Source organism: Lactuca sativa, chromosome 1 (genome assembly GCF_002870075.4).
Source record: "Lactuca sativa cultivar Salinas chromosome 1, Lsat_Salinas_v11, whole genome shotgun sequence".
Classification (NCBI taxonomy): Eukaryota; Viridiplantae; Streptophyta; class Magnoliopsida; order Asterales; family Asteraceae; genus Lactuca; species Lactuca sativa.
Window position 1 is genome coordinate 77,736,483 of NC_056623.2, and position 63,858 is coordinate 77,800,340.

The following is a 63,858-nucleotide window of genomic DNA, read 5'->3' on the forward strand; positions in this document are numbered from 1 at the left end:
TGCTTTTTCGTTTAACTTTTAAATTTTCAAATTTAGTTTTTCGGTTTGACTTTTGAGTTTAACTTTTTAAATTTGACTTTTGAGGTTTATAATCAAAGGGTTTTACTTTTAAGTTTGATTTTGGCTTCTAATTGTGCTTTTAATGACTTTTAAGGTCAACGAGGGAAATAAAGACATAAAAGAGAGTCGCCAAGAGATGTTAAGACAAAATTTCAACATTTTCGATTATATCCCTGGAGAAACCTCGAAACTCAGTTGCAACGATTTACTACACTTACTACTGAGATGAATATAGCTGGGATCTTCTTGTCCAAATCTGAGATAAACAAAAAGCTATTGAATTCACTTCCAAAATCTTGGGATATGAACGTAGATGTCATCAAGAAGACAAAAGATCTCAATTGTCTTAGTATTGCTGATGTAATTGAAGAGCTTGACGCTTTGAAGTGTGGAAATACAATGAGTTCTGTAAACGTTTCGGTCAATGAAGTTTCATGTTCTCAACCATGTGAAGTTTCATGTACACTATCTAGTGAAGATACGATTAAATTTCTTCGGGAACAAATTGATTTATTAAAAAGAGAAGTTGAGGACGTGAGATATGAAGGATATCAACTTAGGAAAGGACAGAAACCCCCAAAGGCTGAATTAGAAGCAAAAACCAAAGACTTTAGGAAGCTTCGGGAAGAGTATAGGAAGAAGTGTGAAAATTATGACTATATTAAGAGACAACTTGCTGTTGTAACTGAAGAACTTGACACGTTGAAAATTAAGTGTGTAAAAACAGATGCCAGTTTCAAAAATTATATTGCGTCAAGTCAGACAGTCGAGTCCTTATTTGAAACCCAATTAAAATTTAAAGATAATCAAAACAAGGGTCTAGGGTATGATAGTGTTCCTCCACCTTTCAATCATAACTACACATCCATCCCTATGACACAGGAAGAAATTGCCAGGGAGGCACATCTTCAATATGGAAAACGAGCTGGATTTGTGTCAGGAGGAGTTATTAATGTTGAAAATACTAATGTTTCTACTTCATGTGCAGGTAAAGTAGCAGAAGATGAGAACAAGGAGAGCACTACTGAACAAACCAATGACTCTTTGAACTCAGAACTTGTTGCTTCGAACTCAGCTGTTTCTGATCAACTTGTTGTTGAGAAATACAGGCCACAAATTCCAGCGAAACAGAGTGCCTCCTGCAATTGTGCTTATGGGAACAATAAAAGACAAGGCAAGGTTACGCCACCAGGGGCAGGAAGAAACAACTTCACAGTGAAGAAAAAGACATGTTTTCACTATGGAACACCTGGACACATTGCCAGCAATTTTCCAAATCGCGCATACGTTCCCTACTATGCACAAGGCTGGCAGAACGCGCCAAGAGGGAGATACTTCAAAAGAAACCCCTCAAGGTCACGTTCAGACCATGATGACTGGAATGTGCAGAAGGCCAAGAATATGAATCCCAAGGGCAAGAAGGGAATGTCGGCCAAGAAGCCCAATCCAAGAGATGCTACAGTGAAACAAAGACCGGTTAGGTCAAAGTCATCTCAACGGCCGGCATCAAAATCAAAAGCAAGTACTGAGCCACCCATCGGATCGAAAAAGAAATGGGTCAAACCCAACTACAAATGGGTTCCAAAGGCTCACTCTCCCAAATCTTCTAATGACTCTAATATTTCATCATCTTCTATTTGTGATAAGCAGGATATGTCATGGGAGAGAGTCCCCTGTATTGATGAAAAAGGTCGACCCAGTTTCAAAATGGACTGGGTTCCAAAGACCAACTGATCCCGCTCTATGCTGGAGCAGCTATGGAGGCATATCATCAGACTTCGGTTTGTTGATTGTGGCTGTTCCAGGAACATGATAGGAGGCATCTGTCAACTGTGCAACATTTTGACCTTGCTTGAGAGTATGTGTCCTTTTGCGGGAAAGGAAGAAAGGAAGAGATCACAAATGGGGTTAGTGCTTAATGACATGAAGAATTTTTGGATTTGTTCTGAGATTATGTGTGCTGTTCTTAGACCTTCTGGATGCAAATTCAATCGGTGACTTACGGTTTGAATTTTCTTCTCTATACTCATGAGTTTTTCTTAAGCTGATTCGCTTTAAAGACTAATTTTTTTGTTTTAGGATAGTTTAAATTTGCGCATTTACTTTCGTTTCTCTCCTATGCACAAATTTAGGGGGAGAAATAAAAACAAAACAAAAATTAGAATATTTAAATTTAAAAAAAATCCAAAAACATTAGAAAATCAGAAAATCAAAAATATGGTGTTAATGGAATGTGCTTGCAGGAGATGTTTTGGGAAATGAAATTAGCAAGTGATAACGGTCAATCTAAATCTCCGTAACGTACCTAAGTTGTAGGGATGAGCAAAAGGACCGAACCGGCTGGAACCGGCCCGAACCGGACCGGAACCAGGAACCGTCTTCGGCCAAAATCAAGAACCGAACCGGCCCAGCGGTTCTACCGGTTCCCGGTTCCTACCGGTTCTTGTCGTGTCTTCAAATGTTGGAACCGGTCCTCTAAAAATAGCAGCATACATTTCCGGTTTTTGCCGGTTCTACCGGTTCCGGTTATATCTGTTCCGGTTCCCGGTTCCAAAAATACACAAAAAGAACGTCCCGGTCCCGATCCGACTGGTTCCATCGGGTTCCGGTTCCGGCCGGATCCCCGGTTCATATGCTCATCCCTACTAAGTTGAATTGTCTACGTTCTGTGCTTGATGCGTTGGTAGGCACGAAAATTTTTAAATGGACTTGACTAGGGAAAGTTGAACCAAATGAATTTAAGGACTTGACAAACTTTGACCTAGTTAGATCCGTTTAGCCTGACATCACGATGCTCGGATAGGTTGAGTAGGGAGATATACATGGGAATCTACCGGTCACATTATATAACCCATATCTAGAACTGTGGATTCACTTTTCCTCGATGTGTGGATTCTGTCCTTAATTCCGGTTGGATGGGGTGACTGGGAAATTCTGATAAATTAGGTCTGTAGAAGGTTATTTTCTTTCTTTCGTCTGTTAGTCATATGTTGCCTCCTCTGCATGATCAAGAGATCCGACCTGGACTGTAACATATGCAATTCTATCTCTCTGCATCTTCTCTCTATGCAATTCTTTCTGTCTGTTAGCCATATACTGTCTCCTTCGCGTGACTCAAAATCCGACCTGGTACACAGTATATGCAACATTCTCTTCTCAATCCCTCTAAAAAAACCTCAGTTAGTCATATGTTTCATCCTTTGCGTGATTGGAAGAGATCCGACCTGGATGTACAGCATATGCATTCTAAATCTATATTCTCTCTTAGTAATTGTCTGCTCACCCGGTGTAAGGCGTATTCCGGAAGTCCTTGGTGGCTGAGGCATGCCAGAAAGCGGGAAACACGTTCTAGTACAATTAAAATTGAACACATGCAGGTTGTCTGTAGATCTCACTGCTCAATTTAGGTGGACAACAATATCCCTGGTCGTTGTCAGTTAAATGGTCATAAGAAAATTTTATTTAAGAATTAGGGCCAATCATGATAATAAAATTATAATCATCTATATGTATGTGTATCATGTCATTGGTAAATTGTCCAAATATGGTCACAAATTTTTCGTGTTTAAGTGGACCACAATACTGGCGATCGATCAGATGAAGATGTGAAGATCAGGGTACCGACAAGTGGAATAAGGCTGTCCAACAACTTTGATCCCAACGTCACAAATTGATTCTCAGTAATTAAACTTTAAGATGTATATTTTGGTTGGAGTTAAATTAATTTTATTTTAATTTTAGTTTTAATTTTAATTTTATTTTATTTTATTAACTGTTAAAAATTTATCAATTATTTTAATTTTAAATTTTGCAAAGTTAATTTAATTTAATTTTATTTTTAATTTTAGTTTTAATATTAATCCTCAAAAGATTTTATTTTTTTTAAATTTTTTTTGAAAAATATTGGACTGTGTTGGAGACTACCTTATACTGTGTGGTTATCAGGTAAATGAAAAAGGTGGTATATAAAGGGGTTTACAGTCGGAATCCCATCACTTTCTTGATTCCAGCCGCAAACTCTCCCATATTCTCTCTCTCCTCGAAAAATTTTCCATCAAATTTCGCAAAATTAATCCGATAGTCTCGAAGGTAATGAGTTTTCGACCAGGGAAATGCATCTCGTTTTGTGTTTAACCGAATTTTTGAAGGTAATGAGTTTTCGCAAAATTAATCCGATAGTCTCGAAAATTTTTCCATCAAATTTCACAAAATTAATCCAATTGTTGTTCTTGTGTGCTTAATTACATGAGATTATATGTATCTAATTAGAAATGATTTATATGGATAATATTCATTTTCACATTCTTGTTCAATAGTTGTTCTTGTACATTTAGTCACATATGATTTCTGTACACAAGATTCATTTTCGCGTTTTTGGTTAAATAGTTTTTCTTTTTTCACATTAATCATATGTGATTACTGCATACAATCACATATGATTAAATACATAAAAAAAATATTGACTCATGAATATTATCACTATAAATCATATGCGATTTGATACAGATAATCACATGTGATTAAGTACATGAGTACAACTATTGAATTGAGAAAGAAATAAAGAATCTTGTCCACATAAATCATATGTGATTATATATATATATATATATATATATATATATATATATATAATCACATGTGATTAAATACACAAGAACAACTATTGAATCAACACGTGAAAACAAATATTGTCCATATAATCATATGCGATCAAATACATATAATCACATGCGATTTAATACACGATGCCAATTATTAAATCGAAAACACAAAAATAAATACGGCCCGCGTAAATAATATTTTATTAAATACATATAATCACGTGTAGTCATATGTATCTAATCACATATGATTTACGTGGACAATATTCATTTTTGCGTTCTCGATTCACTAGTTTTTCACGTGTATTTAATCACATGTGATTATATATATCGAGTTACATGTGATTATATGTATCGAATCATATATGATTTATATGTTATTAATATAATCACATGTGATTATATACAAGAGAAAAGCTAATGAATCAAAAACACAATAACAAATCTTAATAGGTGGGGGTGGGGGTGGTGGAGGTGGGGTGGTGGTGATTGGCGGTGGTGGTATGTGGTGATGGGTGGTGGTGGGTAGGTGGGTGGTTGCAAGTGTTGTTGATAGCGATGGGTGATGGTTTTGATGGGTAGTGTAGGTGGGTGGTGGTGGCGAGTGGTGCTGGTTGGGTGGTGGTGGTGGTGATGGTGGTGGCGGGTGGTGGTTGTGGTGGGTGGGTGGTGGTGGTGGCAGGTGGTAGTGGGTGGTGGGTGGTGGTTGGTGGTGGTGGGTAGTGATGGGTGGTGGTGGCGGGTGCTGGTGGTTGTGTTGGAGGTGACGGGTGGTGATGGGTGGTAGGTAGTGATGAATGGTGGTAGCGGTAAGCGGTGGTTGGGTGGAGATGGTGGTGGGTGGTGGTGGCAGGTGGTGGTGATAAGTGATGGAGGTAGGTGGTGGTGGTTAGGTGGTGATGGTAGCAGCGGGTGGTGGTTGGTGGGGATGGTGGTGGCGGGTGGTAGTGGGTAGTGATGGGTGGTAGTGGCGGATAGTAGTTGTTGTTGTTGGTGGTGGTGGGTGATGGTGGTGGGTGGGTGGTGGTGGATGATGGGTGGTGGGTGGTTGTGGTGGTGGGTGGTGGTGATGGGTGGTAGGTAGTGGTTGTTGGTGGTGGTATCGGGCAGTGGTGATGGGTGGTGGAGGTGGCTGGTGGTGATGGTTGGGTGGTGATGGTGGTGAATGGTGATAGTGGTGGCGGGTGGTAGTTAGTGATGGGTGGTGGTGGCGGGTGGTGGTTGGTTGGTGGTGGTAGTGGTGGTTGTGGTGGGGGAGGCAGGTGGTGGTGGTGGTGGGTAGTAAATGAGTGGTGGTGGCGACTAGTGGTGGTTGGGTGGTGATGGTGGTGGGTGGTGGTGGCAGGCGGTGGTGATGGGTGATAGATATGGGTGGTGGTGGTGGTTAGGTGGTGATGGTGGCAGCGAGTGGTGGTTGGTAGTGGGTGGTGGGTGGTCGTTGGTGGTGATGGTGGTGGCGGGTGGTGGTGGGTAATGATAGGTGGTAATGGCGGATGGTGGTTGGTGGTGGGTGGTGGTGGGTAGTGATGGGTGGTGGGTAGTGGTGGGTGGTGAGTGGTGATGATGGGTAGTATGTAGTGATTGTTGGTGGTGGTAGCGGTCAGTGGTGGTGGGTGGTGGTGGCGGGTGGTGGTGGTTGGGTGGTGATGGTGGTAAGTGGTGATAATGGTGGCGGGTGGTGGTTGGTGGTGGGTGGGTGGGTAGTGATGGGTGGTGGTGGCGGGTAGAGGTTGGTGGTGGTGGGTGGTGGTTGGGTGGTGTGTGGTGGCGAGTCGTGGGTAGTGATGGGTAGTTATGGGTGGTGGGTGGTGGCAGGTTGTGGTTAGTGGTGGTGGGTGGTGGTTATGGTGTGTGGGTGGTGGTGGTGGGTTGTGATGGGTGGTGTGTAGTGGTTGGTGGTGTGGGTAGTTATGGGTGGTAGGTAGTGGTTGTTGGTTGTGATGGCGGGTGGTGGTTGTTGTTGTTAGTGGTGGTGGGTGGTGGGTAGTGATGGGTGGTGGGTGGTGGGTGGTGGTGATGGGTAGTAGGTAGTGGTTGTTGGTGGTGGTAGCGGGCAGTGGCGGTGGGTGGTGGAGTTGGGTGGTGGCGGTTGGGTGGTGATGATCATGAATGGTGATAGTGGTGGCGGGTGGTGGTTGGTGGTTGGTGGTGGGTGGGTGGGTAATGATGGGTGGTGGTGGAGGTTGGTGGTGGGTAGGTGGTGCGTGGTGGCGAGTCGTGGGTAGTGATGAGTGGTGGTGGGTGGTGGTGGGTAGTAATGAGTGGTGGTGGCAGGTTGTGGTTAGTGGTGGTGGGTGGTGGTTATGGTGGGTGGGTGGGTGGTGGTGGTGGTGGTGGGTTGTGCTGGGTAGTGGGTAGTGGTTGGTGGTGTGGGTAGTTATGGGTGGTAGGTAGTGGTTGTTGGTTGTGGTGGCGGGTGGTGGTGATGGGTGGTGGAGGTAGGTGGTGGCGGCAGGTGTTGGTGGTTGGGTGGTGGTGGTGGTGGTGGCGGGTGGTGGTTGTTGTTGTTGGTGGTGGGTAGTGATGGGTGGTGGTTGGTGATAGGTGGTGGTGGTGGGTAATGGTTGGTGGTGGTGGGTGGTGGTGGTAAGTGGTGGTAATGGGTGGTAGGTAGTGGTTGTGGATGGTGGTGGCAGGCGGTGGTGATGGGTGGTGGAGGTGGGTGGTGGTGGTAGGTGGTGGTGGTTGGGTGGTGATAGTGGTGGGTGGTGATGGTGGTGGCTGGTGGTGATTGGTGGTGGTTTGTTTTGGGTAGTGGTGGGTGGTGGTTGGTGGTGGTGGTGGCGGCGGGTGGTGGTCGTGGGTGGTGTTGGTTGGGTGGTGAGTGGTGTTAGTTAGTGGGTTTTTTGAATTGTTTGTAACTATTTTTTGATTTGTATAAATATTATTTTATAATTTTAATTAAAAAACTGTGTGGTCCAAATTTGTTCCCAAATGTTCTTGCGGGAAAATGTTCTCGATTGAACGCTCCTCTATATATATATACAAGGAGTGGATCAAATGAAAACCAAAAAAGGTTAAGAACCGTAAGAACCTCTAACTTTAGATGTTTATAAAGGGTTTAGGGTAACCCTAAACCCTAAACCTTAAAGCCTAAACCCTAAATCCTAACCCTAACCCCTAACCTCTAAACCCTAAACCCTTTATAAACACCCTAAACCCTAAACTCTTTATAAACACCCTAAACCTTAAACCCTAAACCCATTATAAACGTCTAAAATTAGAGGTTCTTACGGTTCTTAACCTTTTTTGGTTCATGTGAGACTGCCTAATTTTGTGAGACCGTGAGACGCATTTTTTTTATTTTTTTTTAGTTAATTCAAGTTCCGAAAATAATATTTAAAAAAAGAATTTTTGGATTTTTCCATTTATTTTGCATTTTAAAATTATTTTTAAGAATATGTACAGTGTAATATTCTATTAGAATATTTCACGTATTTTTCAAAAAAAATGGAATTTAGTTTTATTTTTTTTTAGTTAATTCAAGTTCCGAAAATAATATTAAATTTTTTTTTTTAGATTTTTCCATTTATTCTGCATTTTAAAATTATTTTTAAGAATATGTCAGTGTAATATTCTATACGTATTTAAAAAAAACGGAATTTTTTATTATTTTTTTTGTTTTTTTTTTATTTTTTTTTAATTTTTTTTAGTTAATTCAAGTTCCGAAAATAATATTTGAAAAAAGAATTTTTGGATTTTTCCATTTATTTTGTATTTTAAAATTATTTTTCGATTTGGTCTCACGGTTTCACAAAATTAGAATTGTCTAAAATGAACCTGAACATATATATATATATATATATATATATATATATATATATATATATATATATATATATATATATATATATATATATATATATATATATATATATATATATATATATATATATATATATATATATATATAGCGAAGTGTTATATGAAAAATGAATGATTAGGGCAACACATATTTGAACCAATGAAAACATGACAACACATCACTTCCATAATAATTTCCACAATACATTACTTGTGAAAAAAGAAACGGACACGTGTCATTTGATTATTGGTTCCGGTAGATGTTGCCCTAGTTATTTGTTTTCCATAGAAATCGTTCCTATATATATATATATATATATATATATATATATATATATATATATATATATATATATATATATATATATATATATATATATATATATATATATATATATATATATATATATATATATATATAATTCATTTGATGACCCATCCCAAAACTAATATATTCTGTTACGCGTGACATCATGGCTTACCGCTTATGTCTTCTTATAACTATTAACCAAATTATCAGCCAATAGTTTAAAATTGATTAAAAACAAAAACTATTCCTTCGTATATAAATATAAACACAGAAAATTAATTCTTAGGTAATGTCTTGACTTTTTATATCCACATATTTTTATTAGATGGCTTACAAAATTTTTTAAAAATATTAAAGAAATAAGTTGTTCTAAATTTGATTGATTTATTTAATACATTTGCGGCATAGCGTGTCAATTTATGGTTTACTTAATTATATCAAAGATTAGCTGATGGATTTAAATCCACCAAAAAGATCTTTGTAGATAAAGCCATGTCTCGACAGCTGTATGATTCATGCTCTTCCGATATTTTAGGAAGCAAATAAAAAGAATATTCCCCTATGCCAACTACAAACAAGAGGTTTACTTGTTATAATTAGCAGAATAAATTATAGTATTGATGCCTCTTGTTTGTTTAAATTTGTATTTTTGGTCTAATTTTTGAGAACTTGATAGGTTGCATCTGCCATTTGTATCGTTTAAACAATTACATTGTCTAATCTCTACCCACAGGATGTTATTGGTTTACTGTCTAATAGCTCCCCATCACAGGAGGGGCATTTTTGTCAATTCCTTATATCTTTCATTTCAAATGTCTTGTTGTCAAACTCTTAATTTACCTACGATTTCGTCATTAATCTCTACTAAACGCTTACAATCCATCCCAAGAAAGACTATTACATTACTACGTTCATCATATTCTTCATTACGTTTCCATCTACCGAAGTGAAGTGTAACTACAAATTAAGATCATTCTTTTCTATTTTACATTTTAATCAAAGGTTTACTTTTGGTGATGCAGAAGGCTTGCCATATTTTTTCACAATGCATGTTCACCATGGATTAATCTTTTCAAATCTATTGGTAGAAGATACATGTTTAGTAATGTCAACTATGGGGAGTATGTAAACATGTATGAATTATTTGTTTATGAACTTGATGTCATCTTTGAGGAATTAGGTTATATTCATAGGGAATCCATTTACTACCATTTTTACATTCCTAGTGGTTGTATTGGAGACTCCTACCATTAGGAAATAACCAAGATGTCATTAGGTTGTCATCATATATTTTAAGGAATAAAGAGATTCGTGTTTACTCAGAGCATGGGTTAACTTTAACTACCTTGGATGCCTATTTCATGTCTCCTACAAAAGTGGTCATTGAAAAGATTGAGGAGACCCATCCACATGAGTTAGATAAAAGTATCAAAAAGAGGAAAGATAATGGATCATATAGTAAGAAGTTGGATTTTGACCTCAATGACCCACATCCGTACTCATTGCCATGGGTTGTCTCTAGTGCCAAAACTAAAAAATCTAGTTTAAAAAAAAAAAATAAAGCCCTTCACTATGGTAATTGATTTGGTCCCACCTTTTATTGGTCCTATCACCATGGAAGAAGAATATGTCCTAATTGTCCTAGCGGAACAAGATGAACCTATAGGCTACTAATATGAAATGGATTCTTTGATCTTGGGACAAAACAAGTGCCTGTTTGTATAATAAGCATATTAGTGACTGTTTGTATATGTTATAAACATGTAAGACCCACTGTCAAATATTTCTCAATAACATGTACAAAGTTTTCAATGCGGAAATAATTGATGGTAGGGTCCTTGTGGTTTGGGTTAATTTGTACGTTTAGTCTCTAACTTGATTTTTTAATTCGGACAGTCTCTATTATACATTTTTGTTACGCGTTTGGTCTCTGTCATAAGTATTTAAAAAAAAAACTATTTTACCCTAACCATTTCTTTTTTAATTAATTTTTTATTTATCTTTTAATTTGTTAATAATTTAAACAATTAAATAATTAATAATTAATTAAAGTACGGTCAGTAAAAGAAAATATACAACCACGTTATCACACCTATGATCTCCTCCCCATCCCCCCTTCTGCATCTTCGACCAGCACATGCTCGTCCCTTACCGTCTCCTTTTTCTTCTCTAGCGAGCTAAAGAAAGAATCAAACAAGAAAAATTAGAAAATCAAACCTGATGCAACCACATATCTCTCTCTCTCTCTCTCTCTCTCTCTCTCTCTCTCTCTGGTGCCCTATGAACAATCAGTAAGAATCCATAGTTTATTTTAATGTAATACCATTGATCTGGACATTATCTCTTCACTTCACTAATTCCATTATGGTTCTGATTCCCTATTCATACACACCCGTACCCAAGGTTGTAGAGTTTGCTACTCGGTACTTGCTTGGCCAACTGCTGAATAGTGAGTACTCGGGAGTACTCGGATTCGGTAAGTCATGTAGAAATATTTTTAGGAAAATTATATATATGTCAAAATCATAAGGTAAAATCAAAATAACAAAATTAGATACATGTGAATACATAAAAACCGAAATACACATAATTGTCTCACTTCGTGATTAATTACTGAAAATTTAAGATATATATGTAGTAATAATCACATATGTGTGTTAAATAATAAATCATTGAGTGTATTGTACGTATTAATCTTGAAAATATTGATTTTTTTTCTCTTTCTATGACAATTTTGACCCTTTAACCGAGTTGGTCAAGTTTGACTTTGTTGACCGAGTAGGCCTGAATAAGACCGAGTAGGCCCGAGTTAGAGAGATGTTGACCGATTTTTGACTGAGTTTGACTTAATCCTAGTTTTTTTCTGATTTCACATAACTCGCCTCGGTGGAGGGCCGATTTTGAGTACTCGGCCGAGTTTTGCAACACTGCCTGTACCTCCATCGTGGTTCTGATTCCTTATCCATACACAACCCACAACCCCTTTCTTTCTAAGTCCTAAGAGAAAAAAGAGGTGCCATCTTGACCTCTTCACTTAAAGTGTGAATGGGGATTTAGGTACAGACCAAACAATAAAATTCAGAAGATTAAGATCACATATCTCTTCCCCATTTTGTCAATCACACATCATAATCTTTTCCATATCGAAAAAGACCCATCTGTAACATCCCGAAAATCATGACCAAAATTTCGTTTTTAATTATTAATAAAACTATAGTTATCAAATCATCGCATAAAAATCATAAGTCATTGTATCTCAAAACATCATAAACATTTGTCAAACATATCAGAGTAAAAACATCCCAAGATAAAATCATGGTGTGTGCACTACAGTCATCCCGAGCTCTTCCCTTTGCTACCGGAAGTATCTGAAACGAAAACTAAAAATTGTAAGCACGAAACTTGGTGAGTCTCCCCAAACTACCACATACCATACACATAAACACATAATCACATAATAACATATCATGGGCCTTGCTCGCTTCATCGGGCCCCGCCTGGCATTGGACAATGTCCGGCATCGAGCCCCGCTCAACATCGGACCGAAATCCAGCATCGGGCCCCACCCGGCATGGAGCAAAGCTCGGTATACATATAAACATATCAATAATTACACATAAATAATAACATAGCATAAACATATAAACATTCCTCGGGCCCCGCCTGACATCGAACCGAAATCTGGAAGCGTACTAACATTCCTCGGGCATTGCCCGGCATCGGACCAAGATCCAAAAGCATACAGAATATACACATGAATGAATCACGAAGACATCAAGCATACAAACATTCCTCGGACACCACACGTCATCGTATCGGAATCCGGAAACATATAAACCTACATCGGGCATTGCTCGACATCAGACCTTAGCCCGAAACATACTAGCATACATATACGGGCTGGCATTGGTGCCTTTGACCTGTTCATATAGGAGGAAACTCACCTCATTGACGAATGATAGATGAAACGTCTATGCCCGGAATTAGCTCTACTCGCTCCCTAAACCAGAACAACCCCTTAGATACCATTCCATACTCATAACCCTTAAGGGTCAACTCTGGTCATGTCAAAATCAAGGTCAAGTCAAAGTCAACGCTCCAAGTTGACTCAACTCGTCGAGTCTACCCTTCAATTCGTCGAGTTCTTATAAATCACAAAATCGTGAATCGCGATCTAACTCGTCGAGTGTTCCTCCAACTCGTCGAGTTCCTCCCTCTTAATAGAAACAAGACTTTCCTAGTACAACTCATTAAGTTCCCTTGTGGACTCGTCGTTCCATTAACAGAATTGGGAATGTTCGACCAAACTTGTCGAGTTCCTCTATGAACTCGCCGAGTCCCTCGCATTTCTAGTCTATTCATCCCTTTCCTCAGATCTAAGGTTCCAAAATACATATCTATATTGTTTCCATGGCATATTCCTGTAAAATCGGCAACTTGATGACTTTGCATGCATCAAATGGGCCAAATCTCGAGATATAGCAACCTACTTCTTTAGACATGGCCTTTTCTTGGACAAGAACGGGTTTAAGACCCTTTTTATGAATTTAAGGACCAAATAACACTAAGAATGTGAGTTTGTAGCATCAGAACTATGGACATTATCAAGCTTCCAACAATGGGGTCAAAAAGACCCATAAGACAAGACTTAGAGAAATCTAAGCTATGAATCATCAAGTTAGGGACTTTTTACCTAAGAAAGTTGCCAAAGATGGAGGAGATCCCAGATCTAGTGCTTCCCCTCAAGTTCAATGACCTTCTAGTTCTTCCAAGTCCTTCACCAAGCACAAAAACACACAAAATCTACTCAAAACCTCAAGTTTCTCATCAAGGAACTTACAATACGATTTAGGGTTTCAGGGAGGCTAATGAGAGGCTGTGGAAAAAGATTAAGTCCTTTAAATAGGGTGCAAAACCCTGGAAATTAGGGTTTCATCCCAGCTGGTCTACTCGTCAAGTTGAGGCCTCTCAACTCGTCGAGTAGGTTACTTAAATCATGCTATTATGAGAATCTCTACTCGACGAGTTTGGGGATTCCAACTCGTCGAATTCCTCTGTAAATATGAATAAATTATAAATTAAATACGTATTAGGAACCAGGCGTTATACCATCCTTCCCACCACCATTGTTCTTTGCTCTTAACCTTCTCCAGTGAAGGATCCTGACCATATCTAATCAACTTCCCCAATGATAACTGCTCCATGAGAGAAGACTCGTTAATATGAGAAAAAAATTTATGGTTTTGAGCCAAAAAGAACATCCTATGTGCTCATACAAACTCTAAATCTTGGATCTAGGTTTCTCTATTGTACATGCAATTCATCCAAGACTGATAAACCCTAGATCTAGCATACATATTTCGAAAATCATAAGAAAACAGATCTAGACGATTACCTCTTCTTCAATGGCTTGAATCCTCTTGTCTTAGAGCTTAGAGTCACAAGTATGACTCGTTTAATGGCTTAGAAACATCACGCAAGCAAGAGGATGATATTGGAGAGAAGGGAGAGGCATAATTTCGGCTATGAAGACTCTTAGGGTTCAAGTGGTCGAAAATTGGATGCCTTGGGGTCTTATTTATACCGGTGCTGCTAGGGTTTCAGTCTAAACTCTAATGGACAGCCTAGGCCTTAAGCAATCCAAGGAAGCTTCTGGAATAGGTCCCTTATGGCTGAAATTAGGATGGATACAACCCTAATTTCGTCCATGCCTAGTCCATGAGGCTCCTCAGCCTAATATTCAACTATCACACATTTGATAGTTTAAGTCCCTGATATTTAATTAATGCCTTTTAGCCACATAATTCATTCTTAATTAATTCTTATCTAATATTAATTAAACTATATGATTTCTCCCACAAAATAAACCATATTAACCTCTCTATACATAAATCACCTTGTCAAGTTGCTTTGGTGAAGGCAACCCAAAAGGACCATGCACAACCGGGTTAAGTACTTACCAAATATAGTTACGGGCTTAGACACTGATCCAATAGTCTCCCACTTGGATAAGTCTAGTAACTACAAATGCAAGTACAATCCGATTAGCAATCGTAGCTCTCAAAGACGCTGTCGAACTCTGATCTCATCAATAACTTGTCCTTCAGATAAGGGATCCTATAGTCCTCTGTTCTAGATATCGTGTGGACAATTACATGGAACATAGTCATACTTATTGTCCAGCAGATTGTTTCTCGATCTCTGATTCGTCTGACATAGAACTTAATTGAACACATAAATTCAGTCCTGACCGGGCCCGGCACATAAGTCAAACTAAATCATCAAGGGGCACTGATATCGCTTTTACCCTCTTAGGATAAAAGGAACATGTAAACTTCGACTTATATGCATTTACTACTCACTAATCAAATCATACACAACAATGCGTTTTATAACATCAAGTTACTGATGCGTTTACGCATTATCAGTGCACAACCAATTAGCAAACAATAAACCATATATCTAGGTTTTAAAACCATATGATATTATTGTCTTGCGATCACTCGTGATAAATTCCATGAAGTGATTCCAGCAAGCGTGGGTTTATTCCAATGCTCAAATCAAATTCATAAGCACTCACAAACGTTGTAGCAAACTTTTTCTATGTCTAATACACTTTAGACAATCTACACACCAATTCATGACAGTCTTCATTAATACATACTTCCAACATATGAACGACTGTGGACCGTTCGAATAATTTTATTATTTAGGAAGTCAAAACATGCAAAATGAAACAATAGGTAAACAATTAACATAAGACAATAACTTTACACATAAATAATACCCATTTATTTAATCATCGAATGTTAATTACAATTTATCTATTACACGTTTCTAAACTATCTAATCTAAACTAATATCATCCTTCGGCCCAATGCTCCTAGCGTGCTGCAAGTGCTTAACCCTACTCAGTCCCTTCGTAAGCGGATCTGTTGGGTTATCCTCCGAAAATACCCTATTCACTACAAGGAGTACTTCTTCTACCCGATGTCGAATACAGTGATATTTTTTGTCGATATGTTGAGATCTACCTTGATCCTTTGGTCAAGGCAATCGCTCCTTCATTATCACAGAAAATTTCCATAGGCTCTTGTATGGCTGGCACAACTCCAAGGAAGTTTTTCAACCATATTGCCTCCTTTGACGCTTCACTCGCTGCAATGTACTCTGATTCGCACGTTGAATCAGCTACAATCTTCTGCTTGGAACTTTCCAAGTCACTGCTCCTCCATTAAGGGTAAAGACACAGCCCCGCTGCGAACAGTAGTTGTCCCTGTCGGTTTGAAAAATGGCGTCACTGTACCCTCGCACCTTTAAGTCATCACTCCCACCGAGGACTAGAAACCATTCCTTGGTCCTCCGAAGGTACTTAAGAATATTCTTGACTGCGATCCAATGTGCTTTGCCAGGGTTCCCTTGATATCTGTTGACCATGCTCAAAGCGAAGGCCACATCAGCGCTAGTACAAGTCATAGCATACATAATCGAGCCAACTGCGGAAGCGTATGGTACTCGGCTCATTTCTGCTATCTCGACTTCGGTACTCGGACTTTGATTCTTACGCCTCTCAGCCACACCATTCAACTGTGGTGTCCTAGGTGGCGTCAATTGCGAAACGATTCTACATTCCTTGAGGTAGTCGTGGAATTCAAGACTTAGGTACTCTCTACCTCGATCGATCAAAGAATCTTGATTTTCCTGCCCAATTGATTCTCCACTTATTGTTTAAACTCTTTGAACTTCTCAAAAGTTTCCGACTTGTGCTTGATTACCTAGATATACCCATATCTGTTATAATCATCGGTGAAAGTCACGTAGAAGCGGCTTGCATCCCTTGTGGTGGATCTAAAGGGACCACACACATCGGTGTGTGTGAGATCCAATAAACCCTCACCCCTCGCACAAGTTCTAGTGAAGGGTGATTTGGTCATCTTTCCAAGTAAACAAGACTCGCACATGTCATCATCCCTAAGGTCGAATGACTCCAATACTCCATCCTTTTGGAGTTGGGCTATGCGTTTCTTGTTGACATATCCTAGACGACAATGCCACAAGCATGCTTTATCCAAACCATTGGAAGAATCAATACACAACACATCATTTCCTAAATTGTCAAAAACCATCATAGTTTCATATATTCCATTACAAGGCAACACTTCAAAATAGAAAACATCATTAAAATAAGCATTAATAGAACCCTTTTCATTATCAAATGAATATCTAAAACCTTGTCTATACAAACCATGAAATGAAATGATGTTTCTTGCCATATATGGCGAATAACAACAATTATTTAAATATAATCCTAATCCACTACTGAGCACTAAAGAGTAAACTCTGATCTTGGTGACAGGCGATGATCTTTTGTTCCCCATGATCAAATTTACCTTCCCATGCTCCACATCCCTATCTTTTCTTAGGCCCTGCAAATCAGAACAAATGTGAAAACCACATCCAGTATCAAGTACCTCAAGAAATAGCATGTGATTAATCATTAGATTTTATAGTGTAAATACCTGCATAGGATGGCTTGATCTTCCAATCCTTGATTGCTTGCAGATACTCTGGGTAGCTTCGTTTCCAATGCCATATCTTGTGGCAGTCGTGGCACTTTGCCTCCTTGGGGTAGGATTTGCTTTTAGCAGAACCAACCTTGGTTCCACTAGAAGAGGTACCATCTTGGGACTTTCCCTTGTGGTTGCTCTTTAGGGAGCCTTCCTCTTCTTACCCTTCCTTTGCCCAATTGCCAAGACTGGGGCAACAACAGGAGTAGGAGTTGATGCAATAGAATTATCTTTGAGATTGCTCTCAGTAGTCCTTAGCAAGCCTTGAAGCTTTCTCAAAGTGACCTCTTCCTTAGTCATATGGTAAGTCATGTGGAACTGGTGGTAGCAGGGAGGCAAGGAGTGAAGGATGATGTCAATTGCCAACTCTTCATCAAAGTTAACATTTAACTTTAGCAGAACAGATGCGAAAACCATATCCTGTATCAAGTAACCAAGAAATATCATGCGATGAATCATTATATTTAATAGTGTAAATACCTGCGAAAGGATGGCTTGATCTTCCCATCCTTGATTGCTTGCAGATACTCTGGGCAGCTTCGTTTCCAATGCCCTATCTTGTGGCAGTGGTGGCAATCTGCCTCCTTGGGGTTGGAGTTGGGTTTAGCAGAACCAACCTTGGTTCCACTAAAAGAGGTACCATCTTGGGACTTTCCCTTGTGGTTTCTCTTTGAGGGGGCCTTCCTCTTCTTACCTTTCCCTTGCCCAATTGCCAAGACTGGGGCAGCAGCAGGAGTAGGAGTTGATGCAACAAACTTATCTTTGAGATTTCTATCAGCAGTCCCTAGCAAGCCTTGAAGCTTGCTCAAAGTGACCTCTTCCTTATTCATGTGGTAGGTCATGCGGAACTGGTTGTAGCAGGGAGGCAAGGAGTGAAGGATTATGTCAATTGCCAGCTCTTCATCAAAGATGACATTTAACTTTAGTAGGCGATCGACATATCTCTTCATCTTTTGCAGATGAGAGGCAAGGGACTCTCCATTACCCATTTTGGAAGTGATCATCGGAGTGATGATCTCGTACCTTTCTTGCCTGACGCTTTGGTGGTACCGGTCTAGCAAATCTTGATACATCTCATAGGGATACATGTCCTCGTAGGACTTCTGGAGTTCTGCAGTCATAGTCGCCAGCATGATGCAATGGACTTTCGTAGCATCACACTCATGGGCCTCAAAGGCCGTGATCTCTTCAGCAGAGGCAACGTTGATGTTGATTTCGTTCAGCTTCTCACTAAAAAGCGCTGAATATGTTAAGACTGGGAAAACTCGACGAGTTTCCCTGGCAACTCGACGACTTGGAAACTTTGTAGGTGCAAGTCTAAGTATTTGGTGCTTAATGATAATCTTGATGCATTAAGTCACCATTAGTGATTAGGTTTGGAAGTTTGGCTTATGGAAGGATTTGGGGGATAAACTTGGAAACTTTATCCATCATGACCATGGGAAGGCCGACATCTGAGCCTTGGAGTTGTTATAGTTGTAAAAAAAGGACTTGGTGGCTTAAGTTGTCCAGACGCATCACCACAACTTGGTTAAGGTCAACACGAAGTGGTGTCTTGGTCAAGACCCGCTTGTTTTGTCGGGTTTCGGCCACGACATGGCCAAGGAGACCGCAACATGGCGACGAGTTGGGTTGACTTTCACTTTTGACTTTGACCTGTATTTTGAGCCATTATCTGAGTTTTGGTCATTATTTATTGTAAAGGTGAACGGTAGAGTTGGTATTTGGAGCAGCGTGTGGTTGCATCTATTTCGTCTGACTAGGAGGTGAGTTCCTTTACTTTATGTAACATCTCAAAAATCACAAAAAATTTAAACTTTTCAAAACAACCCATTTACTAAAAACAAGTGTTTACAAAACCATTTTTTCCAAAATATTATTTAAAATCAAAGTCTCCCAAGATCAAAGCAACATAAAACCAGGGATGTGTACAGTCACGCCTTCGCCTTGCCACAGTCCTCTGAAGTACCTGAAACAAAACTAAAAGTGTAAGACAACGCTTAGTGAATTCCCCCAAAGTACCAACACACCACATAACAAGCAAGCATGCAAACATGAGCAACCAACCTAACTGGACTGCCTCGCAAGGCCTATGGCCTTTCTGGGCCGCTCCATGAGCATTTGGCCTGCCTGGATCGCCTCGCAGGGCCTACAGCCTATCCAAACCACTCTACGGGCCGCTGGCCTGATTGGACCGCCTCGTAGGGCCTACTAGGGGTGTGCAAAAAAACCGCAAAACCGAGCCGATCCGTCCAATCCGAAACCGAAAAAACCGAAACCAAAGTAAACCGAAACCGAAAAAGAACCGTAACCGAAAAAACCGGGTACCTACGAGTCGGTTTTGGTTTGTATCCGTGGATACCCAAACCGAACCGTTATATATATATATATATATATATATATTGAAAATCAAATTGAGGACTCCTACAAACTCTTATGACAGAAGTCACAGAAGGACTACCACTGAAGGACTATATCCATATTACGTATTAGTTACATTATTATTGTTATCCATAAATATCAATTATATGCTATACAATAAGTCAACGACTATATACAACATATAAATATAGCTTAACAATGGGTTTAAAACTCACTTGTCACCTACATGGAACAACTAATTATAACATTGTAATTTACTAATTCAGTATTTTCTATTTAGCGGGTACCCGTGAACCGAACCGTGATTGTCCGACTTTATACGATTCGGTTCGGTTCGGGTTTTTAGGAAATTCGGTTCGGTTTCGGTTAGTGCATTTGAGGTACCCGCCCTGTAGTCACAGTTCATAATTTTATTGCTATCCGAACCGAACCACCCCGTGAACACCCCTAGGGCCTACAGCTTATCTGATCGTCCCCGGGTGTCTTGGCCTACAACATAGAGCAGGACCGCCTCAAGCCAAACCAATATGTCGACTTAGACAACAAACAAACATGAACACAAAGCCAAAAAATACAAATAATCATATGAATCTAACAGATCACAACATCATAATCATACATTAACCAGGATATCAATCTAATGGGTCGACCTTGTTGCCTTCGACCAGTAAGTACAGTGAGGAAAACTCACCTTACAGTCTGACGAATAGTTGATCAATACTCTGCTCCCAAATGCTAGCTCAATCCAAATCCTAAATGTCAAAACATTTCCATTATAAATTAATAACATTACCCCAAAATACCCATGGTCAAAACTGGTCAAAGTCAATAAGTCAACCAAGTCGACTTAAGCATCATACGCAAGGCGTACTCTGGAGGTACGCGGGGCGTACTAGCTGTCTGAGGCATCAAGGCCAAATCTGCATACACGTAGGGTGCCCTTCGGTACGCCCAACGTATGTAGCGATCCTCCTCTTAACTTGTTAAGTGCTTACTTCTTCGTCTTAACATGTCCAATTGCAGATCCAAAGCTAAAATACCATCAAGAGTCATAAAGTTTCCATTAAGTGCTTAAAACACAAAATCTCAACATTTTACTGCCTTAAGACCTTCTATAGCATGCATGGAGTAAAACTAACCATCAAGACCACATTTTATGACTTAAGAACCCCCCCCCCCCCCCCCATAAGGTCTGAAAGGATGACTTATTTGGTCAAGAGCATGCCATGCTCAGGAATCACCATATTTGGGGACCAAAAAGCGCCCTAAAGGAAGAAATGGCTAGATCTAAAAGATAGTGTGATCAAGTTTTGAACTTTTTACCTTCAAGAGGTTGCTAGCAAGTGAGAAATCCCAGATCTAAGTTTCTTCCAAGCTTCATGGTTCTTTCACCAAATTCTCCTTATTTAAGAACACCAAAAAGGCACCAAATGAGCTCAAAACACTCTTTCTCACTTAGGGTTTACTAGAGGGTTGAAATCTCAGACGGGGGCTGATGAGAGAATGATAAATGCAGCTATAATGGTGTTTATATATGGACCAAACCCAAAAAAATTGGGTTTGGAGTTTCTCCATGTACACCCTACGTACGAGGTGTATGCCCAGCGTACACAATGTACGCCCAACGTACTAATCCAATGTCCAAAATCACCAAAATTCCACTATGGTCCATTTTGCACTCTTTCTTATACTCAGGGACTAAAATGCAATATTTAATCATACATAGGGTTATAATTGAAAATACCATAACATCCGGATGTTACACTATACTCATGGGTCGAAGGCACCAATGTCGGCCCACAAGATTATGTTAGTAGGATGATAGTTGTCTTGGTGACAATTTCATGTTATGCCTGTTTATGCATGTTGCCTTCATGACTTTCGTTGATATGATTGTATGCTTAGATGTAGTGGTGAAATAGACCCAGTACCGGTTGAAAGATACCGAAGGTGGTGAAATAGACCCAGTATCGGTTGAGAGATACCGAAGGGGGTGAAATAGACCCAGTACCGTTTGAAAGATAACGAAGGTGGTAAAATAGACCCAATATCGGTTGAAAGATATTGAAGGGGGTGAAATAGACCCAATTATGTTTTGAATGTAATTTTGTATGGTATGTGGTATTTTAGTGAACTCACTAAGCTTTGTGCTTACGGTTTATGTTTATGGTTTTAGGTACTTCTGGTACGAAAAGGAAGGGCCCAACGTTTCTGCACAACATCCCCCGGAGTTTTCCGCATTGGAAAGTGTTGATCTTTACTATGATATTTAAATAATATACTCACTTTGGTCGGTTTTTGAACATCTCATTTGAAATGAATTATTATTTTAAAAATGAAAATTTTACTATGAATTTTTTAGGACGTTATACACTCTAACCTAAATATTTTAATTCCACGGAGACCTTCCACTAAATCGAGATATCAAATCCCAATAGTATCACACCTGGTCCCACTACCAGGCTCCTACTAAGAGTCTAACTGATAAGGGCTACCCTAGCCTACACATCACATGGATACCAAATGTTGACTATAAAGTCATCCCACTATGATGTGATCATACCTTGCTCCAACCAATTTCCATCGAGTCTCACCCACCCCATCACAACCAAACGAGCCTCACCCACGGGTCTCACCCAATCTACACAATCGGGCAGGCCTCACCCACGTGTATCACCCAATTAAGTGTTGTACAGGCCTAACATTGCCTTGGATCTAACGATCCGCATACTAAATAAGGAGATATCCTCCAACAAAATTGTACGCCTCAACCCATGCATGTGATGATCCTCTTTCAGACCAATGACCACTCCTACCATGGATTACTTCATTCTGGTGAATGCTACGACTACCTCGTAGACTTACAACACTTCCCTGACGGTCTATCATATGTGTGTATGCTAGGTTGCCTTATTGTCTTACAACACTTCCATATACCATACCCACCATAATCATCATGAGTCGAACCCGGATATGGATCCAACCCAGGGTCTTACCACCTATATACCATACCCACCATAAATATCATGAGTCGAACCCGCATATGACTATACCCCAATCAGGTGTTTGGGTTATGCTACGAACCCCAAAGCCTTCATCAAACAAGAACAGCCATAGAGGTTCTAACACAACCCTCAACCTGGATCCATCCACAAGTCTGCTATGCATTACTACGAATGTGCACATCTGTTGTCGAAAGTATCTGAATCCCCATCCTTGCACAGCCTTTATCCAGACTGCCAATTGAACTCACTTCCTTCTCGACTAGGATGTGGAACTCTCCCTGTTTCCGCACCTGATTCTATCCCCGGAAATCCAAATGGTTCTCCCTCACTTGGATTTGACTACACCCTGTCAAATTCACTAAAACAACAAATAATGAATCCCCTTGCTGGAACTAACAGATCACCTACCTGACATCCCATTTATCGAAGGATCTATGCATTCTAACCATCTTTAACAAATCCCATTTAAATCCTCTTTAACAATCCCAACATATGAAAAAATCCATGATATCAATTCATTACACGTACTATGGAGTGATGCTTCATTACTGCTCTTGCCACATTGCTGAACTAACACGTTGATCCGCTTATTGATCTTCCAAATGGTACCCCTAAATTGCTTCCACCAATGGCCCACAACAACTACGGGAAAGCCTAAATCCAGCTCAACAAGATGTGCCCCACTCCTAACTTTAGGCATGCAAAATGACATATAACAATCATTGATAATATCAACCAGGAAAATACAAAGAAACTAAACCAAAGATAATGTCTTATACATACATCCACATGATCCAAAAGCATATATATATATATATATATATATATATATATATGTATATATATATATATGGATAATAAGGCATGAAGGAAACAAAATATAACATACCCGCGATAACATTTGATGGAACTCTGGCCTCTCCTATCTAAAGCTGCAATGCTCGACTCCTCACTGCTGAGGCTTCCGCCCTGCCCTCACGACCGTCAGTGATCCTCAAAGTTGATGGGTTTTAGGCATAAGAACAATCCTATGTGCTCATACAAACCCTAATGCTTGGATAGGTTTCTCTATTGTACATGATTTGAATCCAAGACTGATAAACTTAGATCTAGCATATTATAAACTGAATTAGGGTTTAGAGAATTACCTTTGATTGTTATATAGCAATAATAATCAATTCTTTGCTTGGATTGGCCTTAGAAAGCTTGGTGCCTCAAGTGCTGCACCTCTAATGGAGTCACAAACACCTTATGCAACTTGGATGAAGAGTAGAAGAAAGGAGGCTGCCAAAAACAACTAGACACCCTAGAGAATCAGTTGTTCACGTTTTTGGGGCCTAAGGGGTCCTTTATATACTTGTGTGGGCTGCTAGGGTTTCAGTCAAAACCCTAATGGACAGCTTAAACTCTAAGCAGCCCATGGAACCTTCTGGATAAGGCCATAGACGAAAATGTGATGGGCTCCCATCATAATTTCGTTCACCCCTTGTTCCTTTAGCATTCCTTAGCCCAATAACTCAATTATCCAATAATTGCATTCCAGCCCCCTAAATTTAATTAATCTCTTTTAGCCACAAAATTAATTATCAATTAATTCTTGACTAATATTAATTAAACAATATGATTTTCCTTTAATATATTATTCTCATAATATATTAATAAATCATATTTAAACCTCTCTCTCCTTAATTCATCCTACATATTGCTATGGTGAAGGCAACCCAAAAGGACCATGCTCATAATCGGGTCAAGTACATACCAAAATAGTTATGGACTTAGACACTAATCCAACAGTCTCCCACTTGGATAAGTCTAATAACTATTTTCCGTATGACTTCAGAACCTGATCAACAATCGTAGCTTTCAAAAGCCGCTGTCAACTCTGATCTTATCAGATAGCGTGTCCTTTAGATAAGGGATTATATATTCCTCCATTCTTAAGATATCATATAGACAAAAGACATGAATTTCAATCATTCTCTCTATACTGTTTCCCGACTTCCGATTTATGATGACTGATAACAGACTACAATTGAACACATCAACTTAGTCCCGGCTTGGCCAAGCGCTTAGGTGTCATCACTAAATCATCGAGAGGCCCACATATATCGCTTTTATCCCACTTTGGGTAAAAGGAATGGATAAACTTCGACTCAAATGCTCGCTTGCATTTACTGATCGAATCACACACAACAATAAGTTTTATAACACCAAGTTACTGGTGCGTTTACTTATTATCAATGTGCAACCGACCAACAAATAACAACTCACATGTCTCAGTTTCAAGAATATACAATATTATCGTCTCACTAATCACTCGTGATAAAACCATGAAGTGATCCAAGTGAGCGTGGGTTTAATCCAATACTCTAATCTTATCAAAGCACTCATGAACTCTGCAGCAAACTTGTGCTATGTCTAAACACTTCAGACAATCTACAGACAGATTCATGACAGTCTTTATTCATACATACTCCCAACGTATGACTGACTGTGGATGTTTGAATAACCTAGTTATTCTGGAAGTCAAAACATGCAAACTGAAACATAATAATAATACTTAATCCTATATGGCCTCAAACTTGTGAGAGTAAATAAAACACTTCTATTTAACCACCATATTGATTACTCATTATTATCGTTTACTGTTTCAGAAAATCAACTTATTACTCAAATTACAACAATAGCTGTCCCATGCATAAAGCATGCACACTATGTTTCCTATGGTCCTTACTTTGTGAAATAGATTAATTGAAAAACCTTTTCAATGATGCTCATTTCACAATTCCTTAATCATAATTGTTAGTGTAAGAACACAAGGTTCTTGCCACTACTAGAATATGCTAGATTCTAACATTTTACGCAACGATCCTTTTGCAAAGTCATAGCACATAAGTCACCAAGACTTGGCCAATGAAATTACAAAGTACTCTATCTGAAATTGTTACAAGACAATTCCATAGACGTGAAGTCTCACATTCAAAGTACATTTATTTAAACATCCTTCCTGCATAAAAGTTTCTAATCTAGGCATAGACTCTCAATATCCAACTCCCAATATGGAAACATTTCCACATTTGCCATATGACAACTCATTCTTAATAGAATCTTATCTATTCATAATAATGTCGATATGGTCCATCCAATACCATACTTCCAACTACTTACAAGCGACCAATCCTCAGCGAAATTTGGATCATCCTTTGATAGTTGTTTAATTATTTTAGTCAAAACCAATTCTAGTCCTTTTTCCCTCTTAATGCGCTAGACATTTGGAAAATTTTAGAATGGTAAAATATTATAGCATTTGCAATCGATCCTATACCTGAAGCGTATGGGACACGATGCATAATGTCTTACATAAAGATATGATACTTTACCAATCTTTTGCCATAATATTTTATGTGTCATGTTCTCACAATTCGAACTATGAAGAGGGATGCCGTAATCATAATCGAATTTTAAGAACACACAATGTATCCTTTGACTGAAAATATTAAAATTTCTCAATCTAAGCTTTAGATTTTGAAACGAAGTATAATATTCTCTCCCTTAATTATATTAAAACAACTTTTCATCCCATGCAACTTTGCAAATTGAATCTTTGTTTTTCTATAATTAATATTGCTAACTTGCAATACTCGCCATAATAATCATACAAGCATAACACTTATGCTCCCACTATCATGATGATTATTATCATATAAGCATAACACTTATGCTCCCACTAGCTTTGACATGTATTCAGAAAACAAATGAACTTTCAGAAAACAATGCCTATTGAATTTCTGAAATTCATATCTCTAATATCAGATGCTTCGATAAGCCTTTATCTAGGCTTCTTAACCTTACACACCTTTGTCTTAGATAGCTCATATGTGTGTTTAAACAATTCAGAACTTATGTTACTAAGTTCCAAATGTTGAAACTAATTGCCAAATCTCATAATTCGAACTATGGAAAGGGATGCCGTAACCATAATCGAATTTCGAGAATACAATTTTCACAATCGCTATCTTCTTAAAATCTCTTTTAGTGAAAGCATTTCTTCACAGTCATTTTCATAAAGGAGGGAATCTTATGACAATTAGATTTTATGATGTATGAGTTCCTATCCATGTGAATTTGCCAAAACCAAAGTTTGCTACAAATCCAAACTCATATAGACTGAACTTTCTTAATCTTGATTTCTTGCCTTATGGTAACACAAGTGCCCACCATGTCTTCCAAGTAGTTTAGTAACTTGTCCTTACATATCAATGTACTTTCCATCGACTAAGGCTCTAGTATGCATTCAAATGAGAACTCATAGAACTCACATACGCAATTAACTCAATTGGAATGGCACAAAAACAAAATAATGTCAGCACGATAGGTTGCAAACCTCAAGTCGTGTGCTAGTGATGATCAATAAGGTATATTCTTGATTTGTTCTTGAAACCTTTCAAGACCATTAAGACTCCCACTGAATCCTTGACATATAAGATTCTCTTGTCAAGAAACATTTCTTGACAAAGCAAATATTCAAGAGTTAGTGTAGTTCTTATCAAGACAAAACACTTCACAAATTGGTCCTAGTTGGTCTTTGTCTTATCCAAGACATCACAACTTACCAATTTCTAATGTGCAAGAATAAGAAAAGTTTTCCAAATTCCACATTTGATGAGTGTTATAAACCTACTTAAGACTTGTCACTCAATGTCACAATCTTGGAGTATGACTCTAAGACTTGATATTGGAACGAAGTATGATTGACTCTTTGATTTAACCATTTCTACAATTCTCGATTCCTCTTCTTAGACATGCAAATGCACTAAGACTCATTTAGATGATCAATTGAGATATGGTTCTTAATCATTAAGACTTCATCATAAAACACAATAAAAGGTACTCTCCCTTCTTCTTAGAATGGAGAAACTTTTATCTTTCTGCCTTCTTGATTCTTCTTATTCGTTCTGCTATTGTTGAAACTATTTCAGTTAACTCAGAATTATTCTCAATCTTATAAGTATAACCATATTTACTAAACTTTAGTAAATCATGACGAATATATTTGTCACTCTTGTGGTAGACTTGATCAATGTACGGCCTAGTGTACTCGATCTCCTAGTCCTTCAATTGACACTTTGTCAAAGAATTAGTCTAAATTTCCCAAATGTGAAAGTTTTTCATTCATCATACAATACACGTTGCATGATTCCAAGTTTTTGTCCAATTGAAACTTGGGTGATGAGAAACTCTCCCTATTTGGTAAACTTTTGATATGTCCGCAAATAACATAATTAAGAATCAAATCCATTGTTGCTAATAATAGAAATATTCAAACATCAATTTTTTCATACATGCCATCGCAAGGATAAATAAATAAGATAAAATCAAAATTCATTTTATGGCGGAAAAAATTTGTCCTTACAATGCAATTCAATTGAAAAACTATGTTATTACATATTTCTTAACAATCTATTCTAACTCCAAGTAGTAGCTCAAGAATCCATTCTTCAAGTAATGCGATCGAAATCCATTTCTTCATGATTAGATTCAGCTCACTTCTTCCCTCAAGCTTCCTCTCTTTTCTTCAATCCTACAAAACATCAAAATGTAATCTTATCACATCATGTATTAAGAATCTAGAATAGGAACTCAAAAGAGTTAGATAATGGATTTTACCTGAAGCAGAGCCATACGTCTTGACTCTCCCATCTCTTAGATCTCTCAGGTAGTTAGGGCAGCTTCGTCTCCAATGCCCCTTCTCTTGGCAATAAAAGCAAATGGACTCCTTTGGCACAGCACATCGGACAATCACAGACTTAGTTCTTTCTGTACTTCCAATGTTGCCAGTGTCCATTGAAGTTTGGGAGTTTGATTCACCAGACAAGTTTGCTTGACCAGCACGCCAAATCATTGCTGATTCAGCAGCTATAAGAAAATAGGTGAGATTAATGAGGGTCACGTCCTGATCCATCATATAGTACTCTCTAACGAACTCACTATATGATTCAGGAAGTGACTGAAGAACCCAGTCAGCAGCCAACTCGCTTGAAATCTCGACACCCAACATGCTTAACCTATCAATGCGTGACTTCATCTCTAAGACTTACTTGCCAAAAGGGCTTGAGTGAGCTTGAAATTTTCAAGCATTTGAACTTGTGGGTCAGGGAGAATGATTGGAGGAGGTGGAGGAAGTGAAGCATGACTCTCATTTCCTTGATCGTATCTCGGAACGTCATCTTCATTTGGAAGGCTTGTTCCAAAGGATTTGGGAAGACCATTGTAAGATTCAGACATCTACAAAACGGGAGAAAATTTAAGTTATGTTGATTAGAATTCTTGATGTAACACCCAAATGAAACATCAATCTAGGATCCAACACAATATTCTACAACCTAGAAAAGGGATGTCGTAATCTAGTTGCAAAATATTTGAAGGTAGGTAAATGACGATTTACCAATTTCCACCATGAAAAACGAAAAGGAAGATTAAGTTTTAAATGAATTGAAACTCCTAGATCTTTTGAGATTCATTGAACTTTTCAATGGCATGTTTAATCTCGATTATGCCCTACTATTTGTGACTGGGATGCCGAGGATCACAAACAAGGTGTGAATAACCATACGAATCACGTGGTGCACCCAATGCTACTATCACTTAATCAATGTGCCGGTTAGCCACACACGCTCCATTGATCTATGACAAACATCGAGTCACCCTTCGCTACCAATGTCATCCCCAAATTAGTGTGTCGGTTAACCACACACGCTCCATTAACGTTTGACAGGGGTACGAAGTGTAATTCTATGGATTAGCATACAATTTCACATTTTTTTCTAAAGTAACTATGATTTGGGAATTTGAAAAAGCATTTAGTTACTTTGTACTTCATTATACTTATAATGGAAGGTTTCTGTCCTATCCTACCCGTTCGGCTAACGACCCTCCACTAGTCAAGAGTGCGGTGGGTAAGAGTGGATACCCATTCAATCACCATTTTATAGGCAATTTCCTTAAACACCCCTTATAGACCAGCTTCGTGAATGAGACCTACTAACGGTAAGATTGACTGTTTACTCATACATATATAATACTAGACTTTTAATGTTATATATAGTATAGGGTGTATTTTACACTTTTAAAATACTAGGTGGTTTAATTTAGTGAATTATACTTTTAATTTAATTAAATGTAAACCAAATATTTATGGATTTATTAAATCACTTTTAATTATACATGTTAATTAATTAATAAAACCATAAGGGTGTGATTTGAACTTTTCAAATTACTAGGTTTTTAGAAGTTAACATTTCAAAATTAAACTTTTAGTCAAATTTTAAATTCCAAAACTTGAGGGCAAGTTTTGAAACATTTCAAAACATTAGGGATCAAACAACAAATAATTCAAATTAAACAATTAATTTCACAATTATCTATATTTGACCTAATCTTAATTATTGTCATTAGATAATTACCAAATAACTTTAAATAATCCATATTTATCACATAAACAACCAATATTTAAAAGATTTGAAATTATCTATTGTTTTGGCATGGATAAACACTTAATTAAGATAAAATTCGGATTTTAACTTCATAAAACAAATTAAGCATCAAGTCCAAGTCAAAACAGCAGCCAAAACCCGAAAATCCCTCTGCCTGACGAACTGACTCGCCGAGTCAGACCTGGACTCACCGAGTAGGGGTCAACTCGCCGAGTCCAAATACTGACTTGCCGAGTTGAGTCGGGCAGGGGCCAAAAACTCGATTTTCATCAAATAAAGCAGTTAAGCATCACATACAACTAAAACCAATCAAGGCTCTGATACCACTGATGGGTTTTAGGCATAAGAACAATCCTATGTGCTCATACAAACCCTAATGCTTGGATCTAGGTTTCTCTATTGTACATGATTTGAATCCAAGACTGATAAACTTAGATCTAACATATTATAAACTGAATTAGGGTTTAGAGAATTACCTTTGATTGTTATATAGCAATAACAATCAATTTCTTGCTTGGATTGGCCTTAGAAAGCTTAGTGCCTCAAGTGCTGCACCTCTAATGGAGTCACAAACACCTTATGCAACTTGGATGAAGAGGAGAAGAAAGGAGGCTGCCAAAAATGACTAGAAACCCTAGAGAATCAGTTGTTCACGTTTTTGGGGCCTAAGGGGTCCTTTATATACTTGTGTGGGTTGCTAGGGTTTCAGTCAAAACCCTAATGGACAGCTTAAACTCTAAGCAGCCCATGGAACCTTCTGGATAAGGCCATAGACGAAAATGTGATGGGATCCCATCATAATTTCGTTCACCCCTTGTTCCTTTAGCATTCCTTAGCCCAATAACTCAATTATCCAATAATTGCAGTCCAGCCCCCTAAATTTAATTAATCTCTTTTAGCCACAAAATTAATTATCAATTAATTCTTGACTAATATTAATTAAACAATATGATTTCTCCTTTAATATATTATTCTGATAATATATTAATAAATCATATTTAAACCTCTCTCTCCTTAATTCATCCTACATATTGCTATGGTGAAGGCAACCCAAAAGGACCATGCTTATAATCGGGTCAAGTACATACCAAAATAGTTATGGACTTAGACACTAATCCAACAAAAGTAACTACATCAGGTACACTCACTGCTCCACCCGTCAACCTCAGACAGTCGTCCTTCTTGTGGCCCGCCTGGTTGTAGTGAAAACACATCGGGACCGATCCACGGGGACAATCCCTAATGAAATGACCCATCTGACCACTACTGAAACATCCCCTTCCTGCCTCCCAATATCCTCCCTCATGGGTCCTCCCACACTTAGCACAATGACCCCAACCCTGATGGCTTGCCAAACGCGAATCCTGAGTCTTGGGCCTCTTCACCTGGCCCACGACGATATGAATCTACTCGGGCTTCCTCTTCTTGAGGTACTCAAAATAAATCTCCCACTCTCGGGCTCTAGCTATCATTTCTCCAAAGTCTGACAAGTTGAAAAGCTAAAAAACTCTCGAATATCGTCTCGCAGCATATCATGGTACCTTTTCTTCTTCATCTCCTTGTCTGCGTCATACTGCGAAACCAAAAGAGCCCTCTCCCTAAACTTGTCGGTAATCTCCGCCACAGTCTTAGACGTCTGGAGAAGGCCCTGAAACTCCCTCGCCAACTATTTCACCTTAATGGTTGGTGCAAAACCCGCCCTAAATCGGGTAACAAACTCATCCCAAGTCATCGCCTCAATGACTTCGCCTCCCAAAGCGAAATCTACATCCTCACACAAATCTCGAGCTCTGCCTTTCAGAAGACAGGAAGCAAATCTGACCTTCAACCCCTCGGGGAAGAAACTTGTCCGTAAAGCATTCACCATATTCGCTAACCACCTCCTACTAGAAATTGGGTCCTTATCCTTAATGAACTCGAGAGATCCACAAGCACAGAACTCCCGGAAGGGAAGAGTTCCCACAATAGCCAGAATCTCAGTGCGGAACACGCCCCAACACTCATCCAAAATCTCCATGATCCACTATTTGACCGAGCCGAAGATCACAGGAGTTTGCTCCAAAATACCGCGGGTGATCTCCAACGATATGAACTCCCGCATCCGCTCATCAATCGGCTCAGTGCCAACACCTGAACCCGAACCAGACCCTCTGCCATGAGTGCACATCACCATATTGAAAAGCAACCACACAATAATCAGAACATACCCAAAGATCCTCATCCACAGGCTTCCTAGATTTTCTATGACTCCCTTGATTTGAGTATGGATCATGTGCTTTCAGTAGTACGGGCCCAATACTACTTTCCACACTTATCCATACTTTCCTCAAGTGTTACCTCAATTCTCCAAGTTACCTTCTAAAAACGGTACTCAAAGTACCTGCTAATTAGCGCAACCAAAACCCACTAAAGCACTTACTAGGATCTCCAAGGTTCTGACCTCACCCTGCCATCAGCTGCTGAAGAACTCCTACTAATATTAGCTAATTACTTCATGAATATGATCACATGTCACAAGCTTAAATAAACCTTCAAGTAACAGATTCAACCTTACAACGGTTAGAATCAAATGAGAGTTGCGCAATAGAGTCAAATCCATCACTCTGAGATTATTTAATCTTTGCAACATGTGACTTGACATATTCACTTAATAGTTAACTCACATTATATAGAGTTCCACAAAGCACAAAGTACGGAACATTCATGTAGTAATACTCCAAGACACAGAACAAACAATGGACATCCCAAACTTACTTACTACTATCTATTCTAGGAACCTCCACTCTCACCGCCGGTTTCCTTATGCATGCAAATTATACACAATACAGGATCAAATAGACTGTCAAATAAAAGACTCTACCGTAGGACCACAACCAATCAGGGAACATGAAATAAGGCCAAATCAGTCATTCTAGGGCCATATAATCCTAATCGTATACAATTTTTAAAGCATACACTTATCAATTATTGTTACCAATACATATTCCCAATCATAGCATCCAATGCTTCCTAGGCTACAAGGCATCACTTATCGGGCTAATATACCATGCAATTCCTGAAGGTATCCCTAGCCTTACCTAGCATGCAAACATTCATATCATATAACATATCAACATATATGGGTATTCTGGGAATCACTTACTTGAGATCGGCTAATTGCACGCACCACACCCCCTTTATCTTTATAAAAGTCTTTTAAGAAGTTTATTTTCTTTAAAAAGATTACCAACTCCTCATTTTGAGTTTAGTCACACCCGAGAGTGTGCCTGAATCCCTCAAACCAAGGCTCTGATACCAACTTGTAACGACCCAAAAACCATAAGGTAAAATTTTCATTTTAAATTTAACATATAAATACCATTTATTCTTTTCAACCATTTAAAATCACGTCATAGTGAAAATAGTTATTAGAGTACAATCCCTAAAATCATAAAGTTGCGGAAACATGGGTGGATGCGTTGCGATCAAGTCGGGCCCTTCTCTTTCGAACCCGAAGTACCTGAAACCAAAACCATAAAAACCGTAAGCACAAACTTAGTGAGTTCCCCAAAATAACACATACCATACATACCATTGGGCCTAGCCCGCATATTAGGCCCAACCCACCATGATGGGACTGGCCCTTCCAAATCAATGGGCCCATCTTGATATACAAATGCAAGAGTCACAGAGACAACTAGCACCCTACATAACATACAATAGGCCTATCCCATCATGATCTATGGGCCCAGCCCAACATATAAATGGTCCTAGCCCGTCATATAGTGGGCCTAGCCTGTCTTTAAGTCTTTAAGTGTCAAAGGGACGAAAACTGCATCTTTTTCAACTTAATCCATTAAGTCTAAGTCTCAAAACTTTAGATCTGAATCAATATGATGTTTAGATGGATAAAGTTTCCAACTTTATCCATAACAAGGTCACAAACTTTCAAGATCTAAACTTTATGCACTAAAGTGACCAAAAGCTAACAACACCCAAGATTAGCTAGATCTAACAAATGCATCATCAATATTCAAGCTTTATACCTCTAGAAGAAAGATCAAGGTTATCATGTCATTAATTTATAATTATCATTACTAATATTTTTTACAAATGTAATTGTGAAATTTTTTATGTCGCATATATCCATGGTGGAGGATAATTTAGGATCCATTGTACGCACAACTATATACTGCATTCAACAAGGTTCATAACCTTTTACATCCAGTCGAACAAAAAGCTAGATAACCTCAAAAATGAGATACAAATTAAACGAATTTTTATACGCTTTTAAGGTAAAATACATGATTAACAATTTAACATTTTTTTGTTTGATAATATTCTAATACATGAATTAGATTATGAAATTGTTAATTATAGGATGAAATTGTTCTTCATATTGTTAGGAACGACCTTGGAGTCTTTGAGATATTGTTAGGGAGTTAGCTTCTCGCAATATGCTTAATTGTCATTCCTCTGTCAGGGTGTATGTCTTCGCTAAAGGATTAAATCGACAATGGTTTTAAAAGTTGTTGTCTGGGTGGAGCGTTGATCAAGTGTTGCGGCAGTTAAGAGATCGATTGTTCGGCGTCTAGTCTAAGAATAAACTTTGCATCTATTCATGAAGGCCTTGGGATGGAAACTGCAAGCCATAGTAAGGGGGTTGTGTTGGTTAGAGTAATTTTGTGGGATCAGGAGGACCCTCAAGAGGATCGCGATAGATATAAGTGGTAACTATAAGAACCAGTTTTGAGGACGAAATCAAATTTAAGTGGGGGAGAATTGTAACATCCGTTTTCCAGAATAGAACAGTTGAGGACTCATAGGGATCATCAGTAAAGTTTTTGGAAGAACCTTGGGTCACGACGTGGCATACTAATTTCAAGAATGCACGTCTAGATGGCTGCCACGGCGTGGCAAGAGGAAGGTCATAGTGTGGCAGCTGATGGATCCCAAGCCCATGATTTTTAGGGTTTTCTCCATATTTAAGCACCTAAACTAAAGGTTTAGGGCATCCTCTTCAGCCTTTAACCCTTCCATACAAAACCTAACCTTCATGCATGATTGAAGGCTTCATTCTTGATTTAGAGCTTAATCTTCGGATTTTGTGAAGCTTGGGGAATAAGAGGTTCATTTTGGTGCAAGGGAATAAGGAGTAAGCTTGGATCTAACATTCCCTTTAGATTTCTAGGTTGTTGGAAGTAAAAAGTCCATACCTTAACACTTCTTCTTCTAGATTCAAGTTTGAGGTCATGTTTGGGTGGTTTTGGTCGCTTCCATGGATGCTCTTGGACTTTGAGGAACTCTAAGGCATGTTTGTGATCAATATGTTTTTTAGAATGAAAAGGAGCCATGTTGCAGTCACCTTGTGTCCATGCACAAGTTTTTGCCCCATTAAGGACTTAATGGACTTAAGGTTGTAGATCTAGCCTTAGAATTGAGTCCTAATGGATAAAGTTGGAAACTTTATCCATTAAGTAATTAAAAAGAAGTATATCTAAAGTTATGGTCTGTGATTTGTAATGATTGAGCTCTTAATAAAGAATAAGAAATCTGCCAGTTTCCATAATGTGACAATGGGCTTGCCACGACGTAGTGACTCTTTGCTTCGCGACTATTTTATCCTGGTATTCACACGACTATTTTGTCCTTTGTTGACCATTGACTGTTGAATTTTGACCAGTTTGACATTGGGTCAAACTTGAAGGACTTGGGTTTTTAATTAAGGATTTATATGTATTTGGTGTCGGTCGGTTGGTGGGAGTGATCAATGGAAGGAGTGAGGGTTTTGTTGTATTTCTGTGGGTCTTCGATTCAGGTGAGTTTCCTCACTATACTATATGTTACAGTATATATATATATATATATATATATATATATATATATATATATATATATCCATGTATGTTAGGGTATAGGATTAGTGGTATGTTGGTTGGAGTACCAGGGGTCGGTGATCGTCTGGTTGAATGCCCTAGGGTTGTATACAGTTATGTAGGATAGCCTGAGAACTCCTAATCTAGGATTTCATGTATGCTCTTGTTTGGTTGTGGCTCTAGAGTGGGATCACATGGTTGACTGTCTATCTCACCTCTGATTACATATAGTTATGCATTCATTAGTGATCTTCCAGCAGTGACGTAGAGTGTTGTACATGTGGTAGTGAGCTGTTAGACATGTAGATTAGTGTAGATAGTTACATGTGTATGTTCTTGCTTGATTCCTTGCTTTGTTTATATGTCGACATATTAGGTGGTGGGTTAAGTCGTTCTTGCTTTGTACGGTAGGCCAAGATACTCGGGCATGCCAACGGTGTGTTGTAGGCAAGCTACAGACCAGTTGTATGTTGTGGGAATGGGAGAAGGACCAGTTGTGGATTGGAGGCCTAGGTGAGCGGTCTAGGTGTATTGTAGGCCTCATAAGGCAGTCCAGTCATACTAAATGCTTGTGTATGTGCATGCATTATATGTGTATTATGGTGTGTGGTATTTTAGGTGAAGTCACCAAGATTTTGCTTACAGTTGTGGATTAAATATTTTAGGTGAAGTCATCAGCAGAAATGGAGATTCCACATTTCCTATATTACTCTAATTTTAAAGGTATTTTGAAACAAATGAATTTTCTTAACTTGGATTTTATGTAAATGGTGTTTTACCTTAATTAAAAATCAAAAAATTGTTTGTGAAAATGAGACCTTACACCACCGTCGCCACCCACTGTACCATCAGCTGATGATGACCAAATTATTACTATGTTGCAAAATTAGGTTCATGAGTTGCAAAACAAGGTATGTGAATGTGGAGAGTAGTTGGGGTCACATGAGATGTGTTTTGCAGAACATGACGCAACTTTAGCCATGCGTCTAAAAGTTATTAATAAGACTCTCGAAGATGATGTTGGTACCTCAAAGGAGGTGGAGGTACATTGTTAATTATTTCACTCTCATATAGTTTTTATTTAAGTTTATAGTATACATGTTATTGCATCCTCTATAATTAAATATTATTGAACCATTCAGGCACCTATTATGAAAGATGTTGGTACCACATACAACAATGAGTTTTGGGAGCATGGTTATGGGTTAGGTACACCAGAACAGTCGTTGAATGATGGCCTTGAGAAACCGTTTGCATATATTCAATCGTTGGAAATAAAAGAGATTTTGTGGGAACAATACAAAATGCCTCCACCACCTCATAGGTGTTCTTTATGCCAAAAAGTTATGTCTATATGGTATAAGTCCCTATGGATATAGATAAAGAGGAAAGGTGTTGCACGCTAACAGCCATCAACATTAGAAAATCTTCCAGAACCTACCATATACACTCTATATAAAGAACGGGATGCTTTGTTGTTGTTTGCTCACTGTTTTATCACTATTATACCGACGATTGAGTTTTAGTCTTTTAGATGCATGTATATGTGGATACTCATGCAGGTTGGTTGCAATGTGATGTAGGTTATATAATTATGTGATCATTCTGTACTACACTTCTAATAACAATACTTATTTTATTGTAAAGTTTTTGTTTGGAAACACATCATGATGTGGATCTCATTGTTGATAGAGTGTAGACAGGATGATGCTCAGTAGACGGTTGTACCGTCAGCTTTCAACACTGATGTGTATGACTGGAGTGATATGGCTAACATATCCATTTACCTTACTTCGTTTGAGTGTGATACAGTATAATTGTGTTTTGATTACATTACCTAAGTAATGGTAATTTATAATATATTCTTATTTGATAATTAATTATTCAAACGTATTGTGTAGCTTTACATCTTTATCAATATACCATGTGCTCACTAGTTTTTTGGGAGTTTTTGATTTGAAGACATTCAAAATGACTATATACGATAGTCACTAGATGAGTTGTTATTGCCCAGAAGATCAGTCTTTCTAACCTTTAAAATGTTTCAACCCAACATGATACAACATATTTACAAGGTCTAAACCTTAACCCGAAACCCGACACGAAAATAAACCGGTTGACACGACAAGAAATGATAATTAAACGGGTCGGGTTAGGGTCAAGCCCTCTCAACCCATTTAATGTTGACACAACACGATACGTTTGTCAGGTCTACCAGACATACCACAACAGGTTGACAGTGGATGGGGATTGGGGGGGGGGGGGGGGGCGTTTTTGTGTTGGTTCTTGGAGATGTAGATCGTGGAAAATCGTAGTGATACATGAGCAATGTCATATCGTAAACGATTGGTAGAATTTGTTTCGAGTACAAGGATAAAGTTCATTTGAACAGTGTACTATTATGTAAAACAAATTTAAGTTTATGTATTTATTACTTTTTTTTGTAGGTTTCAAGATTCCATGCACTATTAATTTTGCAATATAGATTTTATAAAAATAAATATTATACATAAACAAAAAACAAAAAAAATAATAACACCAAACACATATTATAGAAAAAAAGACTATTCTGGAACGCTTTCCCGGGATCATACTCCGGTATTTTGGAAATCAATCCACGACATAATCCAGACAAAGTGGTTTTTTTACAAAAAAAAAAAGAGTTATTTTTAAAGACTTCATTTATATAGGTTAGATTACTCATTTCCCATAAAAAAAATAATAAATAAGGATAACATGTCGGACAAAGTCGGAACAAATCCAGAACATATGCACCTTAATATATACGATTGATAAAAAAAAAGTTAACAAACTAAATATACAATTTGTCCCAAACCATATAACCCATATATAGAATTACTTTATAATCTTTTTTCTTGAATTGCTAACACATAATCATTAAATCCTACTCTTCAATTATTTCATTATTCATAGCAGGACTTGAACCCTCAACCCCTTAGATGAGAGACACATTTCCAACTCCTTGGTAAGGCTGGTAACGCTAAGCCAAAAACCCTTTGGTTACTCTATAGTTTACAATAAATTTTTATTTGATTTGAGTAAGTATTTTCCATTGATTCAACATCCACTAGCCATGTTTGTTATAATTTTATACATGTGAATATATTTTTTCGATTTTAACAATTAGTTTTGTAGTAAATATTTTTAGAGTAATTATACAAATGCATCTTATAAGTATAACAAAATAGGTAGTTTTGGTCCAAGTTTACTTGTACTTAGAACGATGGTCCATGTGGTTTCCTTTTGGTCAACATCATTAGGAATATGGGGTTAAGTCTTTGCAAATTACTCTTACCGTTTTACCTTTAAATTGTTTTTACCGTGGTACATCTAAGAGCATCCACCACTGTCATCCATTTCTACTACCATCGTCATTCACTTCGCAACCACTATCACTATTGCAGATGTTGAGGGTTTCAGTGGAGTATTCCGATTGATTGCTCTCAAATCAATTGTCGGTGAAAGAAGTGTCAACCTAACTCAATGAATTCGCAAGGATATAAAGAACGCCATTAAAATGAACCCTTTATTTCAATACATTAACATAGAGTCTCATATATTGTCTCAGTTCATGATTAATAATTGATGGGTGTGACCACGATTCTACCTTATTTTCATCATCTATGGAAACAGTTTAAGATATTGAAGAATGAAGTTACACTTCAAATTTCTATCCTATCGGGAATCACAACACACTTGATTCCTATCCAATTACAACAGCCGAATGAGGCCAATGATATTGAATTTGTAGGCCACCATCTGTTAATGGCGGATTCCAGACCATTCTTGAAACCGTCTAAAGCTTTTGAATCATTAAGTTGCAATGTTAGGTTATGTGAGGTGTGATAAAAAACCAAAACCGAATAACCGAACCGAACCAAATGATGTTTGATTTATTTGGTTCAGGTTATTCAGTTAATTGGTTAATTCGGTTTGGTTAACCGAATATGGATACCTTATTTGGTTTGGTTTTGGTAAAAAATTTATTATTTTGGTTAAACTGAAAAAACCGAATAAGTTATATAATTAATATATATTGTTATAGTTTTATGTCTATAAATTAACATTTATATTTAATTTGACGGACTAGTTACTAAAAAGATTTTGATAACTCGTTATTTAATTATTAACAATTATAATTTTATAATTGTTTATATTTTATTAAAAACAACAACTAGCTATCCAAATGTTAATTAACGTTCAGTCATTTTTTCTTCTTCATATACGAGTAAACCTATATTAAATTGTTTCTACAATTTGTGTGACTACTTCAACATTTCAAGACAACATATCGTGAAAGACTGAATATAATATATGATGTATTAATGTACATATTTTTTTCCATTTGGTAAAATTTTAATAAGTTTTTTTTTCTTTTAGTTTAATATTGAATTTTACATGCAAAATTTTATTTGGTTTAACTGGTAACCCGAACCAAGTAAACCGTAACCGAAATGATTAAAACCGATTAAACTGAACCTTATTTTGTTTGGTCATGGTTGGTTTAAAGATGTAAAAGAAACTGAAAAAATATGAATCAATTAAACAGAAAACCGAATAAACCAACCGAATAACACCCCTATGTAATCACAAGAACTTGAAAAATCCCATTTGCAAGGGCTTAGGATTTAATTGGAAATTCCATTTGCAAAATCAAAATTTCTTGATTTGGGTTTCCTTGGATTAATTGTTTTCCTACTACTGAAATTGAAGCACGCACCCGTACATAGCTAAATCCAGAGTTGTCAAAGCAAAAGTAAAGATCACAAACAGACAGATAGGTCACAGAGTTAACATCCCAACAATTGGATTTAGCGACATAGGGACTAAATTCGGAACAAAATGACACAAAAAAAAATGGACCAAAGTTTTCTAATTTATTATATCACAGGGGCTATTTATGTAATTTACGCTATCTTTAAGTTCAAAAAGATATGTTCGACTAGCTTTTTAGAAACTGATGATGTGGTGCCACGACGATTGGCATATCGAAACTGTGGACGCCAAATATATCCAACGGGAATTCAAGCCCCACATGCAATCAATTTCTCCCCTTCCCTAACCATACCCACGCGCTCTGCTCTATGCCTTTCTTAATGGATAATAAAAAAAATAAACTGAATTTCTTAAAAAAAAAAAAAAAAACTCTGTTTTTAGTGTAAAATACAAATTTAATGATCTTGCTTTACTTAAATTTGTATAAATTTAAAATTGTCATAATCTGAGTTTTTATGTTTGTGTTTTATTTTTATTTTTTTAATAGCAGAGATATATAAATATAAATAAATTTAATAAAATCAATAGCAAACTGACAAAATACAAACAACTAAAACATAAAATAGAAACCAAGCACACAATAAGCCACACCCATATTTTCAAATTGAGATAAAGCCACTAAAGGAAAACGTGGACATCACCAAAATTAAGTAGTCCATCATCTTTGCAGCAACAAGAGTAGAATGGTTATAATTATTAATCTGGACTTGACTTTTTATGCTGATTAGGAACAATATCAAGAACAAAATAAAAACTTAAGAGCAATATTGGAATAATTTGAAATTTTGAACTGAATTTGTAATTTTTTTTTCGGAAAAATAAGGATCAAATTTGTGATTATTTTGTATATTTTGTTAAAAAAAAAATCAAAACAGTTAACTTAGGAAAATCTTGATTTTTTTATGGCAAATGAGAGTTAAACTTTTAAATAGTTTTTTAAAATTTAAATATCAAAAGTTTTCTCAAGCCAATATAAATTTTACCTTACTTATATATTGAAACCAAAACCGAAACATATTTTTACTTTTGAGTATGTTAAATTTTATGTTGGTTCGATATAAACTTTTGATATTTAAACTTTTAAAAATTTATTTAGTTTTATCAAATTTTGAATATATTTCTTAATTAAATTTTAAACTTTGCAAATCAAAATTAAAAAACGTTCGGTTAGCTAAAAGTTAACTATGCTAAAATAGTTAAACATATGAATAATATCACATTAATTACATTCAATTCATTTTCTTTAAAAGGAAAATAAAAATATTTTTTATGTTTAAAATGTTTGTATTTCATAAATAATAACATATCATATTTTTTATAAAAATAAATATATTTGTATAATAACTTAGAGAAATGTATTTATATTTTATATGATTAAAAGGTTTATGTTTGTGTTTCAAAAATAATTACGTATACAACTATATTTATTTTTATAAAAAATATGATATATTTATTATTTCCGAAACACAAACCTTTTAAACATATAAAATATTTTTTTCTTCTAAAAATATAATTGCATGGAAGTAATGTCACAACATAGTGACTACGATCACCTCCAAAATTGCTTTACGAGCCATTGATATATAAAGCAAATAAAAAAACAACGTAAATCACGGATAAGAATAATATTAAACAAGTCTATATAACACCAGCGACTTATCTTGAGAAGAATTTGAGACGTCAACACTTGATGATCACATGCCAGATATATTTTTGTAGGGTTGTTACAAATCGGACATAAGAAACAATGAATGACAATACCATAGTTATACAAGTTTATTTTGGTAGGAAAATGGCCCAAGGCAACTCTTTACCGAAATATATTAACATTACTAAGAGGGATTTTATTCGATGTCACTTTGTGCTCATCAATACGAACTTGAGAATCCTTAATAACATATTTTTGACCATTATCAAGATTTATAATCTTAAGGGTTTTTTTTTGCAAAATATTTGTGAACTTATGTGCTTTTTCGCAAATAATATTTCATGGTAACCTGAAAACCTACTATTATCGACAAAAAAATAGCAAGTTTGCTGCATAAACAAACCAAAAATCCGTCGGAGGATAAAACTAATATTTGTTGTCAAACTTAAGGCTTTTTATAGCATTATCCCTATTTTTTATTAAGTTTTATGACGATAGAATGCACTCAATCATCACAGGGTATAGAAACAATGCTTTGTGTTTGACTATATCTTTTATGATAAAATTCCAAATTTATTACTCCGGATATGATTTAAAAAGGAATTTTTGTTGTATTTTTACTTTATGGCCTTATTTTGTTTAGTTTAAGGACATAAATGTAAAATCAATTAATGTAACAATCAAATCGTTAAATCTATAAAATTGTTATTTTTCCGTTGTTTTATTTTATCGAACTATATTATGTTTGGAGCTTCGACTCTTCTGTTACTAGAATAGAATAACGAAGGGAGTTTTATATCACGATGATCATGTAAGTTCAGTTTCGTATTGATATTTCTCTCATATTTTAGTGAGAAATTTAATATGCAGTAATCCTCAAGGACATCTTTCATATTTATGTACAAAATGAAAACAACGTTACAGAGAGTATATGAAATATTTAAGACCTTCAAAGTTTCCAAAAGTTGTGATTTCCGAGTATATATAGTATACTCATACATCCAAAAATATAATAAGATAGACGAAAATGGCAATTTTTTGCAGTTAAAATCGTTTTCTGAAAATAACTGTTAAACAGCTCTAACTGCCTCAAAGAATCGACCAAAAAGTTGTAAGGCGTCATCGCTTCCAAGTGCGAGACAACTCAATGACCAAAAAGTTGTAAGGCGTCATTGCTTCCAAGTGCGAGACAACTCGAGGACCAAAAAGTTGTAAGACGTCATTGCTTCCAAGTGCGAGACAACTCGAAATGCCAAGTAACATAAGTTGTTCGTGGCCAAACCCGAAACATATCTTATCCTCTTATTCCTTAACTATGATTATGTCTTTTCCTAACAAGACCTAAAGCCTATCCAAAAATAAGTGGGGCCATAACCATAGGCTCTACCTTTTAAACCCGAGCATGGCCCCCTTAGACCTTCTTTTTTATTATATCTAAGATCAAATCCGTCTTATATTTAAATATACATATAAATATACTTTGTACCACTTAACATGGATTATATCACAGTTTAAACCTCAATTTGCACCCACGTTAATTCCGTTTAGGCAGTAAATCTAAAATCAAATACATAGATACAATTAACCCTAAAATGAATATGGTGCGTGTAAACACAGCCAAAAAATAAACGAGTGGGATTTCAAAGCCAAACATTTGATCATGTGATGGGACTAGAGATTTTTTTGTATATATATTATTTTTCTTTATCAAACGCAATCATGCACTTTTCAATTCGGTCTATCTTTTTATCTTGTTCAAATTCCATTCACTAAAACATAACTTCAACAAGCAACAGATCACCGCATCGTATTTCGCTTATCGCTTCCATTTCTTCTAAATCGGGTATGTAACCGCCTACATTGATCAATGCTTAGAAATTTCCAGCTTTATAATGATCATTTACATTCATCGATTACACACATCAAACACCTAATTTCGAGCTGTGTATCACCGATTTAGTTAGTTTAAAGATCTTAAAACATCGATATTGCAACACCTAATTCTATCTGTATTACTCGATTCAGCTTTCGTGTTTTTGAGGTGAATGTTTTTTTAACATAAATCAAAGCTGTTTCTACGATTGTTCGTGTGGTTCTGTGTTAAGATCTGAACATCGTGTTCTTATCGGCTGTGAGTTTTGTTTAGGGATTGTGAATTCGCCTTGAAGTTTTCAATTTTTTTGTTAATTTTGTGATTAGTAAGTTTTTTCGTAGTGAATTAGTCGTGTGGTTAGAAATTTGATGCAAAGTATGAACGTATACATGTAGGATTGAAAGAGAAGAAGGAAAGGAACTCTGAAATGGAGTCTCAAGCGTCTTTGATGGAGGTTGAAGGAGGCAATTTCGGGTATGTTAATATGTAATATGTTCCTGCTTTCACTTTCATTCAAATTTTAAAACAAAACAGAAAAAAGAAAACTAAAATTCATTAGGATTCATGTATTTTTTCTTTTTTTTGTTTAGTTGCTCACATTACATGAGGAAATGCAAGCTCAAAGCACCATGTTGTGATGAAATTTTCAGTTGTCGCCATTGCCATAACGAATCCAAGGTATATTTTTCATGATTTGGTTGTACATAATTTAGATAATCATGAATTTAATTAGTTGCTAACTTTCTACTTCATTTGATAAACCAGAATTCCATTGACATTGATGCAGTTCTTCGCCATGATCTTCCTCGACATGAAGTTAAGAAGGTAAGTTTTTTTGTTTTGAGTTTTCATTCAAGATTTATCATGTTACAATTCTAATCCAAATTCTCATTTTATTTGTTTTTAGGTTATATGTTCTCTATGCGAAACCGAACAAGATGTAAGTCTTTTACAATTCATCACAATAACAAAAAAATTATGTTTTAACATCAAAAAAGAATTTCAGGTTCAACAAAATTGCATCAATTGTGGAGTATGCATGGGGAAATACTTCTGTGAGAAATGTAAATTCTTCGATGATGACGTAAGCTTCAAGATTGTTTTCCGAATATGGATTTATCATTTATAGTTCTTTATTTATCTAATTTGCTAAATCAAACATATTTGTAATCCATTTTCAGGTTTCCAAGAATCAATACCATTGTGATCAATGTGGCATATGTAGAACAGGTGGACAGGAGAATTTCTTTCACTGTGACAAATGTGGTAAATATATATATAAACATCTTGAAAACTTTACTTTTGTGTTCATAAAGTATTGATGAATCTTATGATAATTATTTGTAGGATGTTGTTATTCAAAGGTGATAAAAGACACACACGTGTGTGTTGAAAGGGCAATGCACCACGATTGTCCGATTTGCTCTGAGGTATAAGTGTAACTAACATGATTCAACTAATTGTAATCAAAGTTAGAAACTTTTTCTTGATTTTGACTTTTGAGAGTGAAAAGTTTGAAACTTTTTTTTATCTTTTATATGCAGTTCTTGTTCGATACATTAAAGGATCTTACAATTTTACCATGTGGGCATACAATGCATATGGATTGCTTAAAAGAAATGGAACAACATCATCGGTACTCTTGCCCTGTTTGCTCAAAATCTGTATGTGATTTATCGGATGTTTGGAGAAAGCTTGATCATGAGGTAGCTTTTTTCTTACCATTTTTAGCAACTAAAAAAAGATTAAAGAAAAAAACATAACGTTTTTTTACTCTTTATTAGGTTGAAGTGACGCCTATGCCCCAGTCGTATAGAAACAAAATGGTAAGTATATTCATTTAGATCAAAAAGCAAGAAATGTTTTTTGGATAAAAAACTAAAATTGAAATGGGGTTTTATGGTTGTTTATGAAATAGGTGTGGATATTATGCAATGATTGTGAAAAGATATCAAGAGTGCAATTTCACATAGTGGGGCATAAATGTGAAAACTGTAATTGTTATAATACAAGACAAATAAGAGGAGCTCCTTCATCTGAATTCACATCTTCGGCTTCTGAGGAGGATTGTAATTAGTCAAATATAAGTGCTTTAAAAGGTGGTGTTATATAATAAAATGTTAAAGAGTTTTTTTTTTTTTTTTTTAAAAGTAAAAAAGGCAATCATGTGTAAGAAGTACAAAATAATTAGGATGGTTTATTCTCTTGTCACCCCCCACATAGTACAAGTTGCATTCAGTCTAAAAGTACACACATAGTACTATTCAAGTTCCTTTATGTTATTTGATTTGATATGTCATAAAATATCACATATATTAAAAATGGATCATATCCCATAATGGAACAAAAATCATTTAATTCCATTGTGGTAAAATGCAAAGAAAGACCCAAAAACAGAGGTGACCCTATTTGTCTACATGAGCCCATAACTGAAGTGTACTTTGACTTTTCAAATATGAAGAACCAATTTACCAAAATACCCCCAATGAAACCAAAACAATTATTCCATATTGAATAATAGCCATACAATTACTAACCTTTGTTATCATAAGGTGCTTATGAAGTTATGATGACTCGAGCTCCTGAAGCAAGCCTGTTAGAAAGAAATCAAATACAAATTCAAGTTTTCAACAACATGAAACGTAGTTTTTGTTGAATTAAAACAAAAAATTAGAACTTAACTTTCTTCGATTTTGTTGACATTCTCTTTATTCTCTCTGAATGATTCCATTCTCTTGGATTGTTTCTTGCATTTTGTCCTTGTTAGAAATGAATCTCTCTTATTGATCCTGAATTCCAGAAACTTGTGTAAAAAGGGAGAAGGATTTGATAAAAGTAATGGGTACACAAGACATACCTGTTAGCAGCGTAGGAAGAAGATCGTTTTAGGCAACCCATGGCTTCTTTCTTGAGCAATAAGTAATCCTTATTTTCTGATGAACACTCAAGCTCCCCCAACATTACAGATGATGAGAGTAAACCAGATCGATATTTTGAATCTAATGACCTCGATCTGAAAGATGAGATTCTGCTAAAGTTGTCGTCTTCTGATGAAAGTGTCCCACAGGAGATTAGTTGTAGGAGCTTATTCGAAGCTCTAAGCTTTGTGTTGACCGGGATTTGACTCTGTTGTTCTTCTTCAAGTTTGACGGAGCTGTAAAGCTTATTTACATCGGCTCTGATCAGAGATTCCAAGGTGTCGGCCTTTCCGGCAGATGAACAGGAAGAAGATGGAGGGGATGAATGTGTCTGGATATGTTTAAGAGGAGAATCATTGGTTGATGACTCTATGCTTCTTGTGAAAATTTCTTGAGGTTTTTGAACTTTTACGAATTCATCTGTTTGAGTTGAAGCATCAGTAAGATCATGAGTCTTGTAGATCTTGTATTGTGTTGAAGATGAACAGTCATCTTGTTTTGAATTCTGCAATTTATGAGCAAAACGACCTGGAAACGATATGTGATTTCAACGTTAGTGTTATTGAAATGTATGATCGATTGATTGATTAACAAACGAATGTTGAACTATTTTTCACCTGAATTGTTTTGTTCCATAATTAGTTCGGAGCCTTTGAGAACGTATTCGTTACCATGAGCGGGAAAAATCAAGTCATCTTCACTAAGATCATTCCACACAAATGCATTCTTGTAGTTTCTGCATCATTAAGAAGAACATGATCTATCCAGCTACACGAATATGATAAGGAATCGCGAATTTTACAAGCAGGATAACATGATTTAACCTTTTGGAAGACCATGAATACATTGAAGACATGCCTTTCCCTCTCAGAGCATCGAATTTTTCAATCACGTCTGCAACAGAAAATTTACGAAAACAAATCGTGATGAAGTTGTTTGATATGCATAATGCTGATTCAAACTGTAAGAAAGTATGCACCTCTTAAGTAAAGGCCATTTGGTGAAACGAGAGGGACTTCGATGAAGTGAGGATGCTCAAGTTGTCGATTTCGGCAGAGATAGTAAATCACCGGAACTTTCCGACTCTTTGGCTCCATCTCCGGCTCACGCCGCCGCAGCTGATACATATGATCACACCACAAGTTCCGAACTTCAGCTGTATCAGTACTCGATTGCAGCTGCTGTTGCATTTGCATATACTTCTACATTCGTAGCTTCATGTAAACCCTAGCTTATGGTCCACAATAATCGTTTCCAGGATCACAAATTGCCAAATTTACGTTGGAATATTCATATTGCAATCGAATCTCAGGTCCAAATTGATACGATTCTACCAACAGTATACGAAATCAATTAAGCGCGCCAATCAGATCTAAAAGTATGGTAGTTTTGATTGGACGAGTCAAAACATCAAATCAGTTTGATGTGTACAAGAAAGGAGAAGGAATGATACTGTGACGAATAATGAGTGAATGGCAAGCAAATTCAAAAAGAAGAGAGTTCAAATGATGACAAAAAACAAACGAAATCTGTGTTTGTTTGTTTGTGTGAGAAGGGGGTTTTACTCTACCTCCATTAATGGCCATGTTCGATTATAATGATTGCGCTCTCTACAGTATTCAAATTGAGCGGATTTATGGTGGGAGGGATTCTTCTTAAAAAATTTGTAGTTTATTATTCATATTTAATTATATCTGGTAGTATTATTTTTCTTTGAGGTCGAGGGTTTAAGTCTTATTGTGAACTTAGATGAAATTAAATGTTATTTTAGATCTAAAATATATATTTGTATTTGCCGGTTAAAAAAAAAAACATTTTGAAGTTATTAGCCTATTATGGGTTATTGTCGTTAATTCACCCACCAAACTTTTAAGTTTGGTTTTAAAAGGTCACCATTCATTTTTTAAAGTGCTATAGAATATATATTCTTAAAATTTTCAATCAATGCATTAAATAATTAAATAAGAGAATATCATCAATTTGATTGGGTTGCCGGTTATAAAGCATATATGGAATGTGAATTAGCAATTATGAGTCCACGTGTTAAATGAAGCCTGTATGAGGGTCAAAATTGATTTCCCTTTCAGAGTACTATTTTACATATATTGATTCGGATCTAGGGTTTTATCTGAAGCAGAAAAAAAAAAAAAAAAAAAAAAGATGATTCACTTACCCTCTTTCAAATAGATTTGATTACTACTTTATGTAAAGGAAAAATATTTCAGTTATCTTATACGATAGCAGATGGTCATGGGCATCCTCAGTATCTAAAAATAGACCTACACTTTGACGGGTATTTTATTCGATGTTCGTTCAAGTATGCTAAAGGCAAGAAATTCGTATTTACCGACCACAATTTTCTTAGATGAGTCTTTTGCAAAAATATACTACTGTCTCCCTGACAAACCCTTTCATTTTGGTATTCGACATATAAAATCTGATGTGGGCTATGTCAAGTGCATAGATATTTCACACAGTGTGGGAGAAGGTACTTCACCATTCATTGACCGTTTATAGGGTTGGTTAGAATCTAGTGAAGATGAAATAGTTAGTCCTAATAAGGTAGAATCAGGTATTCGTGGTCCGACAAAAGAGGACATAAACGTATACAATTTCTCATTTGACTTGGATGAAGGAAATTATGAAATAAACAAGACTATGAATGATGTTTTTTTAGTAAGTTATTTATGGATAAGAAAGTTGAAGTAGAAGCTAATACACATAATGTAAGTAGCTAATGATATTTGCATTGATGAGGGATGTGAGAATAACCCTGCGGGTAAGGTACATTCCACATTTAATAAGGAAATGTCATGGAAAAAATATAATTTTTTTATGGGAATAAGATCTAAGAATCCAAAGCAATTGAATCGCGTGTTATGTAACTATGTATTACTAGTGGATGTCAATTTTTTTAAGAAAAATGATATTTGATGGAGATTGTTCATTCAGACTCTAGGCATCATGGATGTATGATGAATAATCTTTCCAAATTAAATCTGTCACACCCCCAAACCAGAATGGCGGAAACATTCGGGGGTGGATGACTTCACGTAGTATCACAACCATTGAATATTGTAAAGAAAGTAACACAACCATCATATATATATATATATATATATATATATATATATATATATATATATATATATATATATATATATATATATATATATAATGAAAACGTATGTTGTTGCGTTATACATATTAGCAAAAGAATATTACAATATGATGATAAATGTTCAATAATAAAACATCCTTAGTGTTCCCTTCTCCAAAAGCTGGTGGTTACCTGTATTACTGATTCCCTGAGAAATATAAGTGGTTTCGAAAAAGTGTCAACAATTAAGTTGGTGAGTTCATAAGAGTTTTGCATTGAAAAGTATGTCCTTTTTGATAGTAAATCGATGAACGAAGTTTTCAGAAAATCCAATATTTTCTATAAATGATTTGAAAAGTTTCCAGTATTGGAGTGCATTAGTGTTTTCCATACTTGAATAATAATGATAAAATTTGTGTTAACAATAAAATGGAAAACTGAATGCATATATGAATCTCGTAAATCAAACTTGTTTTTATACTTTTATGTGAGTTTTATAACCATACTATTGACACTGACGGCCTGTAACAACATTCTTCAGGTGTTGTAGTGTTATGACATTTGTCACCCCAGACCTGCCGGTCTAACTATAGCTAATAGTTTAGGTGCGGGGTTGTCAATCCCGTATAGATCTATACACAAGTATCACGCTCTCTCTCCAAGAGATTATGGTATATAATACAGGACTTGAAATGCATACATACGAGTACGTTGAAGTTTAAATGTCTCACATTACTTGGTATAAACAGATTTACGATAATAAAGACTTTACTTCTTTTGAAAGTATTTCATTTGTCGAGATGTATATGTAAATGTATGAATAACTGGAATACTATACTCATTATAGTTTCTCAAAAAGTATGTTTCCATTTAGTAACAACTTGGTGATATAATAGTCCTTTAAACATGAAGATATTTTTGTATCGAAACCCTATAAGAACGATATTATAATTATGTTTATAAATTGATACTTTGACCTGTAATGTACTTGTATTCCCCCCCTAAAACGTGAAAAGAATTGAAAAGTAGGGGTATGAACTCACTCGTTAAGTTTGAAGAGAGAGGCTAGAGTTGAGCAGAGTTTCGACCGCGGAAAGTTGCGTCTTCGGGCTCTCGGGAATCTCTGCAGCGTAGATCTTTCGTCGGGGGCTCGATTGCGGAAACCGAGGTGAGGGAATGGTCTTTGGAGCTGGGAGAATGACTGAGGAATTGTGAAAGTGTGCCAAAACTCGAAGCTCAACCTCTCTATTTATAGTGCTGGAGGAGTGAGTACGCGGGGCGTAATTTTGGAGTACGCGGCGCGTACCTCGTTACGCTGGGCGTAATATGGCGTCATGGCTTACGACTCCTGGCTAGCTAAGCGTAGAGGGGGCGGGCCGATGGGACTCGACTCTGGGTCTAGTACGCGGGGCGTACTCCCAGAGAACGCGGGGCGTAATCCGGCCTGTCCTCTTCTAAATTTTGTAACTTTCGCGTACGAGCTCTTTATTCGTGTTTATATCCACGCGTAGGTGAGATTATGCTCTACAACTTTCATTTAGACTTCGTCGGCTAGTTTTGACTTTATTTTTAATGATATATTTTTAATAGGTCGGGCCTCCTAAAGTTCGTTAAAAATTCATAGGTTCTTTATTCGATGTCGGTTTTCTTTTGTCTTTTTATCGTTTTATTACTACTGTGGAGATCTTCAACTTCCGTTTAGGTGGCGATAGCTAAATAACACTTAATCTTCAATTTAAGTTTTTAGCCCTCTACTACTGTTACGAAACTTAGGAAATTCGTAACTTCTTCATACGAAGTCCAATTTGGGCGATCTTTTTATGCACGCTCACCTTTCAACGAGATCTACGACTTTTGTTTAGATACTTAAGGCTAAAATGCATTTTATTGAGATTTTACTTTTTACGTCAAATAATGTTTTAACGTCGTGTCGTAAATATACGAGTGGTTATAATTTCTTCAATATAACCCGGTTTTGAGCGTTCTTTATGTTTTTGGAAACCTTGGCATGATATCTAATATTTGATGCATCCCAACTTAGATACTTGAACACTTTATTTTCGAGGTTAATTTCGTTGTATTTGGCTTTCGAGTGTTACAATGCTTTTGGAAAATATAGGGTTGTCACAAAATCACCGAGGTATGATCATAATTGTGCTATGAATTTGAAGATGGGGGTCAATTGTAACCTATGCTTGGATTAGATGTCATATCACGGATCATATTATGCATAGGTAGAAATTGAGTCATAGACAATTTAGAATTGATGTTATATGGTTTCCATATAACTGCTGAAGGTGATACGTTTATCAGTAATAGTACATTGATAAATTTGGATGAACCTAACAACTTCAAGGAATCCATGGCGGAACCAAAGTCTACAAAGTGGAAAGAGGCAATGGACAGCGAGATTCAGTCCATGTATGAAAATCAAATTTGGAACTTGGTTGATAACGTGTCAAGTTGTAAGACGGTTGGATGTAAATGGATATTCAAGAAGAAGATCGACATGAATGGGAAGGTGTACACATTCAAGGCACGAATGGTTGCGAAAGGCTTTACTCAAACTTCGGGAGTTGACTATGACAAGACCTTCTCACTAGTGGCCAAGATCAAATCTATAAGGGTTATGTTGGCCATAGTTGCGCTTCATGACTATTAAATATGACATATGGATGTCAAACCTGCTTTCCTTAATGGGAAACTGGCTGAAGATGTTTACATGAGTCAGCCAGAGGGTTTTGTAGATGCGAAGTACCCTAATAGAGTGTGTAAGATTGAGAAATTCATTTATGGATTAAAAGCAAACATCTCGCAGATGGAATCTTTGTTTCGATGAGAAAGTAAAAGAGTTTGTTTTTTCGAGAAGCGAGGATGAGTCCTGTATATATGTCAAAGCTAGTGGGAGTATAGTTAGCTTGTTGGTATTGTATGTGGATGACATACTACTCATAGGAAACGACATTCCAACCTTGCAGGAGGTTAAGTCCTGGCTTAGGAAGTGTTTCGCTATGAAGGACCTCGGAGAAGCTGCTTATATTATGGGGATAAGGATTTTGAGAAATAGGAGTAGTAGACTAATAGGACTTAGTCAAAGCACTTACTTGGATAAGGTGTTGAAACGTTTAAACATTGAGAAATCCAAGAAAGGGGAGTTGCCTATCCAAAGTAATACCAAACTGAGTAAGACTCAGAGTCCGAGTACCGATGCAAAGATAGTAAAAATGAGTCGAGTACCTTATGCTTCCGCCGTTGGATCGATCATGTATGCTATGACATGTACACGCCCTGATGTGACTTTTTCTTTGAGCATGGTAAGTCGATATCAAGGGGACCCTGGTATAGCTCATTGGATAACAGAGTATAGTGACGCCAGTTTTCAGACAGACAGAGACAACTTCAGATCTCAGTCGAACTGGGTGTTTACCCTTAATGGAGGAGCAGTGACTAGGAAAAGTTCCAAGCAGGAGACCGTAACTGATTCAACGTGCGGATCATAGTACATAGCAACGCGTGAAGTGTCGAAGGAGACGATATGGTTGAAGAACTTCATTGGAAACCTTAGAGTTGTACTAGCCATAAAGGAACCTATGGAGATTTTTTGTGATAACAAAGGAGTAGTTGTCTTAACCAAGGAACCAAGGGATCATGACAGATCCAGACATATCGATAGAATATACCATCACTTCATCAGACATCAGGTAGAAGAAGGACTCCTCGTAGTCAAGAGGGTATCGTCGCAGGAGAACCCAATAGATCCCCTCACGAAGGGTATGCGCAAGGTTAAGCACTTACATCATGAAATGAGCATTGGTCTGAAGGACGATATTAGTTTTAGTGATTAGTTAGACAGTAAGAAACTTGTAACAATTTAAATGTAGTTGACATTTGATGATTAAGTAATGGATGATTTATTTATGAGTAAAGTTTACTATCTTTTGTCAATTGTTTATTTTGTGTTTCACTTTTGCATGTTTTACTTCCTGAATAATAGGATTATTCGAATTATCCACAATCAATCATACTTTGAGAGTAAGTTATGAGGTTAGACTGTCATGAATTGGTTTGTAGATTTGTCTAAGTGTTTAGACATAACAAAGGTTTGTTGCAACATTCACGAGTACTCCTGAAATAGAAATTTGAGTATTGGTTTAAACCCACGTTCACTTGAATCACTTTAGGGAATTTATCACAAGTGATTGTGAGACGATAATATCGTATAGTCTTTAAACCGAGATATATGAGTTGTTCTTTGCAAGTTGGTTGTGCATTGATAGTGCGTAAACGCATCAGTAACTTGATGTTATAAAATGTATTGTTGTGTACAATTTGATGAGTAAATAGTACAAGCATATAAGTCAAAGTTTATTTGTTCCTTTTATCCTAAGAGGTTAAAAGCGATATCTTGGGCCCCTCGATGATTTCGTGTTGACTTATATGTCAGACCCGGTCAGGACTAAATTGATGTGTTCAATTAAGTTATATGTCAAATAAATCAGAAATCGGGAAACAAATTGTTGGACATTAAGTATGACTATATTCCATGTCTTTGTGCACACGATATCTTGAGAATGGAGGATTATATGATCTTTTATCTAAATGACGTGTCATTGACTAGGTCAGAGTTCGACAACGGCTTTTGAGAGCTACGATTGCTAATCGGATTTTGAAGTCATACTTGTAGTTATAATTATTGGACTTATCCAAGTAGGAGACTGTTGGATTAAGTGTCTAAGCCCATAACTATAACTGGTATGTACTTGACCCGATAATAGCATGTTCCTTTTGGGTTACCTTCACCATAACAATTTGATATGATGAATTATATAAAAAGAGGTTAATTTGTGATTTATTAATATATTATAAGAATAATATATTAATTGATAAATAATATTATTTAATTAGTATTGATAAAAGTTAATTTAAAATTAATTTAGTAATCAAAAGAAACTTATTAAAATAACAGGGTTATCATGTAAATCAATATTAGTTGTAATTCTTTTGCCATTATGTACCTGTTTTGTTCCTTTACCTACTTGGGCTCTTTCAAAGCAGTGGTTAATAAACATTTGTGAAAACTAAAGGCAACATATGTGAAAAACTCGTTTCATTTGCCGTTGGATGCAAATCTCCGGCGACACCAATTATCACAAAACTACACCCTTTTTCCCGCCAAGTCTGAAGCTTTCGCCCAACGCTCTCGCAATTCCCTCTAAAAAACACTGAAATAAACTCCACCAGCCGCCACCACCACCACGAGACACAGCTGGTTGATGTTATCGCTCCGGTCATGTTGTTATAGTGTGACTCACACCAACACCATAACCACCGCATTCTCTCACCCTATTAGACATTCTCTTCTTAAATTGTCGTCGTCATCATCCCTAACATTTCCTCTCTTCTTTCTTTCGAACAAAATGTCATCATCTCGTCCCTCCGCCTTCGATGCACTCATGTCCAATGCTCGTGCGGCTGCCGCGAAGAAGAAAACCACGGAATCTTCCGCTTCCCCTAAGAAACGCAAAACCCTAGATTCAAAACCCCCAATTAGTTCGACACCTATTAGCGAAGCTAAAGTTGCAGAAGCCTCACCAAAGCCGGATAAACCATTGGATACGAACACAAAGAAGAAAACCCAGGTGTCTTCCTCGTCCCCCAAGAAACGCAAAACCCTAGATTCAAAACCCCCAATTAATTCGACCCCAGTCACCGAAGCTAAAGTTGCAGAAGTCTCACCAAAACCCGAGAAAACATCGGACACGAATCAAAGTAAAGACGAAACTGTCTCAAATGAGATTATAGAAGCTAAGCCAAACCTTGATGTTGCTCCATCAAAGGAAGAAAATGCATCTAAAAAACCACGGCCGATTGATGTTGATGAGAGTATGATTCAATTGAAGAAGAAACCGGCAAACTTCAAACCCGAAAAGGCTGCGTTCTGGGGCGAAGGAGAAAGGGTGCCGTTCCTATTTCTCTGTCGGGTTTTTGACGCAATCTCCAAAGAATCTGGTCGGATTCTGATTACAGAAATCGTCTGTAACATGCTGAGAACTGTAATCAAGACAACACCTGACGATTTAGTTGGGGTTGTATACCTCTTGGCTAATAGAATCGCCCCAGCTCACGAAGGATTAGAGCTTGGAATCGGTGATGCTTCCATCATCAAAGCTCTCGCTGAAGCTTGTGGTGCAAAAGAAGCACACATCAAAAAGCAATACAAGGCATGTTTCCATCTTCTCTAACTCAAGTCTCTTTCAAATTCGAAATAAAACGTCATGTTCATGAAAAAAGCTAAAATTTTATATCTTTCAATAACAGGAACTGGGAGACTTGGGCCTTGTTGCCAAAGCAAGCCGCTCTTCCCAACCTCTGATGCGTAAACCTCAACCTTTGACAGTTTCGAAAGTTTTTGATACATTCAGGGTTATTGCCAAGGTAAGAAACTATTAAATCTGTAAAATTTCATTCTGAACATTTATTAACCTGTTTAAATCTTGATAGGAATCTGGGAAGGATAGTCAAGATAAGAAGAAGAATCATATCAAGGGACTTCTTGTTGCAGCAACTGACTGTGAACCTCAATATTTGATACGTTTACTTCAGGTTAGTATATGTTCATCTTAAAAGATGATTGAGTTGGACCTTTTGCTTCATTTCTGTTCTAATTACTTTGGTTTTTGTTTTTGAAGACAAAATTGCGAATTGGTTTAGCTGAACAAACACTCTTAACTGCATTGGGGTATGCTATTGTGTATACTGAAAATGGTGAATCACCTTCAAAGCACTCAGATTCACCATTAGAAGAGGTCAGTTTATATTCAGTTATAACAGAAGAAAGTTTCTTTAATGATTAACTCTTTGCATATACAATGAAGTATCAGAATCTTTAATAGTTTGTTCTATAATTTGTCCTCAGGCTGCAAAGATTGTGAAACAAGTGTACTCTGTAATTCCTGTATATGACAAAATTGTCCCTGCTCTTCTCTCTGATACTGTATGGAATCTACCAAAAACATGTTGCTTTTCACCTGGTGTTCCAGTGGGACCCATGCTTGCTAAACCTACTAAAGGAGTATCTGAAATTTTGGATAAATTTCAAGATATGGAGTTCACTTGTGAATACAAATATGATGGAGAACGGGCCCAGGTGACATCATCAACTTTATAAACTTTTTTTTAAAAAAAAATACACACATTAAATATTATTATTTATTAGCACTTAACAAATTTTACATTCAACAGATACATTATTTGGAAGATGGCACAGTTCAAATATACAGCAGAAATGCTGAAAGAAATACTGAAAAGTTTCCTGATGTTGTGGTTGCTGCTTCAAGGTATTTTATTTTGTAAAGTAAATTTACATTTTTGGTCCCTGAGTATAACTGATTCTTTTCAATTTAGGTCCCAAAAGTTTTCTCCTGCAGTTTGGTGCTTATATGAGGTTTTCTCCTGCAGTTTGGTATCTGTTTCAATTGAAATGACTATTTTTGGGACCAAAATTGCAAAAGTCAGCTATACTCAGGGACCTTAATTAGTCATTTTACTTGGAACAGGGACCAAAATTGTTACAACTTACAAAAACCTTAAAGAAGGACCAAATTTGCAAGATTTTTTTTGGGACAAACATAGTCATTTTACTGAAACAGGGACCAAAACATTACAAAAACCTTTAAAAAGGACCAAATTTGCACAAAGGATAAAAAATAGTCATTTTACTTGAAAAAGGACAAAACATTATAAAAACCTCAAATAAGTACCAAATTTGCAAAATATATTTTAGGACCTAACATAGTCATTTTACTTGAAACAGGGTTCAAAAACGTTACAAAAACCTTTAAAAATGATCAAAATTGCAAAAAGGATAAAAAATAGTCATTTTACTTTAAAAACGACCAAAAAACATGACAAAAACTTCTAATAAGGACCAAATTTGCAAGAAAAAAACTTTTGGGACTGAAATAGTCATTTTTATGGAATATAGACAAAAAAATATTACAAAACCCTCAAATAAAGACCAAATTTGTAAGAAAAATCTTGTTGGGTCAAAATTTCCAAAATCAGCTACACTCATGGATAGAAAATATCAAAATACAATTTTACTCTGCTTTATATATTACAATTCATAAAAAAATTCTAACATTTTTCAATGGTTTACAGAGTTAAAAAACCAAGTGTGACATCATTTGTTTTGGACTGTGAAATCGTTGCATATGATCGCAAGAAACAAAAAATTCTCCCATTCCAGGTGACTTTTATACCATCATCATCATTTACTTTATATAATTTTCACTAATAAATTTATTTATTTATTTTTATAGATTTTAAGCACACGTGCTCGAAAAAACGTTGTAATGAGTGACATCAAAGTGGATGTATGCATTTACGCATTTGATTTGTTGTATTTGAATGGACAACAACTTTTACAAGAACAACTTAGTGTTCGTAGAGAGGTCAGATGTATGTTTATTAAATTTTAAATTTTCATTTTTATGTTTATTAAATTTATATTTTCTTTTTTCAGCGTCTATATGAATCCTTCAATGAAGAACCTGGATTTTTCCAGCTTGCAACAGCCATAACTTCAAATGATCTGGAAAAAATTCAAACCTTTTTAGATGCTGCTGTCAATGGCAGGTACTAAATAAATAAATAAATAAATAATTATATAATTAATTTATAGGTTTTTATTTATTTATTTTTTGTAGTTGTGAGGGTTTGATTATCAAAACGTTAAATAAAGATGCGACATATGAGCCTGCAAAGCGATCAAATAACTGGCTCAAGTTAAAGAAAGACTATATGGACAGGTATTTTGATTAATAAATTTAATATATATTTTTTTTATATATATAAATAAATAATTAAGTATAATATTTTTGTGTAGTATTGGTGACTCATTGGATTTAGTGCCAATTGCTGCTTTTCATGGAAGAGGAAAACGTGTAGGTGTATATGGTGCTTTTCTTCTTGCTTGTTATGACAACAATAAGGATGAATATCAAACTATTTGCAAAATTGGTAATTAAAAGAAAAATTCATTTTTTATTTTTTTTAAACATTCTTGAATCTTGATGCTTATGAATGTAGAAATATATATATGTTTTTTTTTTTATAGGGACTGGTTTTTCAGAAGCCATGCTTGAAGAAAGGTCTACAAGTCTTCGTTCTAAAGTCATCCCAAAACCCAAGGTTTTAACCTTTTTTTTTATTATTTTTATATTTTTATAAAGGAATGAAAGTACATTGCTATTTCTTGCATTTAGCCTGTTTATAATTTTCATGTTCATTTGTTTTGGCATATAGTCATACTACCGATATGCAGATTCTATAAATCCAGATGTGTGGTTTGAGGCAACTGAGGTAATAATAAATTAATAATCATTACATTTTTATATTTTTATTAAAAAATTGTTCCACAAACATTATGGTTTACAGGTTTGGGAGGTCAAAGCTGCAGATTTGACCATCAGCCCTGTTTATTGTGCTGCAATTGGTGCAGTTGACCCTAATAAGGTTTAATTTTATTTACATGAATTCATTATATATTATTTTACATGTATATTGATATTTTCTATTTTTCTTATTGTTTTATTTTAAATAAAAAAAAGGGTATTTCACTGAGATTCCCACGTTTACTTCGTGTTAGAGAAGACAAGGGTCCGGAGGATGCTTCATCTTCAGATATGGTGAGAAAGAGCAACCATTTATTTATTTTTTTGTTATCAAATAAAATAATGAAAGATTTTTTTTTTAAATATTTGGTTTGTGTAATTATTTTTCAGGTTGCTGATATGTATAATGCTCAGAAACATACACAAGGTAACAATCAAGATGATAACGATGATGAGTGAAAGATGCAAGTTTTGTGTAATCTTTTAGTAGGTAGATCATAGATGGTGAATTATGACTATTTAATTATTGTGCAATTTGTGTAAATTCTGTTTGATTTATGGATTATATATAATCCACTATGGAACTAAAGGTTTTCATAAAGTTTCTACCATATTTGTCTTTTGTGACACTTGGGTACTACCTTTATTCTCCCCAACTGAGTTTCTATATGGGTAATGTTGTCTCTCTGTTTGGATGAAGTCATAGTGTTGTCTAGTAAATTTTGTTTATTTTTTTTTTCGAGTGAGACTAAATGACCGCTATATTTTTATATTATAAAAAACAAAATTTCATAAGATTCATGGAGATTTCACATTTGTCAATTTTAACTTGAGACGAGTTGAAAGGAAAAGAAAGGGAAATATGTAAATATTTAGGTTGTGGAATTTTTTTAGTTTTCCATTAATTTTCAAATAAAAATGAAAATTTTGAAAATGCGGTGGGTTGATTTAGTTTTTAAAAAAATTCCAAGAAAATGAAAAATTTTCTGTTTTTTAAATTGTATGTAAATCAGAAAAATGATTTTTATAGTTTTCCAAAGTTTTTTATGTTTATAAAATGGAAAATAAAAACATCATGGGTTTCAACCAAATATATTTTTTAAATTTTTTATTGAAAATTGAAAATAAAATTTCTAACTCTATTTTTTAAAAATATTTTATAAAAATTTAAAATAATTTTCTACAAACAGTTTTTATTTATCCCATTAGATATCTTGTGCATATAAAATGAAAAAGAATCTCGTATGGTTGTTCACATTAAAGGGATATGTCATAGAAAACCTCAAGTTTTTCTGCTTATGTGGCAAGCCATGTGTGTTGAAACTGCTGATGTGTCAGCCACATATGCGCTGACTGGCTTTATTCATTTAATATAAAAATTCTAATACATGTGGGTCAATAAGGTGGGTGGGATTAGATCCCACAACTTCTAAATCACAGAAGAAGGCCCTTACCACTAGGCTGAACAGCATATCTTGTTTCATAACCTGAAAACGTAATATATAATTATAATGTAAACTAATGAAAAAAATTAAAAACAATAATAATTATTATTATTATTATTATTGTTATTATTATTATTATTATTATTATTTTCTTTTTTATAAGTTTATACATATATTTTTAATTACCGTTTAAAGGTATAATTATATATTTATAAAGGTATAAAATACGTTTTAAAGATTAAAAAACATATTTAATGGTATATATATATTTTTTAAAGCGTATTTGGTTTATTTATACATTTAAAAACGTTTTTTTAAATATATAATTGTATCTTTCACGATTTTAAAAGTATAACATATATAGATACATATCTTTTAAGATTCCAAAAACATAAAAAAATACATATTTGGTTTGAACATGGATTTTTTTTGTATTTTCAATATAAATACAAATTGTTTTGTAATTATTAATACAAATGCATATTTTCGCATTTTTAAAACATAAATACATTTCGAAAGGTATTTATATATTAAAAATTATGTTATAACACTTTAAATACACTCATAATAATAATAATAATAATAATAATAATAATAATAATAGTAATAATAATAATCGTCAAAATCATATTTAAATGTTTCAGTATTCGCAATATATATTATATGTTGAGTTTATGAAAGCAAGAAATATTTTAGCTTAGTGGTAAGTTTCCTACATTTCGAGTCGGAGGTCGCCGGTTCAAAATCTGCGCGCCTCATTTATATTTTTAATATAATAAAGGCAGTAAAATATCCATCAGCGCACAGTGGCTGACACGTCAGCAGGTTCAGCACAGTCAGCACACACGTGGCTTGCCACCTAAGGCATGTGACCGACTTAACCTGTAAAAAGGGTAAAACCGAAAAAAAAACTGGTAAGTTTACGGTATAAACGAACACTTAAATTCTGACAAAGGGTAAAAACTTAAGGTTTTTTATGACATTATCCCCACATTAAATTCTATCAAATTAATATCATGTAAAGTGATTGAATGATTATGGATGTTTTGTATTCATAAAAATCTTTTTATTTTTTTTATTATTTTTTTAAAACTAAGATTGTGTTTGGCACGTTAGTTGAAAAAACTAGCATTTAATTTATAAACTAATATAAACTATTTTATACTCTCACTAAATATTAAATTGCAATTAGATAAAAAAAAATAAACTAGTTTATGAGCACCAAACACAATCTAAATAAATCGTCAAGAATAAATAAATAAATAGATAACCATTTTGTCTTTATAATAAAAAAAGATAGATTGTTAGTGTCTTTACTTTAACCCATCAAGTCAAGTTCATTTTCTTTAATTCATGAAGTTATTATATACGAACAACATACAATCATATATAAATGTTTATTAAATTCATTAATTAAAAAAACAAACTTTTTAATAGTGCAAGTTTTGGGTTGGTTAGAGTTTGTCTCTAAAGCCTAACGTGGGTTGATTATATAGAAGCAAAGCTTGAAGTTGAATAGAAATTTGTCAAAGTAATCAACCTTTAGAATCTAAAAAAGGAACACAACACAACAACTCGTTTGAAATATAGGGAACAACTTTTCTTAAGTAGGTTGGTAGGTAGATGCTTTACCACCGTTAACAAAAAGTAAAAAACCAACATCATTCTAAAGTTACCAAAAATTTTATGTGTATTTTGTAATATATTTATTTTTAATTTTATTTTATAAAACTATAGTTTATAATATAGAATGTAATAATTCTGTCACAGATTTATGGGTAAAATAGTGTCATGGGAAGTAAATGGAAGCAAAAGACTTTATATTAGATCTTTGATTCTGATTTGTGGGCCCAATAATTCTCACCTTCCGGTGGTTGGCCCATAACAAATCTTGTCATTTCCTCCATCAGCATCCAAAGCTTAATTTAATTCATTGCTTAATGCCAATATCAATCATTAATATTATATTAAACCAGGCATACATCATGCATAGTTATGAATAGATACACGTGGACGTGGATGTAAATAAAACCTATGGCTATGGTATCGTGTGTTAAAAGAAAATATTAAAAAATCTCAAAGTTTTATCATCTTTACGTTATTTTTTTAAATACATGCATACATGATATATGTCAACCAATTATTGGAAACATTTTATTATGAGATTTCAATGAAAATACTTGTGTACTTGCGTAACACATGTTTTGTAAGTAATGAATAATTTGACGTGCCAAAGAACTTGTACTTTTTCTAGTGATGAAGTTGTCAATTATAGTTTGAGTTGCTATTTTAACGTTTTGTATTAATACGTGGAATAGAGTAATAATTGTTATATTATTATTTCAAAAGAAATTATATTGAAATACGTGATAAAGAAGTTTGTGATGTAGACATTTATATGTAATTTTTTTTTTGTCTTTGAGTTAGATTTTTAATGAAAACATTTAGTTTTAGTGTTGCAAAAACCAGTTTAAACGCACGGTTAATCAACGCCAAGGTTGCTTGATGACCTCTCCCGTCTATAAATAGTGATAATAGGTCATATTAGGTGAGCTATGTCAAAATCGATCAAATTCAGTCATTAATCCGTTTAGGCAGTCAAAAT

The 63,858-nt window shown here is 35.8% G+C and overlaps 2 protein-coding genes and 1 pseudogene across 2 annotated transcripts; 2 read left to right on the top strand and 1 right to left on the bottom strand.

Moving 5' to 3' along the window:
* The first annotated feature begins 44,216 nt into the window (after window positions 1-44,216).
* Window positions 44,217-46,672, top strand: LOC111886109 (E3 ubiquitin-protein ligase RZFP34). Its single transcript, XM_023882344.3, has 11 exons — window positions 44,217-44,365; window positions 44,791-44,869; window positions 44,986-45,073; window positions 45,161-45,220; window positions 45,303-45,335; window positions 45,402-45,479; window positions 45,577-45,661; window positions 45,743-45,825; window positions 45,940-46,101; window positions 46,180-46,221; window positions 46,314-46,672. Exons 2-11 carry the CDS (start codon window positions 44,823-44,825, stop codon window positions 46,470-46,472), a joined length of 837 nt encoding a protein of 278 aa, XP_023738112.1. The 5' UTR covers window positions 44,217-44,365; window positions 44,791-44,822; the 3' UTR covers window positions 46,473-46,672.
* Window positions 46,484-48,889, bottom strand: LOC111886108 (protein SOSEKI 3-like; annotated as a pseudogene).
* A 6,557-nt stretch (window positions 48,890-55,446) lies between these two features.
* Window positions 55,447-60,409, top strand: LOC111886023 (DNA ligase 1). Its single transcript, XM_023882262.3, has 16 exons — window positions 55,447-56,634; window positions 56,732-56,848; window positions 56,915-57,016; window positions 57,103-57,219; window positions 57,330-57,560; window positions 57,656-57,750; window positions 58,574-58,661; window positions 58,735-58,866; window positions 58,938-59,050; window positions 59,122-59,223; window positions 59,301-59,434; window positions 59,532-59,605; window positions 59,720-59,776; window positions 59,852-59,929; window positions 60,025-60,102; window positions 60,199-60,409. The coding sequence occupies exons 1-16, from the start codon at window positions 55,687-55,689 to the stop codon at window positions 60,265-60,267; spliced, it is 2,535 nt and encodes an 844-aa protein (XP_023738030.1). The 5' UTR covers window positions 55,447-55,686; the 3' UTR covers window positions 60,268-60,409.
* The last annotated feature ends 3,449 nt before the right edge of the window (window positions 60,410-63,858 follow it).

Coding starts and splice junctions, on each gene's coding strand:
- LOC111886023 (XM_023882262.3), top strand. CDS start 55,687: ATGTTATCGCTCCGGTCATGTTGTTATAGTGTGACTCACACCAACACC. Junction 59,777..59,851: donor TGTGGTTTGAGGCAACTGAG/GTAATAATAAAT, acceptor TATGGTTTACAG/GTTTGGGAGGTCAAAGCTGC. Junction 59,930..60,024: donor GTGCAGTTGACCCTAATAAG/GTTTAATTTTAT, acceptor AATAAAAAAAAG/GGTATTTCACTGAGATTCCC.
- LOC111886109 (XM_023882344.3), top strand. CDS start 44,823: ATGGAGTCTCAAGCGTCTTTGATGGAGGTTGAAGGAGGCAATTTCGG. Junction 45,336..45,401: donor TATGCGAAACCGAACAAGAT/GTAAGTCTTTTA, acceptor AAAGAATTTCAG/GTTCAACAAAATTGCATCAA. Junction 46,222..46,313: donor AGTCGTATAGAAACAAAATG/GTAAGTATATTC, acceptor TTTATGAAATAG/GTGTGGATATTATGCAATGA.